Source organism: Saccopteryx bilineata, chromosome 9 (assembly GCF_036850765.1).
Source record: "Saccopteryx bilineata isolate mSacBil1 chromosome 9, mSacBil1_pri_phased_curated, whole genome shotgun sequence".
Taxonomy (NCBI): Eukaryota; Metazoa; Chordata; class Mammalia; order Chiroptera; family Emballonuridae; genus Saccopteryx; species Saccopteryx bilineata.
In genome coordinates this window covers 81,905,761-81,976,186 of record NC_089498.1, presented here as the reverse complement: position 1 = coordinate 81,976,186, position 70,426 = coordinate 81,905,761, and positions in this window count along the sequence as shown.

Below are 70,426 nucleotides of genomic sequence, written 5' to 3'. Positions count from 1 at the left end.
GGGAGCCCTGGGACAGAGGCCTACAGCTGCTTCCCAGGAACTTCGGGGGTTCTGCTCAGGCCCTCTTCATGGAACGTGTGCAGAGCTGGAGGCCCTCATCTAGCCCCAGGGCTGTGCCTACTGAGCAGGGCAATCAGACCTGCTCTAGGGTGCATGCTCCTCTCCCTTGGGTTGTCAACTGAGCTGAGGATACTTCAGGAATGTTCTTTGAGGCAGCCCCTTCCTCCCAGGAGGTCACTCTCTGATTTCCTCTTGGCTCTTAGAAGAGACACGGAAGCTACAAGGATCACAGCTTCCCTGATAAACAAGCAGAGGTGAGGATTCGCCTGCCCCCTCATAAGGCCTCTGGTGTCTGTGACTCACTGGGAGGTGGCAGGAGAAACAAGTGTGCTCCCAAGGTGCACTCCAGTGACACGGAGGAAGGCCCAGGGAGTCCCTTCGGCCTCCAGCCTGTTGACGCCTTGTCGCGTTCTCACAGGCACTCTGCTCTCCAGTCTAGCGAGGACTTTGTCCTGCGCTTGCTCAAGTCCACCTGTCCCTGGCAGCACCGGGGCACTGGGCAGACGGAGAGGGTGGGCTGCTTAAGGGCAGGCAGTGAGCGGGACCGAGTTGGGTATGGCCTGGAGTCCCAGGGCTCCTCAGGGGAATTTGCAGGCTGTAGTTCTCTGCTTCTACAGCTTCTGCCGGTTGTGGGGCAGTGATGAGGGCAGTGCTGAGGGCAGTGCTGAGGGCAGTGCTGAGGGCAGTGCTGAGGGGTGTGTGCTGAGGGCAGTGCTGAGGGCAGTGCTGAGGGCAGCGCTGAGGGCAGTGCTGAGGGGTGGTGTTGAGGGCAGTGCTGAGGGCAGTGCTGAGGGCAGCGCTGAGGGCAGTGCTGAGGGGTGTGTGCTGAGGGCAGCGCTGAGGGCAGTGCTGAGGGGTGTGTGCTGAGGGCAGTGCTGAGGGCAGTGCTGAGGGGTGTGTGCTGAGGGCAGCGCTGAGGGCAGTGCTGAGGGGTGTGTGCTGAGGGCAGCGCTGAGGGCAGTGCTGAGGGCAGCGCTGAGGGCAGTGCTGAGGGGTGGTGCTGAGGGCAGTGCTGAGGGCAGCGCTGAGGGGTGTGTGCTGAGGGCAGTGCTGAGGGCAGCGCTGAGGGCAGTGCTGAGGGGTGTGTGCTGAGGGCAGCGCTGAGGGCAGTGCTGAGGGGTGTGTGCTGAGGGCAGTGCTGAGGGCAGTGCTGAGGGGTGTGTGCAGAGGGCAGTGCTGAGGGCAGTGCTGAGGGCAGCGCTGAGGGCAGTGCTGAGGGGTGTGTGCTGAGGGCAGCGCTGAGGGCAGTGCTGAGGGGTGTGTGCTGAGGGCAGTGCTGAGGGCAGTGCTGAGGGGTGTGTGCTGAGGGGTGTGTGCTGAGGGCAGTGCTGAGGGGTGTGTTCTGAGGGCAGTGCTGAGGGCGGTGCTGAGGGCAGTGCTGAGGGCAGTGCTGAGGGGTGTGTGCTGAGGGCAGTGCTGAGGGCAGTGCTGAGGGCAGCGCTGAGGGCAGTGCTGAGGGGTGTGTGCTGAGGGCAGTGCTGAGGGGTGTGTGCTGAGGGCAGTGCTGAGGGCAGTGCTGAGGGCAGTGCTGAGGGGTGTGTGCTGAGGGCAGTGCTGAGAGCAGTGCTGAGGGGTGTGTGCTGAGGGCAGTGCTGAGGGGTGTGTGCTGAGGGCAGTGCTGAGGGCAGTGCTGAGGGCAGTGCTGAGGGCAGTGCTGAGGGGTGTGTGCTGAGGGCAGTGCTGAGGGGTGTGTGCTGAGGGCAGCGCTGAGGGCAGTGCTGAGGGCAGTGCTGAGGGCAGTGCTGAGGGGTGGTGCTGAGGGCAGTGCTGAGGGCAGTGCTGAGGGGTGTGTGCTGAGGGCAGTGCTGAGGGGTGTGTGCTGAGGGCAGTGCTGAGGGCAGTGCTGAGGGGTGTGTGCTGAGGGCAGTGCTGAGGGGTGTGTGCTGAGGGCAGTGCTGAGGGCAGTGCTGAGGGGTGTGTGCTGAGGGCAGTGCTGAGGGGTGTGTGCTGAGGGCAGTGCTGAGGATTGTGTGCTGAGGGCAGTGCTGAGGGCAGTCCTGATGGGTGTGTGCTGAGAGCAGTGCTGAGAGCAGTGCTGAGGGCAGTGCTGAGGGGTGTGTGCTGAGGGCAGTGCTGAGGGGTGTGTGCTGAGGGCAGTGCTGATGGCAGTACTGAGGGCAGTGCTGAAGGGTGTGTGCTGAGGGCAGTGCTGAGGGGTGTGTGCTGAGGGTAGTGCTGAGGGCAGTGCTGAGGGGTGTGTGCTGAGGGCAGTGCTGAGGGCAGTGCTGAGGGGTGTGTGCTGAGGGCAGTGCTGAGGGCAGTGCTGAGGAGTGTGTGCTGATGGCAGTGCTGAGAGGTGTGTGCTGAGGGCAGTGCTGAGGGCAGTGCTGAGGGGTGTGTGCTGAGGGGTGTGTGCTGAGGGCAGTGCTGAGAGGTGTGTGCTGAATGGTGTGTGCTGAAGGGTGTGTGCTGAGGGCAGTGCTGAGGGCGGTGCTGAGGGGTGTGTGCTGAGGGCAGTGCTGAGGGCAGTGCTGAGGGCAGTGCTGAGGGGTGTGTGCTGAGGGCAGTGCTGAGGGCAGTGCTGAGGGCAGTGCTGAGGGCAGTGTGCTGAATGGTGTGTGCTGAAGGGTGTGTGCTGAGGGCAGTGCTGAGGGCGGTGCTGAGGGGTGTGTGCTGAGGGGTGTGTGCTGAGGGTAGTGCTGAGGGCAGTGCTGAGGGGTGTGTGCTGAGGGCAGTGCTGAGGGCAGTGCTGAGGGGTGTGTGCTGAGGGCAGTGCTGAGGGCAGTGCTGAGGGCAGTGCTGAGGGGTGTGTGCTGAGGGCAGTGCTGAGGGCAGTGCTGAGGGCAGTGCTGAGGGGTGTGTGCTGAGGGCAGTGCTGAGGGCAGTGCTGAGGGGTGTGTGCTGAGGGCAATGCTGAGGGCAGTGCTGAGGGCAGTGCTGAGGGGTGTGTGCTGAGGGCAGTGCTGAGGGCAGTGCTGAGGGGTGTGTGCTGAGGGCAGTGCTGAGGGCAGTGCTGAGGGGTGTGTGCTGAGGGCAGTGCTGAGGGGTGTGTTCTGAGGGCAGTGCTGAGGGCAGTGCTGAGGGGTGTGTGCTGAGGGCAGTGCTGAGGGCAGTGCTGAGGGGTGTGTGCTGAGGGCAGTGCTGAGGGCAGTGCTGAGGGCAGTGCTGAAGGGTGTGTGCTGAGGGCAGTGCTGAAGGGTGTGTGCTGAGGGTAGTGCTGAGGGCAGTGTGCTGAATGGTGTGTGCTGAAGGGTGTGTGCTGAGGGCAGTGCTGAGGGCAGTGGTGAGGGGTGTGTGCTGAGGGCAGTGCTGAGGGGTGTGTGCTGAGGGCAGTGCTGAGGGCAGTGCTGAGGGGTGTGTGCTGAGGGCAGTGCTGAGGGCAGTGCTGAGGGGTGTGTGCTGAGGGCAGTGCTGAGGGTGTGTGCTGAGGGCAGTGCTGAGGGCAGTGCTGAGGGGTGTGTGCTGAGGGCAGTGCTGAGGGCAGTGCTGAGGGGTGTGTGCTGAGGGCAGTGCTGAGGGCAGTGCTGAGGAGTGTGTGCTGAGGGCAGTGCTGAGGGCAGTGCTGAGGGGTGTGTGCTGATGGCAGTGCTGTGGGCAGTGCTGAGGGGTGTGTGCTGAGGGCAGTGCTGAGGGCAGTGCTGAGGGCAGTGCTGAGGGGTGTGTGCTGAGGGCAGTGCTGAGGGCAGTGCTGAGGGGTGTGTGCTGATGGCAGTGCTGTGGGCAGTGCTGAGGGGTGTGTGCTGAGGGGTGTGTGCTGAGGGCAGTGCTGAGGGCAGTGCTGAGGGGTGTGTGCTGAGGGCAGTGCTGAGAGCAGTGCTGAGGGGTGTGTGCTGAGGGCAGTGCTGAGGGCAGTGCTGAGGGGTGTGTGCTGATGGCAGTGCTGTGGGCAGTGCTGAGGGGTGTGTGCTGAGGGGTGTGTGCTGAGGGCAGTGCTGAGGGCAGTGCTGAGGGGTGTGTGCTGAGGGCAGTGCTGAGAGCAGTGCTGAGGGGTGTGTGCTGAGGGCAGTGCTGAGGGCAGTGCTGAGGGGTGTGTGCTGAGGGCAGTGCTGAGGGGTGTGTGCTGAGGGCAGTGCTGAGGGCAGTGCTGAGGGGTGTGTGCTGAGGGCAGTGCTGAGGGCAGTGCTGAGGGGTGTGTTCTGAGGGCAGTGCTGAGGGCAGTGCTGAGGGGTGTGTTCTGAGGGCAGTGCTGAGGGCAGTGCTGAGGGGTGTGTGCTGAGGGCAGTGCTGAGGGGTGTGTTCTGAGTGCAGTGCTGAGGGCAGTGCTGAGGGCAGTGCTGAGGGGTGTGTTCTGAGGGCAGTGCTGAGGGCGGTGCTGAGGGCAGTGCTGAGGGCAGTGCTGAGGGGTGTGCTGAGGGCAGTGCTGAGGACAGTGCTGAGGGGTGTGTTCTGAGGGCAGTGCTGAGGGCAGTGCTGAGGGGTGTGTGCTGAGGGCAGTGCTGAGGACAGTGCTGAGGGGTGTGTTCTGAGGGCAGTGCTGAGGGCAGTGCTGAGGGGTGTGTGCTGAGGGCAGTGCTGAGGGCAGTGCTGAGGGCAGTGCTGAGGGGTGTGTGCTGAGGGCAGTGCTGAGGGGTGTGTGCTGAGGGCAGTGCTGAGGGCAGTGCTGAGGGGTGGTGCTGAGGGCAGTGCTGAGGGCAGTGCTGAGGGGTGTGTGCTGAGGGCAGTGCTGAGGGGTGTGTGCTGAGGGCAGTGCTGAGGGCAGTGCTGAGGGGTGTGTGCTGAGGGCAGTGCTGAGGGGTGTGTGCTGAGGGCAGTGCTGAGGGCAGTGCTGAGGGGTGTGTGCTGAGGGCAGTGCTGAGGGGTGTGTGCTGAGGGCAGTGCTGAGGATTGTGTGCTGAGGGCAGTGCTGAGGGCAGTCCTGATGGGTGTGTGCTGAGAGCAGTGCTGAGAGCAGTGCTGAGGGCAGTGCTGAGGGCAGTGCTGAGGGGTGTGTGCTGAGGGCAGTGCTGAGGGGTGTGTGCTGAGGGCAGTGCTGATGGCAGTGCTGAGGGCAGTGCTGAAGGGTGTGTGCTGAGGGCAGTGCTGAGGGGTGTGTGCTGAGGGTAGTGCTGAGGGCAGTGCTGAGGGGTGTGTGCTGAGGGCAGTGCTGAGGGCAGTGCTGAGGGGTGTGTGCTGAGGGCAGTGCTGAGGGCAGTGCTGAGGAGTGTGTGCTGATGGCAGTGCTGAGAGGTGTGTGCTGAGGGCAGTGCTGAGGGCAGTGCTGAGGGGTGTGTGCTGAGGGGTGTGTGCTGAGGGCAGTGCTGAGAGGTGTGTGCTGAGGGCAGTGCTGAGGGCAGTGTGCTGAATGGTGTGTGCTGAGGGCAGTGCTGAGGGCGGTGCTGAGGGGTGTGTGCTGAGGGCAGTGCTGAGGGCAGTGCTGAGGGGTGTGTGCTGAGGGCAGTGCTGAGGGGTGTGTGCTGAGGGCAGTGCTGAGGGCAGTGCTGAGGGCAGTGTGCTGAATGGTGTGTGCTGAAGGGTGTGTGCTGAGGGCAGTGCTGAGGGCGGTGCTGAGGGGTGTGTGCTGAGGGGTGTGTGCTGAGGGTAGTGCTGAGGGCAGTGCTGAGGGGTGTGTGCTGAGGGCAGTGCTGAGGGCAGTGCTGAGGGGTGTGTGCTGAGGGCAGTGCTGAGGGCAGTGCTGAGGGCAGTGCTGAGGGGTGTGTGCTGAGGGCAGTGCTGAGGGCAGTGCTGAGGGGTGTGTGCTGAGGGCAGTGCTGAGGGCAGTGCTGAGGGGTGTGTGCTGAGGGCAGTGCTGACAGCAGTGCTGAGGGGTGTGTGCTGAGGGCAGTGCTGAGGGCAGTGCTGAGGGGTGTGTGCTGAGGGCAGTGCTGAGGGGTGTGTGCTGAGGGCAGTGCTGAGGGCAGTGCTGAGGGGTGTGTGCTGAGGGCAGTGCTGAGGGCAGTGCTGAGGGGTGTGTTCTGAGGGCAGTGCTGAGGGCAGTGCTGAGGGGTGTGTGCTGAGGGCAGTGCTGAGGGGTGTGTTCTGAGGGCAGTGCTGAGGGCAGTGCTGAGGGCAGTGCTGAGGGGTGTGTTCTGAGGGCAGTGCTGAGGGCGGTGCTGAGGGCAGTGCTGAGGGCAGTGCTGAGGGGTGTGCTGAGGGCAGTGCTGAGGGCAGTGCTGAGGGGTGTGTTCTGAGGGCAGTGCTGAGGGCAGTGCTGAGGGGTGTGTGCTGAGGGCAGTGCTGAGGACAGTGCTGAGGGGTGTGTTCTGAGGGCAGTGCTGAGGGCAGTGCTGAGGGGTGTGTGCTGAGGGCAGTGCTGAGGGCAGTGCTGAGGGGTGTGTGCTGAGGGCAGTGCTGAGGGCAGTGCTGAGGGGTGTGTGCTGAGGGCAGTGCTGAGGGCAGTGCTGAGGGGTGTGTGCTGAGGGCAGTGCTGAGGGCAGTGCTGAGGGGTGTGTGCTGAGTGCAGTGCTGAGGGCATTGCTGAGGGGTGTGTGCTGAGGGCAGTGCTGAGGGCAGTGCTGAGGGGTGTGTGCTGAGGGCAGTGCTGAGGGGTGTGTTCTGAGGGCAGTGCTGAGGGCAGTGCTGAGGGCAGTGCTGAGGGGTGTGTGCTGAGGGCAGTGCTGAGGGCAGTGCTGAGGGGTGTGTGCTGAGGGCAGTGCTGAGGGCAGTGCTGAGGGCAGTGCTGAAGGGTGTGTGCTGAGGGCATTGCTGAAGGGTGTGTGCTGAGGGTAGTGCTGAGGGCAGTGTGCTGAATGGTGTGTGCTGAAGGGTGTGTGCTGAGGGCAGTGCTGAGGGCAGTGGTGAGGGGTGTGTGCTGAGGGCAGTGCTGAGGGGTGTGTGCTGAGGGCAGTGCTGAGGGCAGTGCTGAGGGGTGTGTGCTGAGGGCAGTGCTGAGGGCAGTGCTGAGGGGTGTGTGCTGAGGGCAGTGCTGAGGGGTGTGTGCTGAGGGCAGTGCTGAGGGCAGTGCTGAGGGGTGTGTGCTGAGGGCAGTGCTGAGGGCAGTGCTGAGGGGTGTGTGCTGAGGGCAGTGCTGAGGAGTGTGTGCTGAGGGCAGTGCTGAGGGCAGTGCTGAGGGCAGTGCTGAGGGGTGTGTGCTGATGGCAGTGCTGTGGGCAGTGCTGAGGGGTGTGTGCTGAGGGCAGTGCTGAGGGCAGTGCTGAGGGGTGTGTGCTGAGGGCAGTGCTGAGGGCAGTGCTGAGGGGTGTGTGCTGATGGCAGTGCTGTGGGCAGTGCTGAGGGGTGTGTGCTGAGGGCAGTGCTGAGGGCAGTGCTGAGGGCAGTGCTGAGGGGTGTGTGCTGAGGGCAGTGCTGAGGGGTGTGTGCTGAGGGCAGTGCTGAGGGCAGTGCTGAGGGGTGTGTGCTGAGGGCAGTGCTGAGGGCAGTGCTGAGGGGTGTGTGCTGATGGCAGTGCTGTGGGCAGTGCTGAGGGGTGTGTGCTGAGGGCAGTGCTGAGGGCAGTGCTGAGGGCAGTGCTGAGGGGTGTGTGCTGAGGGCAGTGCTGAGGGGTGTGTGCTGAGGGCAGTGCTGAGGGCAGTGCTGAGGGGTGTGTGCTGAGGGCAGTGCTGAGGGGTGTGTTCTGAGGGCAGTGCTGAGGGCAGTGCTGAGGGCAGTGCTGAGGGGTGTGTTCTGAGGGCAGTGCTGAGGGCAGTGCTGAGGGGTGTGTTCTGAGGGCAGTGCTGAGGGCAGTGCTGAGGGGTGTGTGCTGAGGGCAGTGCTGAGGGGTGTGTTCTGAGGGCAGTGCTGAGGGCAGTGCTGAGGGCAGTGCTGAGGGGTGTGTGCTGAGGGCAGTGCTGAGGGCAGTGCTGAGGGGTGTGTTCTGAGGGCAGTGCTGAGGGCAGTGCTGAGGGGTGTGTGCTGAGGGCAGTGCTGAGGGGTGTGTTCTGATGGCAGTGCTGAGGGCAGTGCTGAGGGCAGTGCTGAGGGGTGTGTTCTGAGGGCAGTGCTGAGGGCGGTGCTGAGGGCAGTGCTGAGGGCAGTGCTGAGGGGTGTGTGCTGAGGGCAGTGCTGAGGGCAGTGCTGAGGGGTGTGTTCTGAGGGCAGTGCTGAGGGCAGTGCTGAGGGTTGTGTGCTGAGGGCAGTGCTGAGGGCAGTGCTGAGGGGTGTGTGCTGAGGGCAGTGCTGAGGGCAGTGCTGAGGGGTGTGTGCTGAGGGCAGTGCTGAGGGCAGTGCTGAGGGCAGTGCTGAGGGGTGTGTGCTGAGGGCAGTGCTGAGGGCAGTGCTGAGGGGTGTGTGCTGAGGGCAGTGCTGAGGGCATTGCTGAGGGGTGTGTGCTGAGGGCAGTGCTGAGGGGTGTGTGCTGAGGGCAGTGCTGAGGGGTGTGTTCTGAGGGCAGTGCTGAGGGCAGTGCTGAGGGCAGTGTTGAGGGGTGTGTGCTGAGGGCAGTGCTGAGGGCAGTGCTGAGGGGTGTGTGCTGAGGGCAGTGCTGAGGGCAGTGCTGAGGGCAGTGCTGAAGGGTGTGTGCTGAGGGCAGTGCTGAAGGGTGTGTGCTGAGGGTAGTGCTGAGGGCAGTGTGCTGAATGGTGTGTGCTGAAGGGTGTGTGCTGAGGGCAGTGCTGAGGGCAGTGGTGAGGGGTGTGTGCTGAGGGCAGTGCTGAGGTGTGTGTGCTGAGGGCAGTGCTGAGGGCAGTGCTGAGGGGTGTGTGCTGAGGGCAGTGCTGAGGGCAGTGCTGAGGGGTGTGTGCTGAGGGCAGTGCTGAGGGGTGTGTGCTGAGGGCAGTGCTGAGGGCAGTGCTGAGGGGTGTGTGCTGAGGGCAGTGCTGAGGGCAGTGCTGAGGGGTGTGTGCTGAGGGCAGTGCTGAGGGCAGTGCTGAGGAGTGTGTGCTGAGGGCAGTGCTGAGGGCAGTGCTGAGGGCAGTGCTGAGGGTTGTGTGCTGATGGCAGTGCTGTGGGCAGTGCTGAGGGGTGTGTGCTGAGGGCAGTGCTGAGGGCAGTGCTGAGGGGTGTGTGCTGAGGGCAGTTCTGAGGGCAGTGCTGAGGGCAGTGCTGAGGGGTGTGTGCTGAGGGCAGTGCTGAGGGGTGTGTGCTTAGGGCAGTGCTGAGGGCAGTGCTGAGGGGTGTGTGCTGAGGGCAGTGCTGAGGGGTGTGTGCTGAGGGCAGTGCTGAGGGCAGTGCTGAGGGCAGTGTGCTGAATGGTGTGTGCTGAAGGGTGTGTGCTGAGGGCAGTGCTGAGGGCGGTGCTGAGGGGTGTGTGCTGAGGGGCAGTGCTGAGGGCAGTGCTGAGGGGCAATGCTGAGGGGCAGTGCTGAGGTCAGAGGTGAGGGCAGAGCTGAGGGCAGAGCTGAAGGCACTCTGTGGCAGTGCTGAGGGGTGGTGCTGAGGGCAGTGCTGAGGGCAGTGCTGAGGGGTGGTGCTGAGGGCAGTGCTGAGGGCAGACTTGAGGGTTGGGAGCTGTGGGCAGTGTGGAGGGGCAGGAGTACCATCTCTCTGGACAGCTTCTGAGTCACCCTTGTAGATCTGGGCTGGGTAGGCTGGGTGGCTTTGGGATGGTCAGTTATCTCTTCTTCTCCTATAAAATTTTGTCAGAAGGCCATGAGAAAGGCCTGGCAGCTTTCTTGAGCTAAGTAGACATGTCTTATATAGTACTTTCTCTCTTTCCTTCCCCTTAAAACCGATTGAATTAGAACAAGCTTGGGTCTTCTTTCCCAGGGGAGAAAGTGAGAGCCAGTTTTCCTGAGAGAATTCTAGCATGGTACACCCCACACCTCCCACTTTGTCACTTGAACCCCACTGTTCCCTTTCTGTGTCGCCCCATGGAAAATGGAAGGTCCCATACTGATCAGAGAAGGACAGAGGCCAGAGGAGCGCAGAGCCAGCGTGGGGAACAGGGAGACCAGGACTCCCCAGACCCACCCTGTCTTAATGTCTCCAGGGCTGAGTGACCCAGGGAGGCCATGAGGCACTTTAGCCCTTGTCTTATGTTTCTGTTGGAATGAGGGGCCTTCTAATTTATCCCTTTCTCTCCCAGGTCCTTGATAGGTGCCTGACATGTGGTAACTGTTTGCAGAATAAAAAAATAAATTCATCAGTGGGTGAGGGTCTCAGGGACCTTGCAGAATCAGGGGCATTCATCCTGGCTGGGAACTTAAAGTTCTTTCAAACCCTCATTTTGCCGGTGACGACACTGAGGCCTGGAAGTAGAACTCCCGGGGAGACAGAGGATTCAGTGGGCTGGTGTCAGGCAGGACGGGGAAAGGCCCAGAGCTGGGAGCTATGGATCTGTGGGGGCTCACGGATGGAGGGGAGGCTGGTGAGCAGCAGGCAGCTGGGCCGAGGGAGAGCATGGGGGCCTGTATCTTCTAGGCCGAGAAGGAAGAGCACATGGCAGCCTCGATGTTAGAGGATACAGCCATGTTTGGAACCCCGTGGAAAGTTTACTAGGAGGTGGAGTTGTCTAGGGCACAGAGTGAGGTATAGACAGAACCAGGACTAGGCCCCAGTCCAGCCAGTGTTCACGCCACCGTCACCTTGCCCAGGCTGAAAGCTTGGACGGCCAGGAGGGGTGTGGGCAGATGCCACACTGCTGCTGGTCTGTGTCCCGAGTGCGGGAAGGAGATGGGCGTCAAGGCACCTCCAGGTCTTGGGACTGTTGCAGGAAAGGGACCTAATGGAGGACAATCAGATAATTTATAAGAAGAATAAGGAATTTATTTAAAAAACCAGCGGAGCGCGTGGGACTTGTTGCTCCAAAGATACGTGCTCTCTGAAATTAGATTTCTTCATCTTATATACCCTTTACAGCAGTGATTTTCAACCTTTGTTTCTCATGCACTCATAAACTAATTACTAAAGAAAAAAGGGCCCTGACCTCTTCTTCTTTAGTAACTAATTTATTTGTGCCATGAGATGAAAATGGTTGTATTTAGTCAGGGGCAATGACCTTAGTAATTAGTGTGTGTTTGTGCCATGAAAAAAAAAAGGTTGAAAATCACTGCTTTACAGAATACAGGTTCACATATAATGGTCTCATGATCCCTTTGTCTAGGGCAGTGGTTCTCAAAGTGTGCGCCAGGGTGCACTGGTGCACCCTAGAAGATTTCCAGGTGTGCCCTATGGTATTCCAGAGAAATATGTGCCTGTTAGGAACCAAAATACCAACAGGGTTTTTGGAGTTTAGATTTTTGGGGGACAGAGGTGTGGGGAATTGGCTGTAAGCTGACCGTCTGCCCAACCCCCCAGCTCACTTGCCTGATTAGGTTGTAAAAGGCTGTTAAGCTGTGGTGCTGGATTGTTTACACTACCCCCCATGTTCCCCAGAAAGACTGAAGGCAAGTTTCTTCTATCCTTTGTTTGGTGTAAAGTTAAGATGATATGTATGGTGGGGGTTTTCTGCACTCAACACAATTAAGAGTAAAAAGAGGGGAATTCTTCAATGTATTGATGAGGAAATGAGAGTTTGCCTTTCAAATATATGCCCAAACATTGAAAAAATCTCTAGGACACATCAGGCTCATGTTTCTCATAAACACAAGAATGAAAAAACTTAACACACTCACACCGGGACCTGTCGAATTTTCTAAATCTTACTAAGAATGTATCTATATATATAAAAAGATAATATTTTTGTCTTTTAAAAAATTTTTAACCCCTCTCTTTTATGAATTCTAAAAAGCATAACTCAAAAATGTAACATAAAAATGTTCTTTAATGTCAGAATAAATTTAATTTTGTCGTATTTATTTCATTTAATTACCACAAAAGCATGCTTGGACTTTATATTTTTTCTTTAATATTTGACTTAATTATTATAATATATTGCTCAGAAATTTGTATATAGTGCACCTACAATTATTTGTAGGATTTTAAATGTGCCCTGACTTCAAAAAGTTTAAGAACCACTGGTCTAGAGATACACACACGTCAATCACACGATTTCAGGATGGGAGGGGGTTTAAGTGATGTCAGAGAATAAGTGTTGAAAATCACCCATTAAGGTCTTAAAACTTTTATGAAAAGGGGAGAGGAAGAGGCTATTTAGATCTCCCTTCCCCCCTGCTTTCCTCATTGCTTCTCTTCCTCCTCAGTGATGGGGGGGGGTGTCTGATTTCTCCTTCCTTCTTTCTTTCAAACTTTCTAGTACGAAAACCATTAGCAAAATAGTAGCCCTTCCCAAGCAGGAAGGCAATCTGTAACTTCACTGACCATTTTTAGCTGGTGTTGCCTAGCCCTCATTGTAAGTCACACACAGTAGAAAAATCATATTTACAAAATTATTTGGCCAACATTTTATCCCTTTTGCTTGCTTTGCTATCTATACCACAGGCACTCCAAAGCAGGGAATGAAGTACATTACAGTAACAGTACAAGTCATACAATTTCAACAATTACAAAGGTGTCCTTTACAAAATCTCTCTGAATGCTTGGCCTAAAACATAAAATGTCCTTGAAGCTTCTTTGCTAATGGGGGGGGCTTCCTTCCTTAGCACCACTGAGGAGGGGGCCTGGTCCGCTGGAAGCAGCATGTGTGGTCGCAGTTGATCTCTGCCATAGGCCTCCCCAGACACCCTGTAGTCTACAGCTCTGTTTTCTTAGGAGGGCAGGGCTAGGGGGGAGGGGGAGGCACAGGAGAAAATTTGGGCTATTGATTTGCATTTATTTCCTGCTTAAATGAAGCAGGTTGGCTGCTGCTGGGGGTTGGGTTGAAGGGGCTGCTCTTTAGCATTTTAAGTTTGCAGATAATTGGAGGAAAATAACTCTGATAATGAAATCACTGTTGGATCGCATTCTGATACGTGACAAATCAATTCATTTATGATACCTTCTTTGTCACACTGAGCCATTCTGGCGCTCAGTGGAAACCTCTTAAATTAATAAAACTGTTAAATTCATAAAATCCTTCGTTCCGAGTAGCACATCACAGCACAAGTTTGAATCATTAAAGGAATAAAACTGATAAATGTGAGCTGGGGAGTGTCTGTGTCTGCAAAGAGGGGCTGGATTTGAAGACAGATACAGTATAATAATAGTCAAAAGCTCAGATACATCCTCACTATGTAAAGCCCGGGGAGGGGAGGCAGGGCGGGCCATCTGCATATTCCTGTGCAGGAAGGCCGGTGGATACAAGCTGGGCAGCATGGGGCAGGCTGCTTTAGTGATGATTTGTGGGGCTTCAGCCTTTTGAATAAAGTATGATTTAATAGCAAAGAGAAAAATATAAAGCCTTCATTGGACCCAGTTGAACCTGACTTAGCTCAACAAGGATTTTCCAAAATAGCTTCTCTTTTGCTATTTTGGGGAGGAACAGCACAGGCTGTCAGACCACACACTGACTAGGGAGGGGGAGGTTTGGTGGGCCGGGGAGGGAGAGGGCACACACCAGCCCTACACCTTCCAGTGCTGGGCAGTCTCCCAGGATGGCTGCTTGCTGACTGTGTGAACTTGGGCAGGCTGCCGAATTTCTCTGAGGTTCGATTTCCTCACTTGCAAGTGGAACAGAGATGCTGATCTCATGGGCAGGAGTGCAAGAGAAAGAGCTTTGTAAAGTGTGAAGTGCAAAGGGAAGGTCAGTTAATGACCATTCTTAAACATGGCCCCACCTGGTCAAAGTTCTTATAATTCTTACTGCACAGGTTTGGATTTTGGGGTGTCTGCACATGGGTCAGATAACAGAATTCTGATAAAGTGTACTGCCAAGTTCTGTGCACATGAAAGACATCATGTATGATATACAGTGTGTCCGTAAAGTCATGGTGCACTTTTGACCGGTCACAGGAAAGCAACAAAAGATGATAGAAATGTGAAATCTGCACCAAATAAAAGGAAAACCCTCCCAGTTTCTGTAGGATGATGTGGCAGCATGTGCGCATGCGGAGATGATGATGTAACACCGTGTATACAGCAGAGCAGCCCACAGCCATGCCAGTCGAGATGTGGGTGGTACAGCGCAGGGGTCCCCAAACTATGGCCCACGGGCCGCATGCGGCCCCCTGGCCATTAATCCGGCCCCCGCTGCACTTCTGGAAGGGACACCTCTTTCATTGGTGGTCAGCGAGAGGAGCACATTGACCATCTCATTAGCCAAAAGCAGGCCCATAGTTCCCATTGAAATACTGGTCAGTTTGTTGATTTAAATTTACTTGTTCTTTATTTTAAATATTGTATTTGTTCCCACTTTGTTTTTTTACTTTAAAATAAGATATGTGCAGTTTGCATAGGGAATTGTTTATAGTTTTTTTATAGTCCGGCCCTCCAACAATCTGAGGGACAGTAAACTGGCACCCTGTGTAAAAAGTTTGGGGACCCCTGGTACAGAGGAAAGTTCAGTGTGTTCTGTGGCTCACTAAATTTGAATCCATGACGAAAATGCAACGTGAATATAGGTGCATTTATAACGAAGCGCTACCACATAGGAATAAGATTACTTGATGGGATAAGCAGTTGAAGGAAACCAGCAGTTTGGTGGAGAAACCCCGTTCTGGTAGGCCATCAGTCAGTGACGAGTCTGTAGAGGCTATACGGGATAGCTACCTAAGGAGCCCTAAAAAATCTGTGTGTGAGCCCACATCAAACTGCACTGAATAGTTATGAAACTGGGAGAGTTTTCCTTTTATTTGGTGCAGATTTCACATTTCTATCGTCTTTTGTTGTTTTCCTGTGACCGGTCAAAAGTGCACCATGACTTTACGGACACACTGTATATTCCATTTGGGCATGTTCCTTATTTGTAGGAAATTTGTAGACCCAGAAAAGAGCCCCTCTGTTACTTCTTTAGGCTGGGTGGGCTCAGGAGGCAGCAGAAGGGAGGCAGGCACACAGAAAACAGCCAGTGAAGGCAGTTCCTCCCCTACGTTAGGCCGGGTGGAAATGGCTAACAGGTGTGTTTAGGGGTTCCTCTGTGACAAGCATCAGGCAAGAGAGGATTGGTGGGGGCCACAGCTAATCAATGAGACCCTGCCTGGCCCTTGGGGTCTTACATGACCTCCTCTCTTGTTCATTTGCCTTTTACTCCAATGAGACCGGAAGGCCCCTGAAGTCACAGTTTGGCCTTCTCCTTTCTTTGCCTCCTCCTGGCTCTTGTCCCACAAAGGCACTCTGGAATAGATAGAGTATTCAGCCTACATTCTAGAGACTAGGGATTCATCCAATGTGGAAGCTTTCAAACTTTAGTTACTTGTAATAAGAAAACTTCTTACATTTCCCCTTCACTATACATATACATATTGTACATTCATAAAATTTTTAAGAAGTGATACTTTCCTTAATCCATGTTTGAGATTCTATTCTATTCTATTCTATTCTATTCTATTCTATTCTATTCTATTCTATTCTATTCTATTCCATCCCATTGTTTTCTCAGTTTTAAAAGTTGTTTCTTGATCCACTAAATTAGCTTTATGATCCACTAATGAGTGTGAATAGTAGTTTGGATAATTCTGATCTGGTCCACCCCCCTGGTTTTCTGGTCCACTGCCCCAGTTTTCTGACAAGGGACTTGTCAAAGGTTATACAGGACTAACCATCCCCATCCCCTAGGCTGGGGGTCAAGGTCACAACCTCATGGGCCATCTGCTCTCTCCATTGGTCACTGTGTAGGACTCAGGGATTCCAGAGAGAAAAGGGATGGGGAATCTGTCACCAGTGGCCTCTACTCACCTTCTTGAAAAGGGAGCAGAAGTGACAAGACAGCTCACCTGCCCTCTCCACCTCACGGGATCAAAGGGATTTGGGGGCAGGGGAGTCCATGCCTCTGGCATAATAAGCTGCGTGGGCCCAGCACCTTGACAAGCCTTCACTCCCCCCGAACGTCAGGAGTTTCTGACAGCCGGCAACGCGAGTGCTAATTGCCAGCCGGGGCGAGGGTGGCAGCGCCACAATCCATATCAATTATGGGCATTGGCTGTGGCTGTGAGACAAAGAGGTTTCTCAGAGGCTGTCAGACCCCGGTGTCATTACTTGGGACTGCTATGCCTGCTGGAGGCTGAACAGGAACAATGGCTACTCGTCAGCTCCAACCACTTGGTGCTGGTCCTGGGCACTGCTGGCTTGCAGAGCAGGGCCTGACAGGTGTAGGGGCAAACCCTATGCCTGCCTGGCCCACCTGGGTGTTTTGTCACTTTGCTTGTCATCCTGGACGGATGGGCAGCCACCACCCACTATCACCTCCCTTAGGGAGGCAAAGCTTCGGGTCGGGTTTTGTTCAATCAAATGGTTTTCTTGTTAGTGACGAAACTGAAATAGCCCCCCAAAGCATTCTGATTGGTGGCTTTCAAACTAAGAGCTGCTGAGGAGAACTGGGAGGCTCAGTGGGTGACATTTGGGGTCTCCTATCCCATGTTCAAGTCAAATCTGTTTTTCAAATCAGGCTTTCTATGACAACATTAATTTTCAATCTTTAGCATGCATCCGAGTCACCTGGAGGGCTTGTAAACCCGAGCTTGTGGGTATAGGTGTTGGAGTTTCCATTCAGTAAGTACTGGGTGGGGCCACATCTGCATTTCTGACAAGGTCCTGGTAAGGCTGACGGTGCTGGTTCAAGGGCCATACTGTGGGACCCACTGACCTATGAAGTGTTTCTCTCTGTGTGTGTTGGCATTGCTTATATCCTGGGGGCTTTGTCAAAATATACATGGTAGGGCATCAGCCAAAACCTAGACTCTGAATTTTCAGACCGTTGCTAGGGGTTGGGGTGTCAGGGGCACTCTAGGGTTCCTGACCCCAGGTTGCTGAGGGAGGTCACAAGAAATGTTCTGTTTCACTTCAGGGTAGGAAGAGCTTTTTGAACATTTGGAATTGTTCAGAGGGCAAGGGCTACCTAAGGATGGGGGTTTCCAAGGGGTTTTTTCCCCCCGCACCAGACATCTGTGAACTGAGAGTTTGGGGATGAGAATTTGGGTGGGACTTGGGTTCAGAAGTCTCTCTTCCATGTCCCAGGATGCCCCGGGGCTCAGTGCTTTAATTTCCAACCACATTTCCTTCCTGACCAGTTACTTCTTCATGCACCACCATCTCACTAACTCATGCGAGTGATCCTATCGCCCCCCCCCCTCCATGAGAAGAGGACAGCCGTTATACGCTGGCAGATAAGGAAACTGAGACCCAGGGAAATTCAGTGAGTTGTTCCAGGTCCACTACACTTCCTCAGTGTCTCCTGAGTGGTGGGAACCTGGCCAGGCAGCACCAGCGGTACAGGTGTAGGGGAGCACGTGAGGCCAGCATGGCCCTGCAGCTGAGTTAATAATGGCACGTATTTGGAAGGGGATGCTGGGAGCCTCTGAGTTGTCCATGGCCCTGGGGCTCTGGTGGATCTAGGGGTCAGGTCTGATTAAGGGGCTTTCTGGGCTAAGGTCAGTCTGCTTTCTGGGGGTCTGACTGCTTTCGGGACTCTGAGCCTAGTGCTCTGCCTCTTCACAGACAGCCTTACCTCTCTACTGCCCCAGCTGTATGATGGCACCTTGCTGTGAATTTTTTTAAAGAAAAAATCAGCTGTATTGAAGTATCATTTCCACACTACAGAAGCCATTCATTGGAAGTGCATAGTAAGATAAATTTTAGTAAATTTATACAATGTGCAGCCTTCACCACAACCTAATTTTACTAGATTTCTATCACTCCCAAATTTTCCCTCAGGCCCGTTTCCGTCAATCCCTGCTCCCTCTCCCGCCCCCAAGAGACGACTGATCCACTTGCTTCCTCTATAGTTTTGTCTTTTCTAGAAATTTTGTGCAAATGGAATCATGCAATAAATAATCTAGTGTGTGCAGCTTCTGTAACTTAGCATGATGTCCTTAGAAACATCCACATTGTGTCGAATGTCGGCACTTCATTCCTTTTATTGTTGGGTAGTATTCTAACATGTGGCTGTCCCACGTTTTAGTGTCTATTCACCAGATCATGGACAATAGGGCTGCTTCTAAGTTTGGACAATTTCAAATAATACTGCTATGAACATTTGCATATAAGTCTTTATGAGGATGTGAGTTTTTATTTCTCTTGGATGGATACCTAGGAGTCATATGCAAAGTGTATGCTTACCTGTTTCAGAAACTTCCAGTTTTTCAAAGTGACTGTGCCATTATATAGTCTCAGCAGCAATGTATAAAGGTTTCAGTTTCTCTGCTTCCTCTCCAACACTTGTTATTGTCTATCATTTTTATTAGAGTCATTCAGCTGGATATATAGGAGTGTCTCTAATTTGCGTTTCCCTAATGACTAATGATACTGAGTTTCTTCCCATGGGTCTATTAGTCATTCATAGATCTTGTGGTTTAGTGTTTATTCAAATTTTTCCTTTTAATTGGGTTGTTTGTTTTATTATTGAGTTATAAAAGTTCTTTATATATTCTCAAGACAAGTCCTTTATCAGATACATGATTTATAAACATTTTTCTCATAGTCTGTGGTTTGTTGCCTCATTTTCTTAATAGTCTTCTGAAGTGCAAAAGTTTATATTTAAATGAAGTCCAGTTTATCAATGTTTTTTTTATTACAGGTCATATGTTGCTATCACATCTAAGAAATCTTTGCTTAACCCAAAGTCTCAGAGATTTTCTCCTGTTTTCTTTTTCTAGAAGTTGTATAGTTTTGGCTCTTACGTTTAGATCTATTATCTATTTTGAGTTAATTTTGTATATGGTGTAAGGTAAGAATCTAATGTTAAAAATATATAGATATATTCAATTGTTCAGTATTATTTGCTGAGAAGACTATTCTTTCTTATTAAATTGTTTTGGTACTTTGTTGCAACTCAGTTGATCACTATATTGGTTTCGTTTCTGGATTTTCTATTCTGTTGCACTGATCTATCTATATGTCGCTCTTTATTCTAATACAACACTCTCTGAGTACTGTGACTTTACAGGAAAATTTGAAATTCAGTAGTGTAAGTCTTCCAACTTTGCTCTTGTTTTGCAAAATTGCTTTGGCTACTCTAGGTTATTTTCATTTCTATATAAATTTTAGGATTAACTTGTAGATTTCTGGTGGAAAAAAAAGCCTGCTGAGACTTTGATAGAAACAAAGATTTGAGAGGAATTTTGATGCCAATTTGGGGCAACTTGTCATTTTAACAATTCTGAATTTTCTAATTCATGAACATTTAGTTAGGTTTTTTAAAATCTCTTTTAACAGAATTTTATAGTTTTCTACATAAAATTTTTTTTATTTCCTTTGTGAAATTTATTCCTAAATGCTTTCTTCTTCTAAATGCTTGCTTTTTAGAATGAATGGATTTCTTAATTTTACTTTTAGATTGTCCACTGGTAGTAGACAGAAGTACAACTGAATTTTAAATATCCGTCTTATATGTGGTGGTTGTTTTAAACCGAAACGTCTCGATATTCCACCCATTGAGAGATGGGATGTATGTTTCTACCCTTGAGTCTGGCTCTGGAAGTTCTTGACCAATAAGCTCTGGCAAAAGGTCTGCTGTGCCAGTTCCCAGGCCTTTATAAACAAGCAGCTTCCATTTTCTGTTCTTTAGGATACTTGCTCCTGGAGCCCACCGTTCTGTGAAGAAATCCCAACAACCCACGGAGGGCCCATGTGGAGGTCTGTGTGGAGAGGAAATGAGGCCTCCAGCTCTTAACAGCATCAGCCAGGGGGCTCAGAAGTGGACCCTCCATCCTCCAGGTGTTGCTTGAGCTAGTACTAGGCATTTATTCTTGCCTTAAATGCAGGTTTGTGAGCAAAATAAATGACTGTTGTTAGTTTGAGCCACTAGGTTTCTGGGGTGGTTTGTTTTACAGAAATAGACAACTGGAGCACTTGCCTTCTGAGTCTAAGTACTCAGGAAGGAAGAAAAGAAGTAAGGGAGAGAGGCACCGGGAAGGAAGGGATGACAGAGAGAAGGAAGAAGAAAGAAGGAAGAGACTAAAAATGTGTGATGATTTGAGGACCTGCACTGTGCTAGACAAGTGTCTCACTCATTAGCATTAGACTAAGTCACAAACAGCCCTGCCACACACACACACGCTGTGCTCTGGACCTCAGGGAGGCCATTCCTCCCCTCTGTGCACCGCCCCAGACTCAGATCTCCCCAGTGGGGGGTGCTTCATTCTCAGGAGAAAGACTGAATCAGACCAGGCCCCCTGGGCCAAAACAGAAGGGGCTGCCCTAGAGGGGCACGTGTGGCCACGGACCCTTAGTCACTTTAAAAGTCTGACTGCACCTGTGAAGACCCTGGTGCCTGAGGTAGGAGGAAGAGGACAGAAGAGGGAAGATTAGGAAGAAAACCAGGAAGAACCAACATGACTACAATAATACTTGGTACTGTTATGCCTTTTTCTTTTCTTTTTTTGTGACAGAGACAGAGACAGAGAGAGGGGACAGATAGGGACAGGAAGGGAGAGAGATGAGAAGCATCAATTCTTTGTTGTGAGACCTTAGTTGTTCATTGATTACTTTCTCATATGTGCCTTGACCGTGGGCCTTCAGCAGACCGAGTAACCCCTTGCTCAAGCCAGCGACCTTGGGTCCAAGCTGGTGAGCTTTGCTCAAACCAGATGGGCCCTACGCTCAAGCTGGTGACCTCGGGATTTCAAACCTGGGTCTTCCCCATCCCAGTCCGACGCTCTATCCACTGTGTCATTGCCTGGTCAGGCTGTTATGCCTTTTTCTTTTGTAAATTATTTTTAATTTAACCTTTTGTTTTTATTTTTATTATTTTTTTCTTCTTTTTCCAAGTGAGAGGAAGAGAGATAAAGAGACAGACTCCTGCATGCACCCCAACCAGGATCCACTGGGCAACCCCACCTGGGGCCAATGCTCTGACCATCTGAGCCAATGCTCACAACTGAGCTATTTTTAGCATCTGAGGTGGAGGCTCCACAGAGCCATCCTCAGCACCTAGGGTCCATGAGCTTGAACCAATCAAGCCATGGCTGTGGGAGGAGAAGGGAGAGAGAGAAAGGGGGAGGAGGAGGGTGAAGAAACAAATGATCACTTCTCCTGTGTGCCCTGACTGGGAATTGGACCTGGAACATTCACATGCCAGGCTGATTCTCTACGACTGAGCCAACCAGCCAGGGCTAAACCTTTTATTTTGAAGTAATTGTACATTTACATGCAGTTTTAAAAAATGATGCAGAGTGGGCCCTCAAATCATCACATATTTTAGTCTCTTCCTTCTTTCTTCCTTCTGTCATCCCTTCCTTCCCAACTTCCCCCAATGGTAATATCTTGTAAAACTGTAGCACAATATCACAACGGGGACATTGATATTAACCCAATCAATATATGGCACATGTTCATCCCTTGATGAGAAGGGGAGCCCAGGGGCACCAGGCACAGCAGAAGAATGACGGTCCCCTGAGCGTGCACTGAGTTGGGGGGCTGGCTGTGCGAGGGAGGAGGCAAAGCAGAGCTCAGGCAAGTCCAGCCTCCCCCCGGTGAACAAGGGGCCACTGGCTGAGCCCGAGCATGGCTGCTGTCTCAGAAGAGATGGCCCTGGCAGGGAGTGGGGTAGGACTGTGCTTCTGTGGGGCTGCCTTGGGACACAGGGACGAGATGGGGCCTCTTTGGCCTGGAGGGGAGAACTGGGAGGCTGGTTCCAAGCTCAGGACAAGGCTACACGAGTGCTCATCACTAGAGGTGTGTCAGGGGAGCTGGACAGTCCCTGCTGGGCGTCCCCAGGGTGGAGCCTGGGTGCCTGGGCAGTCCCTGCTGGGCGTCCCCAGAGTGGAGCATGGGTGCCTGGGCAGTCCCTGCTGGGCGTCCCCAGGGTGGAGCCTGGGTGCCTGGGCAGTCCCTGCTGGGCGTCCCCAGGGTGGAGCCTGGGTGCCTGGGCAGTCCCTGCTGGGCGTCCCCAGGGTGGAGCCTGGGTGCCTGGGCAGTCCCTGCTGGGTGTCCCCAGGGTGGAGCATGGGTGCCTGGGCAGTCCCTGCTGGGCGTTCCCAGGGTGGAGCATGGGTGCCTGCTGAAGTCTGGCTGAGATGATTCGCGGAGCTCCCTCCCAGCCTGAGAGGCTGTTGTGGAGACAGTGATGCCAGATCAGAATTCTCCAGGCTCTGCCCCACAGGATGCAGCCAGCCTGGCTGGACTGCTCTGGGTGCCCCTGCCCCCAACCTCTCCTCTTGCTTTAGCCCTTCTCTGTCCTGGCCTGTCCCACAGAGCTCAGGCCTGCTGTGCTGCCCTCTCCTCCCAGGACCGATCAGTGACCATGAGGCCCAAGGTCAGATGTGTTTGTTTGGGGTTGTCTGGAGAGCAAAGCCTCGAGTGAGAGGGGGTGAGGTGGGGGTGGGCAGGGCTGACAGGTGGCAGCTTGGTTCTGCTTGCGTGTGCCACAGCACAGCCTGACCCCTCTGCCATGGCTCCATTCTTGGTGTGCTGATCTATGCATGCATCTTCATGGCCTGGACTCCCTTTCCTTTTGTTCTTTACATGCTTAGCTCTTCTATACCCTTTAGATCTCAGCTAAAAGGACACCTCCACAGAGAGGCCCTCCCTGACTGCCACAAAACAACACATCCCATCTCTCTTCCTTGACAGCTCATTCACCTCCTGCTTGTTCCCTCCCTGGCACTATCACAATCTGTCATTGTCTTTCCATTCATGAGTTCTTAGTTTGCTCTGTCTGTCCTGCTGCACTGTCAGCTCTTTGCTCTTGGCTGTGCTCCCAGTATCTAGAGCAGCAGGAGTCTGATGAATAAGTGATCAGGAATAGTTAACACTTGCATAATATTTATAGGCACCAGCCCTGTTCTAAGCTACCTATATTAACGGAATAATTCCTCTTGACAATGTATGAGGTGGTGCTATTATTGTCCTTGTTTTACAGATGAGGAACCAGATACAGAGAGTAAGTGTCCTAAAGCTGCTAAGTGTTGAGGCCGGGATTTGAACTCAGGGAGTCTGGCACCAGAATCAATGGTCTCAAGCTGCTGAAGGAATGATGACCACTCGCTTCCTGACCCTGATCCTGCTGTGTGGGGTTGTGGACAGCAGACTCCATTGCTCTCCCCAGATGAGCAAGGAGCTCCCTCACTGCCTCCTCCCCTCTCCTGGCTCAGAGCTCTGACTCGACTGGTCTTGGCATGTCCTATCTGGCTTCTTGCCTCCCAGAAGTCCTGTGAGAAGAATGTGTCATCATCTTACAACAAAGGGTAAACTGAGGCTCTGTAGGGAAGGTGAGCGGGCCTGCCTTGCTTCCAGCACAGGGCCCTTTTCCTGCCCCTGGGCTACCTGCCCTGCGGGTGGGAGACCATTTGTAAAGGCTGGGTGGGCTCCCAGATGGGGTTCTTACTCCTTGTTTCCCATCATCTGTAGGAGGGCAGCAGGCTTTTATCCCCATTCCACTGATAAAAAAAACTGAGGCCCAGGGAGGGTAAGCCTGTTGCCTATGGTCACCTGGCCGAAGAAGATCCAGCTCTCCTGGCTCCCAGCCCTGAGCTTCATCCAAGATACCCATGAGATGAGGTGGCGGAGGTTCCTGAGGGGTGGGGCCTCTGCAGGTTCGCCTGCCCCAGAGCTAGGGTGAAAAGTCAGGGAGGCTAGTACAGCACAGGTGAGTGATACAAGACCAGACTGTAGGGCGGCTGATCTTCGATATGCAGGCCTGCCGGGGACGAATGAAGGCATGAGTGGGTGACTAACTCCAGATGTTCGGCCCGCAGTGAGTGCCAGAGCAGGCGCCTGTAGGGACTCTGTAAGTGCTGCCTCCCCTCTGAGTCCTTCAGAACCAGCCCGTGCCACTTAAACGTTCAGACTGGGGAGAATGGTCCCTGCTCTAAGGAAGGGGAATATAGAGGTCAGGGAAGGTTCCAGGAGGAGGTAGCCTTGGAACTAGACATGGAAAATTGGGGGAGAAGCTCTTCCTGAGCTTGTCCTGTGAGGAGGCCTAAACAGGGCCATCAGAACCCTGGATCCAGCTGGATTCCAGCACTAGTTTGGAAGGGAGGGCGGGATGGAGGACTGGCTCAGCCTTGGGGGTGGGCGGAATCCACCTGTCCCTGTATGAGACCCACAGCCACCACACTTAGGCCATTCCCTTGTCCCTCCATGCCTTGGAGTCTGAGTCCCAGCATTTTCCAGGAGCCTCCCAACACCCCCATCACCCCTTGGCAGTGAACTCCAAGGACTTGCTGCTTTTAGCTTTAGACAGATGTGGGTCCTGCTTCAAAGACTTTCAGTCTATGAAAACCAAACGTCTAATGGAAAGGAATTCCATTTATTGAACCTTCCCAAGGAGCTATGCATTTACGTGCACTCGTTTTTTTCTCACAAGACCCATGAAGGAGTTACTGTTCTTTTATGTTTTTTAAACAGCTTTATTGTTTAAAGTTCACCCATTTAAAGTACACAATTGAATGGCTTTTAGTATATTTGTGGAGTTGTGCGAGCATCATCATAATCTAATTTTAGGACATTTCATCATCCCCCATGGAAACCTCGAGTCCATTAGCCATCACACCCCATCCTGCCCCCCTCTCCCACATAGCAGAAAAGCAGAGAGGGTGTGATGAACTCCTTCTAACCCACCACCCAATTTCCATCATTATCAAGTTCCATCCCACTTCTTTCCTTTTTGTTGATGCTGTTGTTAAAGGATCTTAAACTCACCCACTCCAAGTGTAGTGCATTGAGCAGCAGCATAGGTGTCGCCTGGCCAAGGCCCTGCCCCAGACTTACTGAATCAGTCTGCCTTTTAACAAGAGCCCCAGGGGCTTTGCACGAGTGACAGCCTTGCAGCAGCCCTGGGACAGAGTGAAGCCAGACTTAAGACTTCACGTGTGGCATGTCACCTTCACGCTCTTCCACACATATCTCTGAAACAGGGACACCGTCTTCCATCACCCACTGGGCCATTATCACCACCGCTGAAATGAGAAAAAGTTCTCATTCTGAAATGTGGAAATGGACCCAGAGAGGGGACACCCTTTACTCCAGGTCCCACCTATGGAGGTAGAGCAGGTTTTGAACCCAAGACCTAGCTAGTGGCTGCCTCCTTGTTCTCAAGAGCTCTTGGCTATGACCTAAGTCTCCATTCCTATCGAGGGCTGTCTGGGGCCCTCAGCAGAGTGCTTTGTGGACATTGAGACACACAGGCTGCTCGCTTCTCTCTAACGACTGATGTGCAATGGCAGTGCTTTGGACACTGATCAGATGATGAGATGACCACAGGCAGCCCCTCAGTCAGCACACTGATGATGTGAGGATGGAAGAACATGCTGGTCACTGCCTCTGACCTGCTGCCTGCACCCAGGCCCTAGCTGCCTCTGACCTGCTGTATGACCTGGGCCAGACCGTCCCCTCTCAGAATCTCTGCCTCTTTCTGGAGGGGGTCAGTCAAGGTGGCCTGGGCCTGGTCCCCAGCCATCGGGTGTGCTGTGTGACCCATCACAATGCCCAATTGGTGGGCTATTCTGGGCACTAGCACTGTGGTTTTTGCTGAATAAGCCCATCCGTCCTCCCTGCCTGAACCACAGCAGGGCGCTGTGCAGTGAGTACACCTGCTTGCTCAGAGGCACCTGATAGGAAAAGGAGTGTGAATTCTTTGAGTTTTCTCTGATCGAGTGGAGTCACAGCTGGTATTCTTGAGGCTCTGCAGGGGCCTGGCCTTCTCCTGGGTGTCCTGGGAGCAGCTCTGGGAAAGGTTGAGTCTAGGCGTGGCATTCTCAGGGCCAGCAAGCTGGAGCGGAGGGAGGACTAGAAGGCCTCGCCCTCATGTCGGCTCAAGTCATACAGATACCTTGTCTAATGGATGGGGAAACTGAGGCAGCACAGTAAGAACTCAGAGCTCTCTCTAATCTCAGGAAGCCCTTCACCTCTGCTGGGTATTTGGAAGGCAAAACCCCAGGTGGGATTTATATTTGGGACAAATATATTATTGATTGAATAGAAAAAAAGTATGGAAATTGGGGCAGGGAAGCTTGGGAAAGGTTTCAGATAGGAGGCAACACTTGAGTAGGGCAATGAAGGATGCACAGGAGTTTACAAGGTGGGTAAGAGAGGATACAGTCTACACCAACAGAACAGCCAATGAGAAGAGATTGAGAGAAGAGTGCATTTGAGGAATGCTGAAAAGTACTTACTATAGATTGCAGTCAGGGTGCCAAACAGGTGGTGTATTACAAGCACTTATGAATATCAGGCTATGTATGGGGTCTGAACATTATCCTGTAACTTATTTATTCAGGCATTTATTGTAATACTATTTATTGAATACTTACTAGGTATCAGGCTCTGTTTCAGGTGCTGGGCACATCCTGTTGAAAATAAAGGGCTTAGTCCCTACCTTTGTGGAGCTTAGAGTCTACAAGGGACCCACTAAAAATGCTTAAGCAATAAGTGACATGGTCAGACTGGGATCTTGGACAAATTCAGTATGATGGTAGCTATAACGGAAGATGGTTTGGAAGGCACAGCAGGGAGACTGGTCAGAAAGAGACTGGAGCCTGACCTGTGGTGGCGCAGTGGGTCAGGAGTGGACCTGGAATGCTGAGGTCGCTGGTTCGAAATCCTGGGCTTGCCGGGCCAGGGCACATATGGGAGTTGATGCTTCCTGCTCCTCCCCCTTCTCTATCTCTCTCTGTCTCTCTTCTCTAAAATGAATATATAAAAAAAATTTAAAAAAAAAAGAAGGAAACTGGGAAGATTCCAGGTAAGTATGGGGGTCTCAGCCAGGGCTGTGTGGAGGGGACAGAGAGGGGTTATGTGTAACATATGAAAGATGGCTATTTGTTCCTCACTAATCCTCTCATCAAGTGGTACAGTCTAATTTTTTTTCCTTCTTTTCCAAGTGAGAGGAGAGGGGATAGACAGACTCCCACATGTGCCAACCAGTATTCAACTGGCACCCCCCCATCTGGGGCCAATGCTCTGCCCATCTGGGGCCATGCTTGTAACAGAGTTATTTTTAGTGCCTGAGGCAAAGTCCCCATGGAACCAATCTCAGTGTCCGGGGCCGATGTGTTCAAACCAATCAAGCCATGGCTGAGGGTGGAGAAGAGGGGGGGGGGGGGGAGAAAGAGAGAGAGAGAAGGGGGAGGGGGCGAGAAGCAGATGATTGCTTCTCCTGTGTGACTGGGAATTGGAACTGGGGCATCCACACACTAGGCAGACGCTCTACCACTGAGTCAACTGGCCAGGGATCTAATTTTTGACTTCCTGAATTGAAGCTGGCCTTAGGGACTTGCTTGACCAATAGAATGTGGCTGAAAGGACGAGTGGGACTTGTGACGCTGGATCATAAGAAACCTCGGAGCTCTCCTGGGCCCCTGGGAGACTGTATGTGGGAGTTCGGAGCCGCCAGGGAAGAAGTCTGATGACCCGAGGCCTCCACGCTGCAGGGGCCACAGGCAGGTGCTCCAGGGGCCAGTCCCAGCTGAGCTCTGTCTTCGGGGCATCCCCACCAAGGCACCAGATACACAAATGAAGACAACATGGAGCCTCAGACAGGCCACTGTCCAGCTGAATTTCCCCTGAGAGCCCTCTGTCCACATCATGTGCACTAGAAAGCGCCACTCCGCTGAGCCCTGCCTGAGTTCCTCAACTATCAAATCGCGAGGTGCAGCACAATAGTTTCTGTCTTAAGCCACTGAATTTTGGAGTAGTTGATTACATAGCAACAGACGAACTGGATCAGTAAGGAACAGAGACTCTTTGGAGGCTGGGTGCTGGCTATGGAGGTGCTGCTGGGTCTGCGCTGGGCCTGGTACATGTTCTCTTGGTGAGTACCTTGGCAGCAGATTTTGGGGCCCCTTGTGGAACCCCATCTATGAGTGGTACTGGTGACCCAGGGTAAAGGGATACAGGGTGCACCTGCCTCAGCAGGGTACCTCTCTGCAACTCGTGAGGAATGCAGCCTGCTAAGATGAGCTCCCTGCATGGTGGGGGCAGCCGGGCGGTCCCCCAGCAAGCCCTTCGGAGGCATCTCCTTCCCTACCCTGCCAGCCACCTCACAGACTGCTATCTTGATAAATCCAGACCCTCCCTCCCCAGTTCTTCAGAAACGCTGACGTCTGGCTCAGCCTGGGGAGCTGTCTGCCTGTGTGTATCTGGGCCGAGGCACAGAGAGTGTTTCCTCCCTGTTGCGGGGTGCTGGGATGGGGACTTGCAGGGCAGGCACCGAGGACCACGGCTGCCAGCCTCCCGGGGAGCTGAGCCTTCCCAGCCCTGGGCTGTTAGAAACCTGTGGGAGGGGCAGATTTGGGGTGCCGCTCTGGGGCACTTCTGCCCATTCACTCCTCAAGAGAGTCCACAGGCTAGTGTGCAGATCCAGAACCCTCATAGCAACTCTCTTTAAAGTCTTTCCTCTGAATTCACACCACAGGGCTGCAGCTGAGCTGGGGGGCTCTGGCCTGAGTTGGGAAATCCCTCTTACGGTGACGGCTCTTCCTTTGGGACTCTGGCTAGGAATCCCTTCAAAGCAGCTCCCTCTCCACATCCTCCAGTGGCTCCCACTGCTCAGGCAGCAGCCTGCCAGCCCGCTGGTCTCGCCCCACCTGCTCCAGTCTGCCCACTACCCTTTCCCCACTCTGGGAAGTGCAGTAGGGACCCTCTCTCTGCTAGCCCTGCATGGCGCTTTATTGGAAATCATCTTATAGAACCACATGCTGGAGGGGCACCGCATGACCTGGATGAGGCCCCTGCTCTCAAGGAGTGAAGGGATACTCTGAGGAAACAGGGAGCCCTAGTAAAAAGATGGGTAAACTGAGTCAGAATCGGGAGTCTACCCTCCAGAATCTGGAACCTGTAGCCAACCTTGCACACAATGAGGCTAGAAAGTGGCCTCGTAGCCATGGACAAGTCCCCTGAGGCTTGTCAACTGTGGCCCTGTAACTTGCTCCTTCCTACTCTACAGGCGGTGCAGGTGAGAGAATTGTGAAAGCAGGGCGGCGACGTGGCTCGTGCTCGACAGGGATTGTGCTCATCTTGGTTACAGCACAGCTTTGTTTATTCCTTGGTTTGTTTTGAATATAAAGTGCTGCCTTGAATCTGGAGAGCAAATTGTTCGGTCCCAGCTAAGAGGCTTGGGGAAGGCACCATGAAGAAGGGGGCCTGAAAGAACAAGAAGGCGTTCCATGGAGAAGACGGGGTGGAGCTGGGAGGAGCAGGCGGGGTGTCTCTGGCACTAGCAATGGCATGTGCAAAGCCACCTGGGAGCGGGAGAACCTGGCATGTTTACGGAGCAGTATGTCCAAGAGGCTGACGCCCAGGTCGTGTGAGGGAGGGGCAGGACAGGGCAGCAGTCCAGGGAGGCTGGAATGGAGGGGTCACTCCAGGGTCAGTATGGAGAGGTCTCTGCACATCAGCCCAAGTTGTCTGGACTTTATCTGTCCGACAGCAGGGAGCCAAGCAAGGGAGGCTCTGAAGGGGAGAGTGACATGATCCGACGCGTGCCTTGGTTCCTCCCGACACTGCTCCTCAACCCATCTTCAATCCCTGCCTCCTCTATGGAGCTTTTCCCTGATGTCCCAAGACCCCCGACTCAGGACAGCAGTGGTGGCAGACCACAGGTGTGCCTGCCTCCCCACTGTGGGCAGTCCCCTTTGTTCCGGGGACGCTGTGTGAGCTGCGTGCACTTTGTGTCCTCCCTCAAACCTCGCTGACCAACGGAGCACACCGTGCTCCCTCTCTCACTCCGTGATGTTGGCATGGACCTTTCAAATGTGCCACACCAGGGACTGACCTACATCTCTTGGGTCAGACCAGCTTGATGGGCCAAGTCAGGTCTCTGTTTGATTTTCCTGGATTTGACTCAAGCTTAGTGACCGCAACAACAAAAATAGCCCCCCTTCTCGCTTGTGTTAGAAAGTTGTAGCTGGGTCTGGCTTGTTTTTTTAGTTTTAACCACTAGAGATGTCATGTGGCCAGAGGTGAGGTGCATGATGTATAAAGAGGAGAGGAGAGAAGTGGCGTGTCTGGGGGCTCCTGTGAGTAGGGACACAGACTTCTCATGAGTCTGTGACCTTCACCCTCAGCCCGCAAAAATTCTATCAGCAGAGCTTAAAGGCCCAAGTGTCCTCTGCTTTTATCCTTCACTCTGCAAGGGGGAGACTGAGGCCCAGAGAGGAGAGACCCTAGCTAAGATCACTGGGATCAGCAGCAATGCCAGGAGTAGAAAACCCTGCTTCCTGCTTCCTGGAGGGGTGTTTTTCCTGACCCTGGGCTGGTTCTGTGTTTGAGGACCAAACTGAGTCAGGGAGAACTTGGAGGCTGGATATTGGAGCTGAGGATGGAACTGGAGAAAGGGGAGAGTCAGCAAGACACCAATGGAAAGTTGAGACTGAGTTTTGGGGTAAGGTCGGCTTAGATTTGGCCAAACATTGTACATTACTCATGTTTTAAAAACAGTGATGGTGTCTCCCAATTCACCACCATCCCACTAAGAAAGGGTGGCCAGTCTAAGAAGACAATAAAACACTTCAAATATTTTCAAAGGGAGGATGGAGTAGCTGCCCTTAGTCTTTCCCTGGGGGGCAGGGTATGAGGAGGAGGTGTGGGGCACCCACTCTGTCTCCCCTCAATCTAACCTCTGTGAGCACCTAATAGGTTCTGGGAGCTGAGAATACATGTACCAAGAAAGACTCTTACAACCAATAGAGAAAAGGGTTGTCTAAACAAGCACCTATAACAGAATAATCCTAACCTGAGATGGTGGGAAGGCTATTCAGAGAAGGCTACCTGGAAGAGGAGGCATCTGAGGTAAATCATGAAAGCTGAGAGAGAATTTAGCAGTCTGCAAATGGAGCAGGTTGCTGTCTGCAGATAAGACAGTGTGAACAAAACCAGGGAGGCATGAGTCTGTGTGATTATTGCTTTATGCCAGTGTAAGTGATTACTGCCGAGCTCAATGGAGAGGACACTGGAGGGCTAGGGGGAGGGGATCAGGTATGGGACCTGACCAGTCATTCTGAGCACTTTTGAGTTCATCCTAAAGGTTTTTTAAGCTACAGAGTGGCTTGTTTGGATTTGTGCTTTCAATGCTGGCCCTGGCAGTGGTGTGGCAGCTGACTCAGAGGGAGCAAAGGCAAGAGGCAGAGAGACTGTTGCAATACCCCAGGAGGAGAGGATGAGGGCTTGACCTTGGGCTGCTGGTGGTGGGGGCGGAGTCAAGGCTGGCCTTGTCAGGGGCTGAACAGTGTTGCAACCCAGCCACCAGGAACTCAGGGGGTGGGGCAAACTGGGAGACCCAAGGTTGACCTCAGGTTGAGAAATGGAAAGGTACAGATGCCTGGGAGGTGTTAAGGTGGTGGCAGAATCCCAGGAGGCAACCAGAAGCCCAGGTTCCGGAGGTTAGGAGGGGGGCCTGAGCTAGAAACGTAGGTTTAGAACTGATGAGCATATGGCAGCGGGAACCCAGCCTTTAGAGAGTGGGTGGAGGAAGGGGCAAGAAACAGGGCACAAGGTTTTAGAGAGGCAGGGACCTGCAGGGTGCGTGGCAAATAAAGGTGGGTGAGGGGGCAGAAAAAAAAAAGATGATAAGAAGTAAATTTTAGAGTATGTAATGGAGTGATGAGGCTCCAGAAAAAGAAGCAGCGAGTAGTACAAGATGGATCAGGAGTTGTGCAGGTGGAGCAGGGCAGGGGGCTGGGGGGAGTATGGTGGCCAGAGTAGGCCTGGGTCTGGATTTAGTTCTGTGGAAAATGCCACATAGTTTGACATGGGTGGGTGAGAAGGGGGTGAGGGTAATGGGGAGAGGTGCCTGTATGGTTGCCCTGATGAGTGCGACATAGGAGGATTTTAGATGAGAAGGTGTCTTCCAGGATGAGCAAGAAGTGACAGGAAAAGGAAGGAGAAGAAAAACAAATACCCACAGCCATCTGTACGCGCCAGGCACTGCACTGGGGACTGACCTTTTAGTCAGTCTCTGCTGGCCTCCATGACAGGCCTCCGAGCTAGGAAGGAACTGTCCTTATTTGTCCCTGGTTTACATAAAAACAATTGTAGAATCAATCAATAAAAATAATCTAAAGAAATAAAATTGAGAAGGATCTATAATGCTTCGTGCTGCCTGGATTTTCTTAATGCGCCCTCCCACCCCTAATGAGGTCAGCATCATTATCTCCAGTTCCTGATAAGGAGTGTGAGGCTCAGAAGTGTCAGCACTGCGGCCGAGGTCACGGGTGCAAGAGCCCCCCCACGCCCCACTCCTCACTAGCTGCGTGACTTCAGGCAGCTCATTAACCTTTCTGGCTGTAGCCTCCTCACTTGGAAATAGGGATAATAAGACCACCTGCTTTATAGGTATGTGGTGATGATTAAATGAGATAATATATGTAAAACACATAGAGCAGGACACAGCATGTAGTAGTCAGTGCTATGGGAATATTCACTGTTACTATTATTGGACAAGGTCATTCTGGTGGGAGGGGGAAGAGCAGGGTTTTGGACTTGACTGACCAGGCTGACTCCTGCCTCCTCCCAGCTGACTCTGGCCAAGAGTGGGACTGGGTGGGCTGACCCAGGTTGAGGAGCAGGTACATCCTGCAGCAGGCCTGTTCCTTTGCTGCAGGCATGTGACATATTGTGGCGTGATGTGTTTTCCCCTCATGGTGCAAGATGTGACTCAGAGGGGCATGCTTGGGAAATGAGCTTCTTGGATTTGCCCACCTCATCGTTCCTGCGTTCTTTTGAATTTCTCTGATCAGACTTTATAACTGGCTCTGCCATTCACCAGCCTTTTTAATGTGGAAAGCAGCCCCTCATTTCCAACTTGCTCAACAGCTGTAAAGATTCATATTTGGCCCAGAGAAGGTAGCAAAGAAGGGAAGGGGATGAAAAAGAAAAAAAAAGAAAAAGGAAGAAAGAAAGGCAGCAACAATCAAAACAGCCCTTTTCTCCCTGTGTAATCTGGGCAGTTTCCAGGAGGATAATGTCTTTCCACGGTGAATCGCCCCCTCCCTCCCAGGCTGTTTTCACAGGAAGCAAATCCTGGAGCATTTTCAATGTGCCCCTCGAGGCAGAACAATGAGGCCCTTGAAGCCTCGGAACCGCGCTCCTTCCAGTTATCCGGAGCCCACGCCCCTCCTAGACCGGCTTGTAGGGCGCGGGGACCCGCTAGGGCAGTGGGGGTGGGGGTTCTGCAGGGTGTTGCCGAGCCGCACGAGGGAAGCCCATTAGCCAAATAATAGGTTTGAATCCGACTGTTGTGCCAAGGTACCCGGCATTTATCCGGCTTCCCGATTGGGGGCGGGGAGCGGGGGAGGGGGCGGCGCGGATCCAATTACGGCTGCTCCTGCCCGGTCGCCGGGGGGGGGGGGGGGGTGGCGGGGGGGGGGGTGGCGGGGGGGGGGTGGCGGGGGGGGGGGTGGCGGGGGGGGGGTGGCGGGGGGGGGGTGGCGGGGGGGGGGGGTGGCGGCGGGCGGGGCGGACCGAGCCGGGCCGGGCGGAGCAGAGATCGTGTGCGCAGAGGCCCGGCCCGGACGCTGTGTCGGGGGTGCCTGTCCCCCGGGCGGCCCCGGCCCGGGTCCCGGCTCAGCTGCCCTATTGTTTATTGTGGAGCTTGCGCTCCCCCTTTCCGTCCCCTCCCTCTCTCCTGCCCGCCCTCGGTCCCGCTCCCTTCACCCCTCCTCCCGAAAGAAAGAAGAGCCAGTCTGTGGATACGAATGAGTCATGAATAAACAAACAGCGTGGGGGAGCTGTCACTCCGAGCTGACTTCCTGGCTGCGCCCGACTCTGCGACCTCCTGGCGGGGCACAGAAGCCAGACTGGCTGGGGTGGGCGAGGGCAGTCTGGGCCCCTGGCGTGATGGTGGTAGGAAGGCGTAGGGGGATTGCTCAGGACCCCAATTACCAGGCCCGTCCTGGACCACAGCCCTCACAAGCATTATGCAGTTAAAGTGAATGTGACCTGCTGTCCCCAAACCTACCTGTACACGGATGCTGAGGGTTGTGAGTCTGATTTCCTTGGGTTTGACAAAAGCCATACCCCGCAGTCAGGCAGGCAAATCCGAGAGCATCTGCTGTGTGAGGTTGCATTTGCCATGTGGGCTCACCCTCTGGGAGTGCATGCTCAGTTTTGTTGGTGTGGTTTCTCCCACATGTGTGTGTCTGGTCTGCGCTGCAGAGGCAGGGACACTGGGAGGGCGTATATATGTTGTGTGTGTGTGTACATGGTGTGTGCCTGGAGTATGGGATAAACAAAGTGTGTCCTCATCAGGACTGGCGGTGTGTGTGTGTGTGTGTGTGTGTGTGTGTGTGTGTGTGTGTGTGTGTAGGTTGTGTGACCATTTTTCTGGCTCTGAATTTGTGTCTGCTGCTTTAAGGGTTGAGAGTCTTGCTTTGTGCTTAGTTCTCTAGTTGGTCCTTTTTTTCTTCTTTCCCTTGTATGATCCTGTGGGTCATTTGGGGCCATCTCTCCCCATTAGTGAGGCCCCGGGGCCCCAGCAGACCTCCAGGGCCTGGCCTGGCGGGCTCTAGGGTCCAGCCAGCTGTGGCCACACGCAGGCTCACAGTGCTGACTCATGCCTGGGGAGAGCAGAGCCCAGTCTGACCAGAGCTCAGGCTGGTGAGCCCTGCTGTGAGGAAGGCACTTTGAGACAGGCCTGTAGGAGCCCTCATGAGCTCTAAAGCTTGGGGGAAAGGCCTGGGCCAGCCCAGACATTCTGGAGACTTCTGGTACCAAAAGGGGCCTGCCCCATGAGGTCAGAGGCAGGACTGGGAGTCAGCCATTTCTTTTGGCTTCCCTGCCAACCACTTACCCTCACAGAGGTCCACCCTAGGGCCAATGCCGACAGTGAAGCTTTCGGAAGTAGGTTGATGAGACGGAGGCAAGTCTGTGACTCAAAGACAGCCCAGGCCCCTGCTGCTTGGCTGGGTTCAGACCTCTGCCGGCTCTGACGCTGCTCCTTTTCCATGGGCTGACGCCAGCTCCGGAAGTTCTCCAGTTCTAGGTTAGAGATGTGTGTGCATGCACAGATCCCCCTAAAGCTGACACAGGGTGCAAGTCCCCTGTCCTGCCCCTGATATCACCTCTCCTGCAGCACCACTGCCAAGACCTGCTTGTGGATTTGGGTCCTGGCACAGGCATTGTGAGCCGGTTATAGCCCTGACAGAGAAAGCAGGCTCTGGTGGCAGTAGGCCTACCCTAGTCATTTCTTGGCCTATTTTCCATCTGTCAGCTGGTAGGCAGTTTTGATCAACATAGGTTGGGAAGAGGTAAATGTGAGTTCATAGCCTGGCATTCTTTACTTTCTGTGTCATCTAGGGCAAGTCACTTAACCTCTCTAAACCTTTCTTTCCTCATCTTTAAAATGTGCATACTGACCCCTACCTTGTGAGGTGGTAGCCAATATTAAGGGGAAAATGCCTGTGATTCCTGAGCACCACATTTGGCATGGAATAGGGGCTCACGCTTTGTCCACCGCTAGCCCTGCCCTAGACCTAGATCATCAGGGCCCAGAATTTTACCTGCTGAGTCTTGTTCATTTGACCCTGAGACTTGCTGGGCCCCGTGGATCTTGTCTAGAATTTGAGGACTTAGAAGCAGTCCTACGGTCACTGGGGCAGTGTAGGATCTGGTCCTGGACTTCCAAGCCAGGCCCATCTCGGCAGGACAGCTGGGACACTTAGCATCTCTCTGGTGCTCTCTCTGTGGGAAGAAGTCTCCACCCCTCAGGGCGTAATCTCACTGTGTCTGGGATAGCTTTGACTTGTAGACAAGTTGTTTGGTCTACATGGGATTAAAAAAAAAAAGCCAATATTTAGGAATGAAGATATTTCACATGAAATGTGGCTCTTCAAATTCTTCGAATAATTGGGAGTTTGGCCACACTGCTCTCACATTTCTATGTGGCACCTGTGGGCTGGAGCTGAGAAGTGGGGCCTTCAGCAGGAATGGTACTCTCCAGTTTACCGTAGTCCCCACCACTCCCTGTGGCACTGGTTCTCAAACTTGAGAATCATCTGCTTGTTCAAACATATTTCTGGGTCCCACCTAGAGTTTCTATTTTAGTGGGTTGGAGGTAGGCCTGATAATTTGTATTTCTAACAAGTTCCCAGGTGATGCTGATGTTGCTAGTCCAGGGGCCTACTTCCAGTTCTCCTGCCCCGCTTTGATTGCGGGGTCCAGCTGTCGGTGACCACGTATCATCACGCTTGGCCTGTTGTTCTCCCATTGAATAGGTTAGTATTTTTCTGTTCTTACAACTCTAGCAAAAGTAGGAAAATAGAAACAGAGAGTATAATTTTTTCTAGTAAAATGAAGAAGTGTTTATTTCTTTGTAGACACAAATGATGTTCCGTTTTGTTTACATGTAAACAGTTCACATATATGTGTCCAATAAGCACAAGTGAGGGCAACCTGGGGAATGTGCCAATGGGTGCTGTCTGTGCTGTGTTCTCACAGAGGCAGCATCTCACTCACTTATGTTACCTGCTTGGCCGTGTAGGTGTTCTAGTGTGTTGCTACTGCCCTCCACATTTTATTCATTAATTAATCCTGATTTAAACCAGCTCAGTTCTTGACTGTGTTAGGATATGGAGACAGAATAAGACATAGTGTTCACCATAGTTCACATGCTGATTCTGATGCCATGTGTGGACTCAATGAGAAAGAATATCATGATCGATTAGCAGTGTCTGCTGTGAGCACAATATGGGAAGAATGTGCCACTGGTTTGCCATACCAGGCAGAATTCCCCGGTCACTTCAGGAGATGTAAGTATGGGAAGTACTAGTTCAGGTCCCTTGCACTAATAGGCATGGAACCCTTGCTCTGTGCTCTGCCTCAGGCTGGATGCTGTGAGGAAGAGCAAGAGAAAGGGAAAGTTCTGCCCTTTGACTCTAGTTGTTGACAGAGTAACACTGGGACAGACAGACAAAACAAATTGAACAGCTGTATAAAAGAAGGAATTACAAATTATAATAACACTAGGGTCGTGGATTGGAGAATAACGGGGTATAGGAGACCTGCTTTAGTCTGAGTGGTGGGGGAAGGATCTCTGAGGTCTCCATCCTGTGTGTGAGAGAGAAGGGCGGGGATCCTGGACAAAGGCAGCCTGAATCTTCCCTGAGAGATGGAGCCCAGGCTGCAGGTCAGGAGACAGGGCTCTAGTCCTGGCCCCAGGTCACCCCCTCAGGCCTCCCTACTTCTATCACTTTAAGCCCCTGCAAAGCCCAGCCCCCTTCCATCAGACCCAGGGGGAATGTTTGACATTCTGGCCCATGCTGTGGCCTCTGTCTTCTGGCTGCAGCTCTGACAGGTGCCTTCCTCTCTGGACAGGCACAGAGCACCTTGGGTTGTTACTTAGTGGCTTCATGAAGCTCCACAGGTATGTTCGGGAGGCTATAGCACCCCCTGCAAGTTGCTTAGTCTCTCTGGACCCAAGAACCTGCAGGACACTGTGAGTGCTTCAGGAGTACCTTAGTCCAGTGCTTTGAGTGCCCCCCAAACAGTCACTCTGTCAATAACTTGGGTCAAGGGCAGCACTTTCCCTTCCTTTTGGCTTTCCCCACAGCGTCCAGCCCAAGGTGAGCACAGAGCAAGGGTTCCAAATATGCTAGTGCTCAGAACTTGGAATTGATACTTCCCATATTAGCATTTCCTTAAATGGCTAAAGAATCTTGCCTGGTATGGCAAACCAGTGGTGCATTTTTCTTATATTGGACTCACAGCAGATATCACTAATCAATCATGACACTCTTTCCTATTGAGTTCACACATGGCATCAGAATCCTTCTCAACACAGTCCTCTAGGAAGCTGATGCCAATGAGATGGAGTTGACTCATGGTGTGGCATTTATTGGTCACTCCTATTTTAGGAACAAGTATAATATCATGTGGGTCTCATGTGGCCTCCCAAATAAGTAGAAACCTGGGACATGGACTTAATTAAGATGAGGTTTGAGGCCCCTGAGCTGGGCATGGAGCTAGGGGCTGGACTGGTCTGTTAGCTAATGAAAAGAGAGCTATGAGCTGTTGATAAGAAGTGGGCAGGGTGGGTCGGTCTCAGATCAGCCCAGAGTCCTGCCGAGTGTCCATGGAAGAAGGGAGTACCGGTGTGAGGCAATGGGGCAGAAGGGAGGACCCAGATGTGTCTTGGTTCTGGGAATGAAGAGGAGCTGGTGGGTCCTGCCTGGGATCCCTGAGGGCTGGCACAGTGCTTGGTTCTCCTGAGAGTGAGAACGTGAGTAAGCAGAGCCACCTGTGACCTCACTTCTCGCCCCACCCAGGCTGAAGTGTCACTCTCCTGAAAGGACTTGGACAACCACCTCCCCTGCAAGTTATAAGTAGAGGCAGCCAAGGATGCCTTTGAAAGCATAGAAACTTTTATGGAAATTAAGCGTGGATGTCTGTCTCTGGAATCATCAATATAATTGAGAGAGTTGTGGTTATTAGGAGAATGCGCAGAGATGCTGATATCTGTCAAAGCTCCCATGACCCTTTGCTTGCCTTTTCTGTTCTCCTGGCCCAGTTCCCTGGCTCTGGGATGGCAGAGGGGTGCCACGCTGCATACTCTGAGCTGCATGTGGATGGCCCCCACCATACTGTCTGCTTGGTCACCATTCTGTGGCTGGTGTCTGGCCCCTGAATGAAGGAATGACTGACTGATGAAAAGAATGCATTTCTCTTGTAAGCTTGTCACACTTTTATGCCTGCTTAACACCTGCTGTCTCTGCTGCACCATGGGCTTCACAAAGGGAGGGACTCAGGCTAGGAGGCCTAGCACCAGGCCCTGTACATGGTGGAGTTACACATCTTCCAGATGTGCCCTGTGGGCTCTGCGGAGTCTAGGTCTGGGACACGAGGAACCTGGGGCAGTTCTGGAGCTGGGGCCTGGTGGCCCCTGAGTGTAATGGACACTACCGGCACTAGGTACTGCTCACTGCTCCCCAAATGCTGCTGGCAATTCCACAGCCATACCTCTGCTCCCCATTCTCCAAGCCTGGGATTCCCTTCTCTGCTCCATTTGAACCTTTTTGAAATCCTCTTGGTTTTTAAGGCTCAACTCCAGGACCACCTCTTGCAGGAAGCCTTATGTGGAGAAGGCCCAGGCTCTCTGTGTGCCCTGGGCTCTTCTCACTGCTGTCCTCACAGGATCTGCATCCTCATACTAGTGTCTGTGAGAAGCTGAGGCCACTGTGCTTGATGTGGGCTATAAGGGTGGTGATGGATGCGTGGCTTTGGGCTGAGGCCTCACTGGACCATGGGAACAGCTCCAAAGCTGTCTGGGGAAATGCCTGACTCTGTCATGAGAGCTCCATCCCACTCTGGTAAGAGAACACATCTGGGTCTTTCCCCTGCAGGGGAGCCCTCATCTGACTCCATGTGTGTGGGCTTTCCCTCCATAACCTTTGCTTCTTAGTTTCGGGACTTAGGTGCCAGGCCCTGGGGATTGGAAAGGTGTGGTGTGGAGTGAACAATTGGGTCCTGCATCCCAGCTGGATGTGTGGGGTCTGTGGTAACTCAGCTACTTGGGAGTTTCAGTTTCTTCAGTTATAAAATGGGACATCTATTCTCATCTCATAAAGTTATTGTGGAAATTATAGGTGCCAATATTTTCTCTCCCTCCAGCTTCAGATTCTCTCTGCCTGAAGTGCTTCCTTTTTGCCTGGATAGCACCTATTCATCCTTCAGAAGGTCTGGGGTCCATGTCACCTCCTTCAGGAAGCCCTTTCTAGTCACCAGTTCCTCTCGTATTTCCTTAGGGTGGAGTCCCGGTTTCCTCTCTTATCTCTGTGTGTGAATCTCTATTTAGGGCTGGCCTCCCCATTTGTCTCTGAACAACGTGAGGGGAGGGGTGAGTGTCTCCAAGTACCTAGCCAAGGCCTGGCACTTCAAATAGACACTCAGTGACTATTTGCTAAGTAATAGCTAATTTAAAGTGCCTTGTATATGAATGGAAGCTTTTCTCATCAACGGGGCCTCCAGAGGCCGTGTAATCTCTCCTCATTTCAGGCCGCCTGTGGGACGTGCTATTGGCAGAAAACTCCGGTCTGGCACCAGCCTGCCTTTCCTGGGGAAAGGTCTGCCCACTCTCGGCTTCACTGTCCTCTCAGGCACGGAAGTGGAGAAGGCAGGGGAGGACCATGTGAGGTGCACCTGCATCCTGAACCCTCAACATTGGTCAGAACCTAAAAGACAGCCCTAAAAGTGTGCCGAGGCCTCCCAGGATCAATCCTGGGCACCGAGAGCATCTGTACAGCTGATTGTGTTCCCTGGTGGGACTGTGGCTGCCTCTAGCCCCACAGCTACGAAGCTGCCCTGTGCTCATGTGCTCAGCTGGGCTTCTGGGGCCACCTTCCACTCCTCTCCAAACCATCTGGCTCTTGAATTTTCTTCTGGCCAGAAGCCTGGTGCTGATGTCTCTGTATCAAGCCACACAGGTGTTGGGTGTTCTAGCTCATTTACCTAGGTCTCGGTTTTTGCACCTGTCGAATGGGAACAAGAACCTTGTGCGATGGGTGGCATTCCGAGGGTCCAGTGGAATAACCAACTTGGGCTGCACTTTACAGTTTGTAATGAGGAGCCCTGAGGAGCCCTTGCGCCACCTCACCCGCAGGTGTTGTAAGGTACCAAAAGCTACAGAATCAATATTCATATTTTAAGAGGCTTAAAGAACATTTTATTAATTTGGGTTAAGGTGTGCAGAGAAATTGTGAGAATAGTCTCTGTACTGTGTGATTGGCATTGTATTGTAAATGCAAAGGGAAAGAAAACATGGATTCCCTGACATTCCACCACACCTGTGGGGAAAGGGGTGAATGGCTAGCCAGGTGCAGAGAGAGAAAAGCTAAAATAAATCTTTTCTTATAGTAATGAGCCATTTGCAGGCATTTGTCCCCACAGAAACTACCTCTCCCATGTGAATGCATGTGGTTAATGTGTGTAACTCTGGACAGAGCGATGGCAAATAAACATTAGAAAATATAGGAATGTCTTTTAATATGTAAAGAGACATCTTTCTATCATTGTGTTGACTTGTAAATTTTGTTTTCTCCAAAATGATGTATGGCTTGCAAATTGAACATGGTCCTATCATGTTAAAGGGCATATGACTATAACCAATAGTGGTAAAGGGCACTTAATTGCAATTTTTGCTTCTATACTTCCTGCTTGCAAAAACTATAAAAACTAAGTAGAACAAAGGGCCGGCGTGCTCTCCCTCAGATTTCTGTAGGAGTTGCCGCCGCTTGGCCAAGCTAGACAATAAAGCTTTGGTGTGTAATCGACGGATTTTGTTCGTGTCTTCAATGTTTTGAGTCCCTCCGGATTAGGCTTAACAGCAGTAGCTTATCATGTCAGTTTTCCTGATCAGAGTCCTTTTTTTCCGGGGACATGGGAGCTCAATGGGATCTGGAGAGATGACTTACCCACATGTCAAGGACCATGGTGTGGGTGCAGCGCTGAGGGCACCACCATTCATGTGGATATACCATTCCCTACGTACCTCTGGCAATAGAACCAGGTGGCCGTGCTCTGGACTGGAGCAGATAGACCAGTGATGCTGAGCTCTGCCCAGTGCTTGGAGGGGATGTGTCTGGAGTGGCCAGTTTGCTCTGTGGGACCACAGCTTACCTGAGCTTCTCAAATCCATCACTAGTGAGTATCCAGATAGTCCCTGAGCACTGAGGACAATGGTCATGGAAACCCTTTGCCCTGGGCCCTGCTCTGCCTGGGCCATGGCCTAGATGACCTAAAAGGATGGGCACACTCAAGGTGGAACACACCTACCTGTCTATTCATGTGTTTCATACACACACACACACACACACACACACACACACACACACACGTGCCAGCATTTAAAACTGACCCAAGAGAGTGTCTCGGGTCTTTTTCTATGCACAACATGTGCAAACATGATTCCCAGGCAACTTCCGGGTAGGCTATTCTATGCACTTGCCTCTTACCTTCTCCTACTTCTCCATTTTACAAACAGAAACACTGAGGCCAAAGAGGGTAAGCGGTTTGCCTAAGGTCCACAGCAGGGCAGTGGCAGAGCCAGACGCAGCAGGTATGACTCAGGGTTTACATGTCACAGGGACTGAATTTGCATCTGTGTTGGGGCTTCCTAGCAAGGTGACAGCTGCCCTGCAGAGCGTGATGACAACCAGCTCTCACCAACACAGCAGCCCATTTTACAGACAGGGAAAATGGTCTGTAAGCGAGAATGAGTTGGCCATGGTCTCCTCCAAAGGGTCCTCACATTCAGATGGTGCAGAATGGAGATTCAGGCTTGGAGGCAAAGTCCTGGGCTCTGGGTTTTGCTCCATACTGTGGGAAATTCCAGGTCTGCAGCTGCTGCTAAGAGAGCAAAGCTCATTCAGGCTGTAACTTAAAAAGGGGAACTTGATAAACAAGTAGCAGGGCAGAGGCCCTGGGGGCAGCATCTCTAAGCAGCCACCCACTCGGGGCTGCCCACCCAGAGCACCTTGTCCCACTGTTTGTGGGCCAGTGCAGCCAAGGGCCAGCAGCCTGGCCTGGACAGCCCTCCCCGGCCCTCCCGGCCCTCCCCAGGCCTGCAGACACAGGCTGCTCCCGGCCTCTCACCTCTCCAGAGCACCCGCCCCCCCAGCCCGCCCTCCTGCTCTCCCGCAGGCAGGCTACAGTAACAAGATGCCCTTTGTGTGTGCTGGGTGGGGGAGGAAGGCTCCTGCACTGCTGCTTCATTTTTTTAAATTTATTTATTCATTTTTAAAGAGGAGAGAGAGAGAGAAGGGAGGAGGAGCTGGAAGAATCAACTCTCATATGTGCCTTGACTAGGCAAGCCCAGGGTTTCGAACCAGCAACCTCAGCATTTCCAGGTCGACGCTTTATCCACTGTGCCACCACAGGTCAGGCTGTACTGCTTCTTGCTGCTGAGTCACAGCTTCCTGCCTGGCTGGGGACTGAGAGTCACAGGTGATTGGCCAGGCGGCATGGAGCCCAAGACCTTGGAGATGACCTCAGGCAACCCCTTTCTCGCAATGGTGGGGAAACTGAGGCTCAGAGGCAGAGAGGAAGAGGCTACCTCAAGCTTTCCTGGGGACAAATGTCAAGACGAGGCCACTCCTTGGCAATCTACAGGCACTCATATTTCTCGTGTGTCATCATAGTGTTCCAGTTCTCCCTGGATCCATCCCGAGGACCCCACAGAATTGCCTGGGTGTGTCTGTGTGCCCATGTGCATGTGCAGACATGCTCACATGTGTCTTTGAATTTGTGCTCAAGGTGCCGCCACTGGAGTGTAAGTTTGTGTCTAAGTCTAAGCGTGTGGCTGTTTTAGGGTCTCCATGCCTTCTCCCAGCGACACCTGCAGCCTGTCCTCAACAACACAGCCCCTTCCATCTGGCTATTAGGGCTTCCCTATGCTGTCCTGGTCCTTCAAGGAGGCCCCTGGTGGGCCATTCTAGCCATGATGGACAAGCGCCTGTAAAGGGCAGCTCATTATCTAGGAAATCACCCTCCCCTCCCACCACCATTTAAGGTAGAGGTCCCTCTGCCCCCTTGTACTCTGTTATGTAAGCCTCACCAGAGCGAGCCCTGCCTGGGTTTGAATCTTGGCTTTTCCATTTTCTAGCTATGTGGCTTGGGTAGGTTACTTCTCCTTTGGGCAAGTGACCCTCCATTTTCTCATCTGTAAAATGGGATAATAATAGCCTTGCCTCACAGATGTTGCAGGGATTGAGTTTATACTTGTAAAGCTCTTGGAATAGCAGGCAGTGCATGGTAGGCCCTGAAGAAGTATTAGCAATAATTATTACTGTAATAATTATTCTTCTTGACCCCAAGAGATCCCGTTGGAGATGCAAAACCCTGAAGGGGACTCCAGCTTCTGGGCAGCACAATAGGCATAGTTCCTCTGGTCATAGACAAGCAGACAGCAAGGCTGGCCGCTGTCCCTGGGAGGAGAATCCTGTTTCTGAAAGACAGTGCCCAGGTGAGGCCCCCACAATGTGGGGTTGACCCTGACTCCATGTCTGCTGCTACCCTGAGCATGAGCACCGCCAGGCCCAGGAGGCAGGGCAGGGCTGCCACGCGGATGAAGCTGGTGCTCCTCCCTCTCCATGGGCCTCTGGTGATCTTGTTGGGCAGTAGCTTCCTGTTGCTGCTGCTGCGACATCCCACCTAGTGCTCAGGACCACCCCCTGGGCCTGAGGGCTGGGCGAGGGGCCCACCGGCCACCTGTCTGCTTGGAGCTGAATGCTTCTGAGAGGCGGTGGGGTGCCGCGGACTGCGGGGGGCGGCCTCGGAGGCGGCTCTTTGGCCTGGGCAGGCTATCAGGCCCCATGCTGCCATAGGTAGGCCGCGCCCCCACAGCTTCCTGCCCTGATTGTCCTCACAGACATCACACAGGACCCAGGAGACAGGAAACCCTGCCTGTCAGTAGCACTAGCGACCACCAGGCCTGCTGTGTGAACTTGGGGAAGTCCCTGTCTCCCTAGTTTTAGGGTTTCCATCTGCACTGTAGGCATGCTGGACTCTGGGCCTCAGACTTCTGCCCAGTTACTGCTGACTCTAGGCCAGGGTCTGACTGGGGAGAACGCTGGGGACTATGGAGGGCTCCCAGCTGTGACCTTTTCTCCCAGCTCAGACCCTGGGGGTTGGTTTCTCTGCCACTGTACAATTCTATAAAGTCCCAAATAATCAGCTGTGAGTTAGGTCCAAGCTGAGGTTCTTGCTTAGTCCCAGCCCAGACTCCATGCCTTTCATGGTGTAAGCAGGGGGACAAGACCCTGGGGGATATTCTTTCAAAGAGTTGGAAGCTGGCCAGGCCTGAGGAGGCAGATTTCATTTACTCCCTCACTTTCTTTCATTCAATCATCCATCTATCCATCCAGTCATTCATGAGTTCTTTTATTTGTCATTCATTCATTCATTCATTCATTCATTCATTCATTCAGCAGTTTACTGAGCGTAATGTGTCTTGGACACTGTGCCGGCTCTGGGGCTATGATAGTGTACATGACACAGCAGGAGATATATCTGTGACCTGTCAGTTAACACACAGTGTGACAAATTCTAGGATGGGACACCTTAGCAGGAACTCACTCCAGTCCAGGGAGCCAGAAAAGCATGTGAGATGTAGTGACTGAGACAAGTTGGAGGAGCCGGGGGTGTTTAATCTCTGTGGGAACCTTATGAGACTCTCCCATTGCATGAGGAGGGAAGTGATGCTCCATGGGTAGATGACCTGATATAACTTTCCTATCATCACACCTTGAGTAAGTGGCAGAGATTTGAATCTGCTGGGATTTGAATCCTCATCTCTCTGACTCCAAAAGCTACCAACCTCTGCATTCTCTGGGTTCCTGTTAGCCATGCGCTACTGACCCTCTCTGATGAGGCTGGCTTGGGTAGATGTCCTGAGCAGGAGGGTGTCCCCTCCTTTGACTAAAGGAAGGATGTGGTTGGTGGAGGCCAACTGTCCTCGATGTCCTTTCTTTAGCCTCGTTGTCCAGGATCAGTATGTGGCTTATACCTTCAACTCCTGGAGGAACTTAGGATAGAGCCAGGCAGGACCCTGCACTTCTGTCTGAGAACAGTAGTCACACCCTGGTGGCCTGGGATGGTGGCACAGTCAGTTGGGAGCCAGGAGTCCCAGTTCTGACTCACTGGGGACATTGGGCATTGTCAGCCTGGCTTCTTTGTTTCTTTCTCTGAGATAGCCCCAACTGAGAGAGGTCTGCCCACGCGTTGGCCCTGCCCCACAGGCAGTCCTGGTCAAACCTACTTGCTCTGAGGCCCTGGCTGGTTGGCTCAGTGGTAGAACGTCGGCCTGGCGTGCAGGAGTCCCGGGTTCGATTCCCGGCCAGGGCACACAGGAGAAGCGCCCATCTGCTTCTCCACCCCTCCTCCTCTCCTTCCTCTCTGTCTCTCTCTTCCCCTTCTGCAGCCAAGGCTCCATTGGAGCAAAGTTGGCCCGGCGCTGAGGATGGCTCTGTGGCCTCTGCCTCAGGAGCTAGAGTGGCTCTGGATGCAACAGAGCGACGCCCCAGATGGGCAGAGCATTGCCCCCTGGTGGGCATGCCGGGTGGATCCCAGTCGGGCGCATGTGGGAGTCTGTCTGACTGCTTCCCTGTTTCCAACTTCAGAAAAATACACAAAAAACCCCACAAAACTTAAAAAACAAAACAAAAAAAACCCCTACTTGCTCTGAGAGGGCTCAGAACAAGGGAGCTCCCTGGAGGTGGAGTGTTCTCCTGTGGGGAGCTGGCATTAGGTTCCATGTCTACTGGACTCAGGGAGGGCATAGACCCTCAGAGGTGTCCCATCCAAAATGATCATGGCTTAAACTGGACTCCGATCTCTTCCTGGCCCAGTGAATGGCCCCACTTCACCTCAAGTCATTTTTTTTTAGTGAGGGGGAGGGAGAAAGAGATGCAGACAGGAAGGGAGAAAGAAACGAGAAATGTCAATTCCTCGTTGTTTGATGATTGCTTTCTCATATGTGCCTTCACTGGGAGAGTCCAACCGAGCCAGTGACCCCTTGCTCAAGCCAGCGACCTTGGGCTCAAGCCAGCAACCATGAGTCATGTCTATGATCCCATGCTCAAGCCAGTGACCCTGTGCTCAAACTGGATGAACCCACACTCAAGCCGGTGACCTTGGGGTTTCAAAACTGGGCCCTCAACATCCTAGGCCGACACTCTATTCACTGAGCCACTGCCTAGTCAGGCCTTGAGTCACTCTTGATTCCCATTTTCTTTTCCCTCAATAATCAAGCCTATTGAATTTACCTAGATCCCAAACCTCCCCATGTCCCTTCACCTCCACTTCCACCATTCCTGGCCATACCCCCGTTTTCTGTCCACCGGATAACTAAACAGGCTTCCCGATTGGGCTTCGGGAGTCCATTCCTGGGCCTTCTGCTCCTGTCTCCGCAAGGCTGCTGGAAGGAGATCTCCAAACAAACTCAGAGCATGGCACCTGCGTGGGATTTGCAGCATGAACCTAGTGGGTGCGGCCTGTGTGACCAGGTCCTGCTCATCTCCCACACCCTCCCAGCCCACTGTGCATTGGCTCCCCCCGACCCCCACTTCTCATCTCTTGGCCTTTGCATGGTATTCCCGCTGCCTGGAGCTCTCTTTCCCTCAGTCCCTGTGTGACCTGTCCTTATCACGTAGGCTTAAGTGACACTCCCACCCTGTGCACCCTCTCTCCCATCACCCTGTCTTGCTTTCTTAGGAGCTTTTGTGTATTTTATTGTCCTTCTCACTGCCCCAACTGGAACGGGAGTTCTAAAGTGCAAGGCCGTTCCCTGTCTCGCCCTGGGTCCCAGAGCCTGGCCGGAGCCCAGAGGGCGGTCAAGGAACATCTATCACACGAGTGAATCTCATGGTGCTGCGCATGCCCAGCAGAGAGACCGTGGTCTTCACAGTATCCTGGAAACTCCTCAGCCCCAGCTTGCACTCCCTTGGGGACAGGGAGCCCATTCCTGCTAAGGCAGCACTTTTCATCTCTGGGCAGCTCAGACTGTTCGATGTGGTGCTTATTCTGACCTAAAATCTGCTTCTCAGTGATTCCACTGGGCCTGGCCTGGCTTGCTGAGCCTGCCCCCTCCTCTGTGGGAACTTCTGTTGGAATTGATGAGTGTGGTATGATGAGGACAGAATTGAGCATACAGCGATACAGGTCGTGGCTCTGAATTCCTTTAGGCCACTTTTCAAGGTCAGCTGTCATCCCTGAAGCCTCTGACCTTAGTTTCCTCTCTGGAACTGCTGGGAACCGCGCCCCCTAGGGCTGCACTCAGATCAGAGGAAGTGCTGCCAGCTGCCCAACCTGATGCCTGGCATAGGGCTGGCGCTTAGTAAGTGTTGTTTGAGTTTAGAGGAAAAAAGTCTTCATGATTTTCCACTATGCCAGGGCACCTAGATCCTCACTGCTCCCTATGCCCTGGGGCGCATCTTCCACATAAGAAAAAATAGAGACCAAAAGGCCATCTGCGCTCAGGTGGGCCCGACTACAGGAGGGAGGCGGGCGTGCTGGTATGCCAAGCTCTCCTGCAGTGATTTATAGTGTTTTGCCTTTTGGAAAACATTGCCGTGCAAGGTTGCTCAAGGTCAGTGCCTCTGTTCTGCGATTGCTTTATGAAAAGGGAGAAGAGAAAGTGGGCAATGTTTCCAATTTTTTAAGGAGCTGGCTTAGAGCCAGACACTAGGCATTGGAGAAAGGCAGCTGACTGCACTCGGCCCATCCCAAAAGTGCCTGGAAGGGTAGGCAGGAAGCAGATGTTTCTTAAGGAACTACTGTGTGCCAGGCCCCATGCTAGGAGTGTTGTAATAGGGAACAATTATTGTGTGCTTGGGACAGGCGAGACATTGTTATAAGTACTTTATGTGGATTAACTCATTGAGTGAATTTAATCTTCACTCCACCTTTATGAATAGTCATTATTGTTCCCATTTTAAAGATGGGTTAGCTGAGTCAAAGGGAGGTAAAATAACATGTCCAGGATCCCACAGCCAGTATGGGTGGTATTTAACCCCAGCCTAACCTGGAGAGGAGGATTGCTATCAGCATCACTTTATAGATGAAAGGTCCAAGGTGTGGAGTGGCCAAGCAACTTGCTCAAGATCACGCAGCAAGAGGATATAGCAGAGGTGGGATGTGAGCTCCGGTGTGGGTGGCTACAAGGTTGTGTGTCATTCTGTGTGATGGAAACTGGCTGGTCTCATCTCCTCTCCTTTCCTCTGTCCCCTGAAATGGATGGGCCAGGGAGGCAGTAGGCTGGGCGGGCGGGTGGGCGCCTGTTGACAGTCTTTGAGGACCGAGAAGGCTGGTGGGATGTAAGCCAGCCCTAAAGTGGCCCGTAGTTCTCTGATTTCCCTGCCAGTGGGGCTCTGGGCTTGATGTGAATGGCTGTGTTTTCAACACAGACCTAGAGGAAGACGCTGAAATCCCCAGTAAACCTTCCGTTCCCTGTTAAGCTTCCTCCTTTGTTATCAGAGGGGCGTCAGGAAAGACTCAGATAAAAAGGCGGTCTGGGCCCCACCATCCCGGAACAGACCCCCACACACCACAGGATGAAGTCAGATGGGAGAAGCTCCTGGGCTGCAGCCAGGACCTCCTTGGGGCCAAGGCCTGAGTTGGCCCAGTGTGCTGGCCTGCTGCCAGCATGCACGGCCCGTCTACCTGGCTCAGGGACACTCCTGCTCTGCTCTGCCCACCACCATCAGAGCCCCCGTCCAGGAGAGTAAGGCTGTCCCCAGAACCTGTGAGCTCTGGGAAGTCAGGGTCCTGTCTCGTGACTATCCCCAAAGGCCCACTGCAGCTATGCTGATGTAGGAAGAGGCCATGTTGGAGGCCTGGCTCTTGTCTCAGCCTTAACAATGACTCTCAGGAGACATGGCAATATCTTTGGCTTCCCTTTCCTGCTTCGCACAATGGGTATAATAATGTGGCTCCACAGTGGGCAGAGGACGATTAGATGGGGCCAGGGGTACAAGAGCACTTTGAAGAGGGTCAAGTCTGGCCAGCTGCCCACAATTACTACCTGTCTCGGAACCCAGTGGTTCCCAAGGTTTGAGCCATGCTGGAACCGCTGTGGAGTCCTACAAGATCCCAGCGCCCGGTGCCCTCTGCGAGCATCCTGATTTAGTGGGCCTGGGTTGCGCTGAATTCCGCAAGATGTAAGAGCTGCCAGGCGGTGAGAATGTGCATCCAAGAGAGGAAGGTGCAGGGAAGCCCGTTTGTTCTGTGAGCTCGCTGGCTGCCCAGCAACAAGGAGCTCGGAGTCCACAGCGGGCCTGGCCTTTTCTCTGGGGTGTCTTTCCTCTTCTCTAGATGTGTCCTGCTGAGAGTTTTGAATCCCAAATATCTGTTTTTTCCAGAATGCACCTCCGGTGGATGTCTGGGGTGTGAAAGGGCCTGGACTTTAGCTGACATCCTTCTAGGTGTTGACTGTATAGTGGGGAGAGAGCGGGGCAGCTGGGTCTGGAACCTGCCCTCTGCACTCACGCCTAGCGCTCCTCAAAGGCGGAGGGGTGGAAAGGGGAAGAAAGCAGAACATCACTGAGCACCAGCCTTTTGCTTGCGGCCTCCACTCGGATTAGTGGGACTAATGGAAGCAGGATTCTCTGGGAAAAGCCTGGGCATCTTGCTCACGGAAGAACAAGCCAAGGTTTTGAGAAGTTTCAGACTTGCCCAGGGTCTCACAGACAGCAAAGCAGAGTTGAACCTTGGCTCTGCCTCTGCCTGCTAAGCCCGGGCTGCATATGGAGGAGGCTGGTGCAGAGGGCAGGGAAGTACAGTTCAGTGGGGCAGGAAGAGTTGGGGGCTGGGGTCAAGGCTTCGGGTGGCAGAGTAGGTCCGGGGCACCCTTTGCTGTCTCTCTGCTCCTCCCCAATTTCCCGAAAGCAGAGGCCAGCCCTAGATGGCTGGGGCACAGGAGGGTTATAAACAGGTGTTTCCTCTCCTGAGGTCTTTCATTCCTCCTGCTGCAGACTGGGGAAGGGCCTCTGACTTCACTTTCTTCACTTATGGAGTCTTCAGGTAGGAATTAGGGATCTGTGAGAGAGGGTTTGACGTTCTCAAGATCAACTCAGACTCAGTGGCTGGATCTGAAGAGGCCCAGGAGGTCAGGGCCATGTCAAGACTGGTGAGCATCCAGGATGAGGTAGCCAGATGTGAGGCTTCTATCCGTATGGGGTCTTTGATGCCACGCTTTGGCAGTCTCGCTTGAATGTGGAGTCAGGAATGGTGTTCTAGACCCTGCTCCTCCTGGGTCCCTCATCGAGTTGGGAATGGGGTCTCTGTTTCCCCAGCCTCACTTTTACGACATGTGAAATGGGAGGTGTCATAAGTCATTGTGAGGACAATAGAGCCAGCACAGCCTTTCTTCCACGCAACCACCAGATCTTAGGAGCCCCTTGGGAGAGCTAGCTCTGAGCAGATATTTGCACACAGAGGTGAGTCAGAATTATACCTGCTTCCTGGGGCTCTGGCCGCCCATGGGGAGGTCGGGGTTGTGGGTAGAGGCCATTGTTGCTTCAGCCTGGGCCTCTGGAGCAGGTTTCATTGAGGAGGTGCCCTTTGAATGGGTTGGAGATAAGAGTGAGAGTTTGCCAAGTGGAGAGGTTGGAAGGAGAGGGTGTCTTAAGCACTGAGAATGACCAAGGCCCAGTGTGGGGAAGGGTATTTGAGGCTCCTTGGCTTCCTCCTTGCTGTGGCTGAAATTTGGCAGATTTCACCACAGATGAAGGTGCTGGTGAGGATCTCTGATTCGAGGACAAACATGTTAATAGATCCTGCATTAGGCAGCAGAATCTGCCTGATTCTGCTGGGGCAGGGAGAGGCCATAGGGAGGGGGATGAGCTGGTCTGTCCTCCCCCCAGCAGAATGAGCCTCTCCCCTTTGCCTCACTTCTATCTCTCTTATTCTCTGGGTCAGGAGGCCTGTCCCACCCAGATGTGGACAGACAGGTACTGGGAAGCCCTCATGGTTCCCCATTCTGCACTAGTGGAAGGAGAGATGCTGTCATTTGCATTTCAAAACCTGTATCTCCCCACCGCTTCCCTTAATAAGAGCCAATTACACCTCTGCCCCAAACCACAAGTTGCCTGGCTGTCATTGGACTTTTATCCTGTTTGGGGTGGGGAGGAACTGCTCCCTTAAATGTCACATTTAGCATATGCAAATGAAGTGATAATTGTCTCTAATGGAAAATGACCATAGCTGCTGGCTGAGCACTCCAGACAAAAGCAGGCACTGATGAAATGGGGCCAGGGTAGGCCTGGAGTCTGTTCTTTCCTTTCCTGCCCCAACTAGGGGTAAGCTGGCCTTATCCTTATCCCTCTATCTATCTGGAAGGTCTTAGTCTAGAAATCTTTGCCTAGAAGGCAACACATTTAGAGATTATTCTTCCATTTGACAGATGTGGACACATAGGTGTGTGAGAGCGTGTATGTGTGTGTGTGTGTGTGTGTGTGTGTGTGTGTGTGTGTGTGTGTGATTTGCCAAAGGTCACAGATTGAATCAAACTTCTGGGGGGGAAATGAGAGTGGAAGCCTAGAGCAGCCCATACTGGGAGGAGGTCAGGGCCGATAGCCAAGATATTTCTTTAAGTTGATAGAAATCAAGAGACAGTCCTGGGATCTAGAACTTGCCTGGAGCTAGTATCTGTAGGCCCTGGTTTCCACCTTGGGAGCTGTCCCTGGTAATCTGGAAGCCGAGGGCAAAGGCCTGGAGAGGGAAGGTGCTTTGGAGACCATCTCACCTGCTTTCCAGGGAGAGTCATCTTTCCACCCCATCCCTGGTTTACTTCTCTCGAAACTGAGAATAGAGGTGGATTTCGCTTAGAAATCTCTGTGACTGGCAGTGTGCAAGCAGCATGGGAGGGCTCTCTGAGGATGCAGCTGCCTCAAGCGTGAGGGCTTCTCTTTGAGAGTGAGCCCCGATTTCCCGAGCCCTGTGCCCTGCACTGACCACAGGATAGGAATTTATCCAGGCCTAGGTGAAACTTGGAGATCTGGCTTGCCTTCTTCCAAGAACCAAAGCCCTGGCCTTGTAGTCTAATTCCAGAGCCAGGAGTTGGAATGGTCTGTCATGCCTGGGCCCCATCCTGTTTTCTGCCAGTGATTAGGATCCTGCTTCTGACCCCTATGGAAGTGGTGGTAGAGAGTTTATTTATTATTTAGTCTCAATATTCTTTTTTAAATTTTTTATTAATTTTAATGGGGTGACATTGATCAATCAGGGTACATAGGTTTAGAGAAAACATCTCCAGGTTATTTTGACATTTGATTATGCTGCATTCCCCTCACCCAAAGTCCAATTATCTTCCGTCACCTTCTATCTGGTTTTCTTTGTGCCCCTTTCCTTCTCCCACCCCAGGTAGAGAGTTTAAAAATCTGGATTCTAGTCCCAGCATGTTCACGTAAGCTTGTGACTTTGCACATGCCTCTTATCCCCTCTGAGCCTCAGTGAGCTCCCATTGGAGCGGATGTGGTGATACCTGGCTCCTCGGGGTACAGTGGAGATGTTGCCAGCTGACTCAGTGTGATGCCTGGTACACAGGAGGATGCGGTATAGATTTGTTTGAAAAATTACTTGCCCTGTCCCTTCTCTCTTGCCTGTGGAGGGTCCTAACTCTTGATGCAACTCTCCAGGTGCCCTGTGCTCTTCCCACCAGCCCTGCTTGGCTATCCTGGGTCATCTGCCTCTTGTTGCCTCTTGCTGGGTAAGATGGACAGTGCAGCCTAGCCTATCTCATTGCTGGTTGACCCAGGAGTGTCAGTAACCTTAGTGAAGAAGCACCAGAAATCTCCTGGCCGTCTTTGCACAGTTGTCCTGATGGGTCTCAGAGGGGATCAGGAATTTGCCCAAGGTCACATGGTAAGATCCCAGGTCAGCAGGTCCCTCTCCAGCTTTGATGGTTTACGAGCTTCTGATTATCACAGTGAGGGCATGGAGGTTCAAGTGCTCCAAGAGGAGGCCATGGCCCTTGGCAGCAAAGACGGGGAGACGGAGCTTGGTCTGAGCAGTGTGAGTAGCAGCCCGGCTTCTGAGAGATGTCTGCCTTCACCCCTGCAATGCCCTCACTTCCTGCTCACTGCCAAGGTTCTCTAAGAGCGGCCTGGGTCAATGGAGGCTGACTCCCACTGCCAAACCTACTCTGCAGACAGGCAGACCTGGGTCCCAGTCCCACCTTGCCAAGGTCTGCCACTTGTGAGACACTTGCTTTTGGGTGACCTCTCTGGGTCTTAATGTCCTCACCTGTAAAATATGGTTGGTGATGCCAGCCCTGTGTGGTTTGGGAGGAAATAAGATAAGGTGTCTGTGAAACATAGAGTGCCTGGGTTCCTGTGGGCTCCTAACAGATCAGACAGACCCGGTTCCAGTCCTAGCCCTGCCACTTTCCACCTGTGTCATCTTGGGTAACCCCCTACAGACCTCAGTTTCCCAACTGTACAGTGGGCTTCAGTGAGGTGACCCGCGCAGTCCACTGAGTGTGTCTGGCATGGAGTGAGTGCTTGGGAAGGTCAAGGGTGGCCAAAGTTTCTTTTTTTCTCTAAAGCTTGGAATTCTCACTTGAGGAGCTCACAAGATTGTCTCCAGGATACATTCTGAGAGGAGATGGCTCCTTAGTGTGACATTCAAGGCCCTTATCAATGTGGCCCAGCCTTTCCTTCTGGCCCCTGTCTTTTTCCCTGACGACCACTCCATTCTGGCCACTACAAACCACGAATGCTTCCTTGACTCTTCGTGCCTTTACTGCTGCTGTTCTCTGATTCACCCACTTGGCAGGCACCAACATTTCCTTCAAAACCCATCCTGAACACCATCTCCTCTGCCTGGGGGCCAGGAAAAGTGCTGCTGAGATTGCCGTTCCCCTTGCACTGTCATGTATCAGCCACTGGGACAGAACTCAACCAGAAGTGTCCCGCGTTGTGAAGTGTGTCCCAACTAGAACTGAAGTTATGGGCGGGGTCCCTGCTCCACTGCCCGTGGCGTCCTCCAGGACCTCGCATCCTGGGGATGCAGTGCTGGCCCGGGCTGACCACCAGGGAGGGGGTGTAACCTCTGCAGGAGGGTGCCTTGCTGCTTTGCGTCTGCTGCCCTCTTTGTGCCTCTGCATTTTGCAGGATGGGGCTTCACTTAGTCTATGAAAAGCTGCAAGTTGTTGCCTCCCAGGTAATGTAGTTATTAGGGCTGCTCAGATATCCTACTTGTTTCTCTCCTCCTTCTGGGCATATGGCAATCCTGCCCTCTTCATCCCACTCTGAGGGAAGGTGAGGATGTGTGACCTGCTTTGACCAATGGGATAGGAGCAGAATCAAAGGGTGCTACTTCTGAGTGGAAGCTGTGAAAAGCAGGAGTGTCTCTTGATACTTTCTCTCCCCTGCCTGGGTGACTATGAAAGCACGTGGCAAGATGGAACCTCGTGGAAACCCTGCCGTTTTAGGTCTGACATGTGCCAGGAGTGGAAAATTGTCTTTTCTTTGGGAAGCCACTGAGATTTGGGGGCCAGCTGTTTCCGCAGCAAAGCCCAGTGCATCCTGATGGGTCCTAGGGACTGTGCAGGCAAGTTAAGGATGAGAAGGGGTGGGTTTCAGGCCATGTGCAATAAGGAGGATGGGTGTGTCTGACCAAAAATTACATGTCCTACCCAAAGATATTCAAATGCATAGTTTTTAAAAACACCAAGCTGGCCCATCACACCCATGTGCCAATGACTTAGATTGGGCCAAGGACCATGACTGACTCTTTTGTGGCTCTAGGGATAGAGGGCATGGACCTCAGTAGCGGCCTTCCTACAAACTGAAGACTAATTTTAGGATGTGCACACAGGTAGAGCCAGAGCTCTTCCCTACTTTGCAGAAACCAAGGTCCTGAGAGGAATCATCACTTGCCCAAGTTGATACAACCAGCCAAAGCCAGGCGAGAAGCCAAGACTCAAACCTCTGACTGCAGAGGCTTTGTCTGACTCCTCAGTGCACTGAGGAAGGAGGTGTGATGGCAGAGGGACACAATGGCCCTTCTCTCCTGATTCCCAGGCCACAATGGGGGTCGGGGGTGAGTGGCTCTCAAGGATTCACAGGGCACTGGAAGGCAAGCCACTGGCTGATGGAGTCTGATGAGTCAGAAAGGGAGCCCTGGCCTCCCTTGGGGCCTTGCGGGGAGCTACCTCCCAGCTCGGGTCTCCCCTGCCTGTCTTCGAGGCCTGCTGGAAGCCATCTCCCTGTGATTAACGAGCATTTCCTCTCCCTTGGGCTCACACTGGGGGACGGATGGGATATGGCTTTGGCCCTTGTGGGTAGTGCTGGGGTTTGGGGAGCCTTGGAGCGTGGGTTGCAGCTGTTTACTTGGCAGGTCCTCGCTCGCAGATGGGAGGCTGCTGGGGAGGGTGGTGATACTGATGGGTGGGGTGGAGCCCAGAAAGGAGCCAATGCCATTGCCCTTCTTCAGGAGGAGCCCTGGCTTTGACCCTGGGTGCTCCTGGGGGCAGGGAGGACTCACACCCTTTATCCTGTCTTCAGTATTGTTTTGTTCTTAGAACCCGCCTCCTGAGGGTGCCCCCCCCACTGTCTCCAGCTGCCTCCAGATGTTGGTCCAGTTTCTTTCTGTCCCTGCATCTCCTGGATGCTGACCTAAAGGCCCCTCTTCCTCCAGCCAGTGTGGTTTTGGTTTTGGGATTGAAGCAACATTGGGCTCAGGCCCCAGATCTAATTATCCTGGGCAGTGGAATTTGGAACTGGAAGAGGCCAGGCTTGGAAGAGTTTTTAGCTAATGGAAAAATGGAACTGTGGGCTACTCCCTGCTTAGCTCATCTCAGGGGATGGGGCGGCCCTGCCTCTTCCTAGAGTGCAGCCATAGGTTTCCAGGATGTGAGCTCAACCAAAAGGGTGGGGGTCCTTTCCCATCGATCTCATATACTTTTCTGTTCCTTGCCTAGAAAGGCTTGCCAGGTCTTTTTCAAACTAGAACAAAGACTTGTGAGGCATGTGAGCAGGGGAGGCTTCTCCAGTTGGCTGAGTGTGGCATGAATAGCGGGTAGAGAGGGCACTCATTTACTCTGTCGGTGCTGAATAGTTTGTTGATACGAATAGTTCACCACTTCTTTCATCCTTCCAAGCTCTATCCATCTATCCATTAATTCAGTGGTAGTCAACCTGGTTTCTACCACCCACTAGTGGGCGTTCCAGTTTTCATGGTGGGCGGTAGCGGAGCAACCAAAGTATAAATAAAAAGATAGATTTAACTTTAGTAAGTTGTTTTATAAAGATTTATTCTGCCAAACTTAGCGAAAATCCGACATAAAGTACTTGGTAAGTAATTATTATTATATGATTTAACTTGCTGTAACTCTGTTTTATAAATTTTATAAAGTAAAGTTACTTCCCTACTTTATAAATCACCATGACTGTGGAACCAGTGGGCGGTTAGAAAATTTTACTACTAACGGAGATACAAAAGTGGGCGGTAGGTATAAAAAGGTTGACTACCCCTGCATTAATTTATCCATCTTCCAATCAAATCATTCATTTATCCACTTATCAATTACATTATTTCTTCACCTATCTCTCCATCCAAACATTCATTCATATATCCATCTGTCTCTCTATCCATCCATTTGTCTGTCTGTCCATCTGTCTGTCCACTCATCCATCCACACATCCACCCACCCACCCATCCATCCATTTATCTACAAAATCTAGGTGAGAACCTGCTGAGCCAGGGCCTGTGACAGTTGCTAGAATGTAGAGAGAAACAGTTCACTATCTCTGCCCTGAAAGCCCACGAAGCATTCTCAGTTTAGTGACCAGTGTCTCCTCAGCAATATTGCATGGCAAGGAATGTGAAAGTTGTTTCATGAGTCCAGAGGGTTAACTGACTCCAACTCAAATGACGCTTCTTTAAGACACTTTCTCTGATTCTACCATGTGGCATGGGGGTCGGACTGGCAGAGAAGAGGATGAAGGGCATTTCTGGCAGATGGACCAGCCCTTGCCAGGAGCAGGGCTCTGCAAATATGTAGCGTGTTCAGGGGTGTAGCACTGTGGCTGCAGGGTGAGGCTGAAGGGGAGGAGCAAGGCTCGAGGCAAGTTGCAAGGGGCCCTGGCTGCCAGGTCATGGCTCTTGGGCTCCCTTGTTGCCGAGGCACCAGGGAGCAGTGCGAAGCGGAGGCGGGGCCTGATCACATAGGCGTTTCAGAAACTGCATCCCAGCGGCACGCACTGTTTTCCAGGCAGGCATACTTGGGTTCGGATCCAACTCCGCTATCTTGTGATTCTATGACCCTGGACAAGCAAATTAACCACTCTGAGTCTGCCCTCTTCTCCAAAGTGAAGGTGATGCTCTCTAGCCCATTGGTTTGTGGTCAGGTATAAATGAGATCTTGTTTGAGAAGTGCCTGGCACAGATCCTAACACCTGGTACATGCCCAGTGACCACCTTATTTGGGGCTCCACTGGAGCCCAGCTGGAATGAGAGCTTGGGTCTTCTGATGCCGATTCCAACTCACGTGTGTTTGGGTCAGCCACTCAAGCTGCATGGGCCTCAGTTTTCTTATCCACACAATGGTCATAAAGTTGCCATTTGTAGGATAGCTGTGAGGAGTGGACAAGGTCATGAGTGTGCCTGGCCAGCGGTCTGGGTTGCAGATAGATACAGTGGGAGTACCAGACTCAGAGGACCAGTGATGTTCCAGCTTGGGACAGGGGGGCTGGAACAGTGACCTCAAGTGCTCTGGAACAGGGCCACCCGAAACTTCCCACCCAGAGAAGTTCCCTCATCCCCGCCCTGCCCCTCCCTGCCAAGCTGCTCCAAGGAGACGGCTCTTTGGCTCCATGACGGCAATGGCTAATCCCAGGCAGCATCGGGCTGAGGCGAGACCTGACACGCCCCTGGCTTCCAGCAGCCTGGTTTACCAGCTGTGGCTCTGTGCCACCCCTCCAGCTGCCGGGCTGGGGCTGTTGCCCACCACCCCTGCCTGGCCGTCCACACTGACCTTGGCTCCTGCCTGATCCTGGATCCTGATGGGCCAGGGAAGAAGCCAGAGAAAGCTGTGTCCAGGGAAGAGCCACGCCCATAAGGGCCCACTCCACCTGCTTTTCTGTGAGGGACCAGGAAGGTGGAACAGGAAGATTTTGTACCTCAGTCCTCTCCTCTCACATGTCACTTGGCTTCTGGGAGAGCCTCAGTGAGCTCATCTGCAAAATGGGAATGAAAATACTAACCTCACAGGTTTTATCTTGGGGTCAAGAATAATAGGGAAGGGAAGGCTTTTTGTAAAGTGCACCACACATGCATTCAATGCCTAAGAGCACAGTTGTCTAGTTCCTGGCCTTGCTTTCAAGGACAATAATGCCCTTTTGTGGGAGCAAAGGGCAGGCAGGCCAGACCGATGACTGCTGTGGGGACATTTTCTCGGAGGAAATAAAGGGTTCTGGGGAGCCAGGAACAAGGAAGCAGAGAGGCAGAGGCCATGCCATGGCCAGGTCTGTGATCTTGGCCAAGACAAGATTCTCATGGCTGTGGATAGCATCCTCCTCCCTTGACAGCTGTGACTCTCCTTCTCCCTCCTCTGCTCTGGCCGCAGGGTCCGGCAGTTCCCATAGCTACCCAGAGTACCGCTGGGCTCTCAGCTCCCCATCTGGGCAGAGCAGAGGCAGAGCTCCTGACTTGGGAGGCACGAGCAGCCTGTGCTGAGAAGGACACGCCCCCGAAAGGACAGGAAAGCCTGGCTGTCCATACCAGGAAGAGTGGTGACCAGGAGCTGGTTTGTCCATGGGCACTTCAAGCCCAGGGCCTACAGATTAGATCTTTCCAAACATATTTAGATACCTCCCCAAAATTAACGACTTCAAAAAATGACTGCAAGATCAAAATTAATTGATGTTTAATTGAATAGATGCAAAATGTAACATCATATCAACTTGTTAAATTCAGTTCATCTCAGCTCCTATGAAGTTATATGTAAATGAGATTTGAAGTGGGATGTAGATGAATCCTGAAGTGCTTATTCTGACGTGGTTTGACATTCTAGAGTGAGAGGGTTGCAGGGGGGGCTATTAAGACTTCAAAACAGCTCTATGGGGGTGGGCTACAAGAGCTGGGCTGCTGCTTTCTGACCCTCCACAGCTGCTGGAGATGCGCTGGAGAGGTTGGGCATTTCCAGCACCCACAAACAAGTAAGCCAATCTCTAGGGAGCTGTTTGAACTCTAATATTCTCGAGCTCTCCTGGATAGTAAGTTCATGCAGCAGCTGAGTAGCTGAGTGTGCTCTGCTTGCCCTGGCCTGTCTCCTCTGAGCAGAGGCACCACGGGAGCGAGGCAGGACGGCCTGCAGAAGAAGAGAATGGGGAGCCTGGCCTTTGTTTCCATAACCAAGGCATCCCCAAGGGCTGGTGGCAGAGCTGTTAACACAAGGAACCACCCGGTTTCCAGTGAGTGTGAGGAAGAGTCCCAGAGCTGTCCTGCTAAAGAGAATTGCAATGAGGCTCACTCCTGCATGGCACTGGGCTATTTGCAAAGCATTACTAGGCTCCTAGATCTCGTCTTCTCTTCCCTACTATGTTAGGAGCTCAGGATCCGTTTACACAGTTGGGCAATGGGTCCAGTGAGGCTCCAGAAGGTTGAATGAGTCACCCAGGTTCTTGCTGTTGAGAAAGGACAATTCTGGGACTAGAGCCCAGTCCTCTCACTCTGCATTGGACAGAGCTCCCCTGCTCCACCTTCCCTTATGCCATCTTCAGGAGGCAAGTTGGCAAAAACATGGATCATTCTGGAACTCTGCATTTTCATATGGCTTCCACCTCCACTCTGCAGCTCTCCGACTCGGACCTTCCCCCTCCCAGCTGCAGTGACACAGCGTGCTGTTGGAGATGGTTGGTGCCCACAGGCTAGCAGATGCTTTGCACCCCCGGCCTCCCGTGCTGAGACGAGGCTCAGGTACTGGTGTGGCCTTGGACTCTGTGCAGTAGGGATATGTTGCTCCCAGGTCGGGCGATGCCAGCTTATCCCGAAGCTCACGCAGTGTGGGCTCCAGCGCTATCGCCTGCCCTGGTCCCTCTCTCTGGGAGGCCATGGTGTTCTATTTTTATAACTCCTGTGTACAGTGTTGGAGCCACTGTGGGCATTTGTGATGTATAATTTTGTATAACTTTTCTTAGACAGAGTCCCCTACATTGTGTACATTTTAGGCCCATAAAGCCTGGATGTGCCCCTGTGGCGGAGGCTATTAATTGATGCTTACCTCTGTCATCCCACCTTCTCTGACAGAGCTCTGGACTCTGGCTCAGCCCTGTCCTGGGAAAGAGGAGAGGCCACAGCTTTGGAGACCGGAGGGAGCAGGGCAGGAGTGGCTGAGTGCTGGGTGCTGGCTCTGGGCTGTAGGCAATGGCTCCCAGAGTGCCCAGGGAAGTTAGGGCCCCGGAGCTAGAGCAGCGGGCAGCTCCTGCTGCTGTCTTAAGGGTGGTGCCCTTAGTAAACTGTTCTGTGCACAGGGCTGCATTGATTCTTCAGTAGCTAACTGAAACAGTGACTCATGGGGTTGCGTGTTGTGCATACCTATACATTTTCTTGACTACCTATGCTGTGCTAGTGGGCATGTCCACCACTTTATCCAAAATGAAAATGACAATATTCACCTGGAATGGTGGGAGGACTAAGTGAAACAATTCTATGCAATGGACTAGCAGTGGGCGTGGCCCGGAATGGCACTTGCAACAGTATATAGGAACTATTATATTGCTCTTGCCTTTGTTGTAAATATGCATACATTTTGGTAGCTCTGGGGCCACCCAGGTAAGGGCTTTGTGGTATTGGTGAGGTCCTTGGCCAGAAGGGGCTCAGCCCCTCTGGCCTTGCTCTGGATCCCAATATTTTTGCCCAGTGATGCTCTCATCTGGGTTGTCTGTAGGCCCCTATTTTCTGTTTGAGCTGGTCCCTAGTTGACCAAGGCAAACTAGTCAGCAGTGCTTGAGCCCCAGTGGGTTTTCTTTCTTGCAACTTCGGTGGCCTCTGAGGCTCCTACCAGCTGCCATGATCTGGCTTTACCTGCTACTACACGTCAGCCCCCCTGGGTGTGCAGAGATGCACCATTAAGCTCTGATCCTGCAAAACACCAGCTGTCCGGTGCCCGCTGCTCTCCCCTGCTGCCCGCTGAGCAGCCTGTCGAGGCCTCGGCTTTACACAGGAAAGGCAGCTCCTAATCAGAGCCCTATCTAGAAAGCTCTCTCCATTGTCTCAGGCTTGGTCCAGGGAGCAGGGGCTGAATGGGAATTCCTGGACAAGTGTCGTGTTGAGGGGGGGTTCGCAAGAGAAACAGTAAGGCAGTGAGGGAGGCAGGGGGAGGGAGGGGAACGAACTAAGCAGAGATGTGATATTCACTTAACCTGATCCCATGGAGAGCTCTGGAGTATGAATTGCCACAAAGATTTGTCTCAATTTGAAGTGATGGGAGGGTACAGTGGGATTTAAACTCGGGCATTTATAAATTATGGGCAGGGGGCTGACCTTGGAGGGATGGGAAAATTTTCTGGCAACTTCTGGGAGTTCCCATCAGCCAAGGGCAATTCTTCAGAGAAGGTTGCTGTGTGTGCAGTTAGTGACCACCCCCACCCTTGGCAGCTGGGTGGTGGATCCTTGAGTGGGGTATCAATCACATCCACCACACCCTCCATGGCCCTTCTCTTCAAGGGTGATCTTGGATTCTCCCCGTATTCAATTCTGCTTGGTTTAATAAACATCAGATTATCTGGGCCTACTGTGTGCCAGGCCTGGGGCAGGTCTATGCGTCCGGAAGTGTCTACACGTAACAGGCTTGTCTGGCAGAGGTCACTGCTGTCTCTGCCAAGGGCTTCCACATCCACCCACGTCTGGTCCCCTGGGCAGTGCCTCTTTCCCCCAGGCCTGCCCACGGCCAGGATCACAAGGCCTGAACTGCAGGAAGAGGTCTGCTCCAGAGCAGAGGCAGGATGACCCAGAGTGTTTTCTGTTACCAGTGGAGCTCAGTGTCTTTGGGACTGGTGGAGGGAGGTGGATAGAGGAAAGGTCTAACGTGGAGCAGTGGGAGGAGCTGGGTGGAGAAAGGGTCTAATACGCACGCATGTTTTTCTCCTTTGGCAGATCTTCCCAGCCAGCAGAGGAGGCAGCACAGAGAAAGCTTCTCTTTCCTGCTGTCCTCCCCACTCGCTCCCTCCCTGCTGGGCCATCTCAGCTGCGGCCCCAGCCTCGTAGCTACTGCTGGGGAAAACAGAAAACCACAGCTATGCGGCACCAAACAGGCCTGCATCATGTTTATGCAATGACAGAGGCCTGGGCCGGGCTCCAAAGAGGCCGGGGCCGGCAGCAACTCAGACAGCCCTTTCACGTCCAAGACTGTGCTTCAGAGGCTGGGAGAGCTGAGAGGCCCTTGGCGGTCACTACCTCCAAGTCTCTCATTTCACTTGGAGGCCCAAAGACAAGGGAGTGAGTTGGCCAAGGTCATGCAAAGCACTGGGATCTGCTTTAGGGAACATGGAAGGGAGGGGGCCAGGGCTGAGGCTCCTGGTGGGGGAGAAGTGGGGCTCATTCAGGTTCACAGGTGGCTGCTCTCAGCTTCTCCCCCTTCTCCCCTCATGTCTACTCAGCTGCTGGCTTTCTCCTGAGGTCACTGTCACTGCTCAAACAAGGAAGGAAGGCAGAGGAGACCAGGCCACTGAGCTGATCTGCAGAAGCTCCACTTTCTCACCCTCACAGGTACAGAGGGATGAGACCCGGGACCCCAGTGAGAGGCCAGGAGCCCAAGAGGGCCTGGGCTCTGTACAGTCATGTTGGGCTCTTTTCTTTTCTCCCCCAGCCCCGCAAATATTATATCTTTAGACTCTCTCAGTCACCTTTTCATCTCAATGACCTCGTCTCCTGTTTCTGTAGAAAATTGAGACCAGCTTCTCTTTCTCTTTTCCTTTCTTCATTGAGAAGCAGGGAGGCAAAGAGACAGACTTCCGCATGTGCCCCAACTGGGATCCACCCAGCAAGCCCCCTATGGGGTGATGCTCTGCCCATCTGATGCCATTGCTCTGTTGCTTGGCAACTGAGCTACTTTAGTGCCTGAGGTGAGGCCATGGAGCCATCCTCAGCACCTAGGGCCAACTTGCTCAAACAGAGCAATGGCTGCAGGAGGGGAAGAGAGAGATTGAGAGAGAAAAGGAAGGGGGAAAGGGGTGGAGAGGCAGATGGACGCTTCTCCTGTGTGCCTTGAGACCTGGGACATCCACATGCTGGGCCAACACTCTACCACTGAGCCAACGGGCCAGGGCCAAGAGACCACCACCCTCCTATCCATCTTCACACTGTCCTGTGCTAGTGTCCACACTCTTCTTTCCCTCGTCTCTCATGCTGGCAATGGTGGAGGCACGGCTTCTCCCTGTCCTTCCTCCTGTGCTGGCCCGAGTTCTCAGACACTGGCCCCAGCAGTCATACCCCCTCCTTCTGCAGCAGCCACCTCTCCCCACGCCCGGGGTCGCCGCCTTCTGCCGAAGAGCCGACCCAGTTCTGAGGCTGCCACCGCTGCTCTCGCACTGTTGTCATTTCTGTGAGAACTTGGTGGCAAGCCATGCTTCAAACTCTAAATTCACCCCTGTTTCCACTCAGGTCCAGTGGCTTTGAGGTCAAGAAATTGTCAAAACTTAGTCCTATCAGATTTTATCTCCATCCTGTATCTGACACTGTGATCCCTACCCCAGCCCTGCCTAGTTATCTGTCACACTCACCTTTTTTGGATCAACTGTTTAACTCTTCCCCAGTCTCCATCTATTCTCACTCCTTTGTCTGATGCCCCAAACTGGCTCTCCTTCTGCTGTCTAGCCTTGACCCTTTCAGCCTAGGAAATGAGTGTGAAGTAAGTAAAACTTTGCTGATGTTTATATTCCTATAGCTGTGTCTACATTACCAAGGGCCTGAAAGTGAGACTCGCAGAGGACTCCTCACTTCTCTGCTCTGAATCCTCATGGGGATCCCCTTCCTGGGACCTCTCCCAAGTGTCTGATTAGAATCAGCATCTCCTACATCAAGCTCATCATCTCTTCCACCAGCCTCCATTCTTGGTTGAAAGCATCACTCACTTGACAAGGTAAGATCTGGGTTTCATTCCCCCACTCCAAGATATTGGCATCCTAATCCCTTTGCAGAGGTGCTTAAATTCAGGATTTAAGATGGGGAGATTATCCAGGATCATCCAGGAGAGCCTGACATAGTCAAGGTGGTTCTTATGAGAGGGAGGCTGCAGGATCAGAGTGAGTAGGGAGAGACATGACAACGGGAAGAGGAGGCTGGAGTGGTGCAGCCACAGGCCAAGGTTGCTGACGTGCACCAGAAGTCGAAAGAGTAAGGGGTTGTTTCTTCTCTAGAGGAACAGCCCTGCTGACACCCCGATTTTCACCCTGTGAGACTCATTTTGGACTTCTGCCTCTAAAACAGTAAATTTGGGAAAGGTGGGTGTTGTGAGCGAGTGGGTCGATAGCCATCGTTTAGAGCGGCACAGGAACCTGAGAGAACTCTGGTGTTGCTTCTCCATCACTGGCCTCTCAGTAAGTCCCAAGTCCTGAAAAACAGCTCTTCAAAACATCTTTGAACTGTTCTCTCTTTTTTCCATCTTAAGCCTAGCCATTATTACTTCCGCCAGGAGTTTCTGCAATGATCTTTTAACCGGTCATCCTATCTTTCTTTTATTTATTATTTATTTATTTTTATTGAATTTTTTGGGGTGACACTAGTCAACATAATTATACAGGTTGCAGGTGCCCAATGCTACAACACATCTCTGTGCACTGCATTGCGTGTTCACTCCCCAAGTCAAATCTCCGTCCATCACCATTTCCTTCTTGCTGCTTCAATAGTTAGGGTCTGATCTGTGTTTTATGAAGAAGATGGTCCCCTCCTCCACAACCTTGATTTAGTAGCTAGCAGAGGAGGCTGCTGTGTTCACGCTCAAGGGAGCCAGTAAAGTGCGGCAAGCTTGGTCTGGAGCCTCCTTCCTGTTCATATTCCTACCTCACACTCTATCATTAGGTCACACAGGGCAGCGACTAACTGGAGGCACTTTGGTTGTAAAGTTTCCTCTCCATGAAATACTCCTCCATGACTTCCTCAAGAGTCTGAGCCTTCTTTGGGCCTCAGCTTGCTCACCTATATCTTTAGGGGGCTTGTGCATACGTGCTCCAAAGCTCTGTGGAACTTTTCAGCCTGAATAATTGAACTGAGCAGTTTCCATTGACCATCAGTGCTCAGAGGAACCTCTCAGGCCTTTTAACCCACCCTGCCTTGGGGATAGATGGTGTCTAATGGGCTGTGTTTCTTACCGACACCCTTACTGGCTTACCAGTGGTCTGTGCGTACATGTACCGCATATATGGGCATGTGCTGTGCTTGCGTGTTTTAGGGGGAACAACAGAATTCTAAATAGTTTATTAAAGAGACATTAAAGACACCTTGGCTATGAAATTTCTCCAGGAAAAAAAACCTCTATTTTGATGATTTAAGTGTTAATGATTCAAAACCATATGGATCACATTTTCCTCCCATCCATATTGTTTTTTAAAGTATCAGAGAGACTGCTTAGGGCAAAGCACATCTATGAGCCTATCGATCCCACAGCACTGTGAGGGCTATTCCCCAGGTCTGTGAGAGGAGAGGCCAGAGGGCCAGGACGTGGGCCTTTCCCCGTCATTTCCAAGGAGAATCGTTCCTGGAGTCTGGGGAGAGTTTTCAACACACAACTTGGTGGAAAAGAAACGCTGCATCCCGGTGGGGTTTTTGCAAAATCTCCAGAACTAATTTTAAAATGACTTAGGTTTTGGCAGACTGAAGAGGTGTTAACTCAAACCCGGGTGTATTTCAAGGGAAATGTAATTAGAAAAATGCTCTCCCAGTTAGCTGTGCCGAGCAATAAAGATTCCTGTTGGAGAACTGTTTGGAGAGATACAAACCTGCTCCTCAGGGTCAGCGTGCAGACTTGCAGTGGGCGCTCCACTCAGTCTCCAGCGAGCCCAGGAGCACCCGTGCTGTGTCCTGAGGCCATGTCAGATCCGTGTGAAATGGACACATGCAGGGACCACGAAGGGAGAGGGGGCTCCTGCCATCTCCAGCCTCTGCCCTTAAGAACCAGGCCTCATCTGAGCCAGGGAATGCTAGTTGCCTTCACAAACTCGAGTGGGGAGGAGGGAAGGATCTTGACTGATAGTGAGGGCAGATTTTGATCCATACAGATTCCTGGCCTTAACCTCTTTTTAGTCCAACCAGATGATTCTGACAGCTGGCCAGATTTAGGTGTCTCTGGCGTATGGGTGAAGTCCCACCTCCCAGTGCGAAATCCAGACCCCTCACTGTCGGTCTTAACTTCCCTTGCTGGCTTTGTCTTTCTTCTCCATCCATCATGCTTTCTTTGCTAATTGCTCTTTTATACCCTCCATGGTCCCACTTCTCCCCACTTGGTCTCCTCCCTTTTCCTGGGACACCTTGTTTCTTCAGAAGGACGATACATCCTGCAAGGACATGCAGAATTCTGCTTCCCCTGTGGAAAAGCCCCTAGGGGACTTTGCCCCTCTCTTTACTTTGGCCCTTCAGCATAGTGGACACACATTTGTGACCGCACTGTCTGCACCACTACATAATGTCTCTTCATTGGGACTGAATCTCTGCCCCAGCTTTGAGCTCCTGTGGGCTAGTTAGTGACTTGTCAGAATCCAGTATGTAGCATGGTCAGGGACTAGCATGAGGCTTCACATGTGGTCAAGTACTCAATAAATGTGGAGAGTAGGATAAACTTTGAAAATCTCTGTGTTGTTGTGCCATCTATTCATCCAATCCATCCATTTACTAATCTACCCATCCATCCATCTATCTATCCTTCCATTTACCCATCACCCATGTATCCATCCATCCATCCATCCATCCATCCACCCACTTATTCATCTACCCATTAAGTACTCATTCAACAAATTGAATGCTTTCTCTTTTATCATATCATATTTAATATAAAATGATCTTAGAATTTTTTAAACTCTAAGATTCTGCTAGCATATTATAACAACCAAGGACCACCCACTCAACTTTATTTTATTTTAGTATGATGCCATATGTACTCCACATTTTTCTTTTTAAGAATCAAAACCTATAGATATGGTTGAAGATATGTGAATCTCCACAATTCTGCCCATCTCCTCCTTTCCCAGAGATGGGATTTCTCATTCTTGTGCATGTCTTAATTATTAATAATTAATTATTTTTACCATGTATTTATGTATTCATGTATTCATAAACAATGCATAGGTTGGTTTTAAGGTTTTACTGAATTATGTTGCACTGTATTATTTTATAATGATTTATTTTTGCTTATGATCCCACTGCACTTTTTTATCTATCTCCATTGAAGCAATTGGCTTGTCATAATAATTATCTTTGTCTTTCCAAGTGGGCTGTGAGCAAGCTCCTGGCCAGCCAGGACCTCATCTCTATACCACCCGTCCCCCCAGCCTGGCACAGCCTTGTTCGATAATGGGCAAGCCTTTCTTGAACACCAACACTGCACCAAGCACCGTGCTCTGTGCTGGGACCCGATGTGACTCAGCCTCAGCCTTACATCCTGAGGGGTCACAGATTAAGTGCAGTCTGAGTGAAGAGCCGGGCTTGAGGCAGAAGGGTCTGCAGAGGGCTCAGGGAAGCTTTGTCACAGGTGAAAGGAGTTAAGTGGTGACAAGTAAGTAGAACTGTTGTAGTCAGGAGAAGGAGGGAGTCGAGTATTCACAGCAGCAGAAATGACCCAGCAGAGACGAGGTGGGGTAGAGCCGTTTGCTCCTGTTACCTTGCCTGGGTGCACCCATTTCTGCACTTACGGCCCGAGTGCCCTTTTCAGGGAAACCTTGGTCTCCAGTGTGGTCCTTTTGAAGCTATATTTCATTCAACCACTCAGCCATTTAGTTAGAAAATATTTGCTGAGCACCTACCATGTGCCAGGCTCTGTGCTCATGCTCGGACCCACCAGTGAGCCATAGGGATGGGTCTTGTCCTTGGTCTTGTGGGGAACAAGAGAGACAACAAAGCAAACAAATAAGGAAATGCAGGTGGCTAACACTTTCCATGCAGAGTCCTTAAAGAGCCACATGGGTTTTGAGTCACAGATAAGGTATGTACTTGGTAGTAGGGTTGTCCTTTGTGAGGAAGGGACACTTCACCTTGAGATATGAATAATAAAAATGAAAAGAACAGAGGAGAGCACACAGGAGGAAGGAGCTGAGATTGTTCAAGGGCAGGAGTATAGTCTGTATGTCTGGGACGGGGCCTGGGAGGGAGCCCCAGGTTGGGGCAGTTTTAGGATTGTGTACGGGGCAGGTAAAGGGCTTGTGCTTTATTCTCACCAGCGAGAAGACCTGAGTGTTTTAAACAGAGAAGTGATGGAATCCAATTACTTTTAAAATGAATGAAAAGGGTGGGGGCCGAGAACTGGAGCCTAAGGTAAGTCAGGGGCACATTTACGGTCCAAGTCAAGACGGCGGCTACAGCTTAGCCCTGGTTCTTGGCAGTCGAGACTGAGAGAGGGCACTTAGAGGTTGTTCTCAAGGCCTTGCTGGAAGGATGGTTATAGAAGGAGAGGGCAAGGGCAAGTTTGTGACCTGGAGTCTCTGGGGGAATGGTGAGAGAAGTGTTCACTGGGAGAGGAGCTGAACTGGAAATTGAGGTGGGAACAAAGAGTTCTGCTTTGACCCCGTTGGTTTTGAAATGCCTTTGAGACAGGCAAGTGAAGCTGCCAGGCAGATGACTCGAGCTGGGGTCCTAGGGAGAGGCTGGAGTTGGAAAGGAAGCACTTTGGGTGTCTGTTCTTCAAGTAGAGTTGACATCTGGTAACTGGCAGGTCATTGTGCTGCCCACTTGCCAGGAGCTACAGCTTACAACCCCTTCCTCACTTTCACTGTGCTCCTTCTGAAAGTTGGGAGGGTAGGAATAATGTGCCCATTTTATATCTGGAGAGGTGGAGGCCCAATGGAGTCAGTGATTGGTCTGAGCACCCCAACAGAACAGGACCCCACTCCCTTGCCCCAAGCCTGCATCCTCCCTGCCATGCCCCACAAGCCACCTCTGTGTAGCTGGGTGACTGAGGGCTTCAGCCTTCTCTGGATTTCTGGCTCTTCCTCTGTAAACTCCCTTTTTTGTTTTTATGATGTACCCAAGGTCAAAGTGGCTAAAAGATGCCAGCACCAGGGCTTACACTCAGGGTTTCCCTGCACATGCTCTGTGTATTCTGGCTGTCTTGGTCACCCAATGGTGAGCACCCCAACATGCTACTATCCTCCACTCTGTGAGGGAGGAACCAGCAGATCTAAGCTCACAAAGGGCAGGGAAAGGACTAAAAAAATCATAGCTTGCACCCATAAGTGCTTATAGAGCTCCAGGCACGGTTCTAGGTGTCACAAAGTGCTATGTAGCTGGAAAGTAAACCCTAGAATCATACCCATTTTATAGAGAAGGAGCAAGGCTCCTGTCACCGTCACCTGCTTAGGGTCCCGCAGTGAGGAGCAGACAGGATTCAGACCCAGGAGGTCAGATTGTGAGGCCCAATCCTTAGCCACTCTTTCATCAGTCGTGTTAAATCAGTCAGTGACTGTTCATCTGTTTATTAGAGGTGGGGAAACTGAGTCCCTGTTTGTGGACCGTTTCCAGTAGGAACCCACGGAAGCTGAGGGTGCCAGTGGCTAAGACCCTGTGTTGGTAGGAGGTTCTAGGGATGAGTTTCCTTAGGACACGGGTCTTTGCCTGCCTGTTTGCGATAAGCTCTTGACAACATAAACAGCCGTGTCCTGGGGACACGGGAAGGGCAGACAGAAGGCTCTGGCACACTGTCTGCGGCCTGCTGAGTGATGGTTGGGAAGGAGAGGCCGACATGTCTGGGCCGGGCTCCGGCCTGGGGCAGGGTGGCTGCTGCAGGGAAGGCCCAGTGGAGGGCCTCTTCCAGGGACAAGGTAGAGACGGCCCCTCCACCGGCAAAGCCGTTCTGTGACCTGGGTGAGGCTGGACTTCCTCTAGGTAGCACAGCTTCCCCTCTAAAACTGGGACTGAATTAGAAGCAGATCTTCCAGCCAACAAGTAAATGCTGAGTGCTTCCTGTTCACTTTAGGAGCTGCCGTGGCTGGGACCTGCCCCAAAGCCCAGTTTTTAGTGAGAGGCTGGCAAACGAACCCTGGGCAGTGTGTGATAATGTCCCCTCTGGACACAGCATTTGGGGGCATCTCCTTGGGGGACA